Below are 72,089 nucleotides of genomic sequence, written 5' to 3'. Positions count from 1 at the left end.
TTGGTACTAAGCACCAGATGGCTCCCTTTCAGAAAAGACTTCTAAGTGTCCACAACAGCCTTTCTTCTCAGCTAACCTTTGAGGCAGCTTCTCCAACGGCACCTGGCTTGCACTAGTTGTTCCTCCCCACACGCTCTGTGAAAATGGGTCAGACTTTGTGAACTCTGGAAAAACAACTCTTCTTCCAGGTTACAAATCTCTGAAAGAAACAGCCCCTTCTTCTGCTTGCATGATGTGGCTTCTTCACACTCACTCTTTCCCTCCACTCCCCTCTGCCCATTTCGAGCACTTGAGTTATCTATCTTTAAATCCCTGACAAATCACACACTTACCCCCAAAGCCTTCCCAGATTTCCCAGTAGGATTTTCTCTCTCTCTCTCTCTCTCTCTCTCTCTCTCTCGTTGCATTTTGCTTGTTATAACCCTGAGTTGTCTACCTGCATTATAGTTTCTGTGGTTCTAAGTTTCTCTCCCACTGTTGATTTTCAACCCTTTGAGAGTAGAGCTATGTTGAACTCACCCTGGTAGCCTCCAGGCAGTGCTACATTGAAGCTGTTCAGTCAATGTTTGTTGAATTCATTAGAATAGGTGAGTAAAAGCAGCAAGTTGTGCTGCTGCAGTGAGAAGAGGCAGGTATCCTCAAAGTGATCTGTTTCTACTAGCTGCCTAGATTTCATAACCCAATGTTATTGCAGGGGGACTTAGGGATGTCTGGCAGGAGCCACGGTTATAGGTCTGAGAGTATCCACTGGCCAGACCTGCCAGCAGTTCACAGGGGCAGAGTTGTGCCCCTAGGAAGAGTTCTGGCTCAAACATGGCTTGGTTGATTCCTGGCTCCCTCCACCAATTTTGAACCCTGGAAATAATAGGCAAATCTCTCACTCTATGATTCTTCATTTCTTCATTTGTCAAATCATGATTCCTTGCAGATAATTGTAGGAGTAGTGTGAAATCTGTAGTGAGTAGGCACTTTGCACAGTGCCTGACATCAAATAGGTGTGCAACCAATTCTTTGAATAATTCATTCATTGATGGGAAATATTAACTAAGAGAAGGCACCGCCTGGAGGTGGGGATGCCCAACCCATAAACAAGGCTGGTTTTTGTGGTGCCAGTTAGTGAAAATGGTTAGGTGTCAATGCATCTGTAATCTGAGACATGAGAGCTGAATTCTGACCTAGCTCTCCTGGCACCCCAAAAATATACTGAATAACATTTCTGAGTCTTGATTATACCAAGTCAAGGCCATGGTTCTCACCATCTCCGCAGGGTTCTTGTGAGTAATAAACCAACACAAGGCTGTTGACTCTCTTATGAAATGCACATGTATTGCACAGCCGCATGCTCAGCCCCTAGTAAGCAAGCCATGAATAAGAGTTAGTTTCTACTGTTATCTTTTTTCCCTCTAGACTCTAAACTCCTTGGAGCCAAGAACCATTTCAGTTTTGCTTCTAATTGTGTCCCCACATCCTTAACTCAGTGCCTGACAGATAGGGGCTCTCAATGAATGAAAAAAGAAATTAATGACCTGTCTGGTGTCTTTAAACTCTGAAGCATGGAGGCTGTGATAATTAGTAATGTTTATTTCATTCTAGTGGCATTCAATGATTGCTAGTCAGACGCAGTGACCAGTTCAAGTCAGAAAGTATTTCAGCTATTGAGTCTGTGATTGCATTGTTCCATGAATGAAAATAAATCAACATTTTTCTTTTCTTTCTCCATCTAGTTATTATCTCTGTGCAATAATTGGGGATTCGGAAAAATTCTATGTTTCTTCTTTTTTAATGTTGACCAACAAACTTGTGATCTTGAATGCATATTAATAATTAGTATTTATTAACTTGATTGATAAGCTTCGGCACATAGTATACTGGAAATTCTGCAAATTTTCTTGACCACGGGTGCCGACAGACAGAGGACAACCTGAATCCATGACCACCGTGAGTTTTTTCTTAACCAAAGAACCACACTTCTGACCTTGTCCAAATTCATGACTCCAGAAGTAAAGAAGAGGGAAGTGACCATTTTTAATGTGTCCAGACTTGTGCAAGGACGTTGCATTTGGGTAGCAGTAATTTGTGCTGCCCACCAAATAAATATTTCTGGCTCTTCTGGGCACACTTCACTTCCCTCTTGAGGTTAGGTTTGGCTACATAACTTGCTTTGGACAATGAAATGTGAGAAGAAGTGATGCATGTCGCTTCTGGGATGAAGTTGGAGTGGAGTTTGTAGAGTCAGCCTGCAATTTTGCACACTCACTTGCCCTCTGCCATGTCAATATGCCACATCATGGCACTTCCTTCAGCCTGGGAACCAGAGTGAGCCTGATGTGAAACAGAGTCCCCAGCCAATTCCCCGTGAATATGTGGCATTAGCAAGAAATCTTTCATGGTTTAAGGCACTGTGACAGTCATGTGTTGCTGCAGAATTGCCCAGCCCATTCTAACTGATAAAATATGTTAGTTCTTTAATTTTCATGAAACAAAATATATGAGGTAGATTTTGGGAGACAATCCTTCACTGGTTTCATGCACTCAGTATGTCTTGCAAGCATGGCAGTATCACCCTTTGTTCCAATATATCTTCTCAAGGACATGTGGAGAGCGAACAGCCTGAAAAAGGGAAGATAGCATCTTCTGCCAGAGAAAAAGGCAAGCATGCTTACTGCCCATTTTAAATTCTGGACACCTAAGCTTGGAGTCCCTCTTCTTTAACACAGCTCACTCTGTGAACAAGCATACATCAGAGCCATTTGCAAAGGAAATAGATAAAAATATGGTGATGTTCATGTTTTGCCATGCCATGAGTAGTAAATTCCATGTATCTGACCCAAAATACCCATGTCTTCTGCAAGCATCTTTGAAAATGTGTCAGGCCACATTAGCTTGAAAGAAGGTAAAATCTCAGATTTCCCATAGTTCTTGACAGTGGGTATTAACATTGCCATTTTACACGTGACAAATTGAACCTCAGGGAGAATAAGTTACTCAAGGTCAGCGCACTAATGATTGGCAGATCCCATTTTTCCCATTATTCCACATCGCTTGCCAGTAAAAAAAAACCATAAAATACCACTAATTCATTCCTATATTCATTAATTAATTCATTTATTTGATTAATGTCTATTAAGTGACTACTTTACATCAATCACTAAGCAAAGGTACTCTTTTCTAGAGTTCCTTAAAAATCAGCATTGAATTCTCCCACCATAACTAGTTTTAAGAGCGTCTTAATCTTGGCATATACTGTACCTATTTTTAACTGCCTTTGCCCAGCAAGCAGATGACCTGGATAGTATAGCAATGAGTCAAGTTTCCCACAATTTAACATCAAGGGTACATTTTTGCCTATTGGTGCAGTGATATGTCTGGGAGCAGAGGCTTAACTCAATCTCCCTGTCCTTTCCTAAGGCCTGAAACAGATGAAGAGGAGCCAGTGCTCAGCAAAACTAAGCTGTAATAGAGGTTTGCATGTCCCTCTACTGCAAATGTCTCATGGTCTTAGGTCCCAGGAAAAGTGAGCCAAGTCTGATGTCCACCCCACTCTTACGTCATCCTTTTCTAGCAGGACATAGTGAGAAGACGGGCTGACAGTGCTGGGTTCAGTTCTTGATTCCAACTCTAATCTACAACTTCAATGATTTGGGTGCAGATTTTTTAATCTCTCCAGGCTTCCATTTTCTCATCCATAAAAAGTACCTAATTTATAAAATGTTTGTGAAGATTAATAAATGAGATCTCATATGTAAAGCACAGTGTCTAGCACATAGTAGGTTTTCAAGAAATAACAACTCACATTATTACCATCATCATTTTGCTTTGACTGGGAAGACAGAACAACCCTTTAAACAAAAAGAAAATTAGAGATTAGATGCAGAGCCACTGGCTGAAAGCCAAAAGGGGAAGATAAAGTGTTATAATCACCTCCCTTGGGAAAAACAATAAATCCAGGCAGCTGTGCTGCTCCCGCTCTTATGCAACACAAGAGGAGGGCTGCGTCCGAGGACTTCTGTCTCAGAACATGTGAGTGTCCGTGTACAAAGCACTCCTCAGGTGATGCCGGTGATACAGAGAGGAAGCAGACACAGCCCTGCCATCCAGGAGTTTATTATCTGCCAAGATTGGGACAAAGGGAGAATTCTCCAGCCAAAGAAATCATTCTAATATGGGGCAGACTGAGAAGACAGAGGAATATGCAATAGGTATTCATGAAGAGTAAGCTTTCATTCTAGTGAAGAGGGTTAAGACAGGCTTCACGTAGGAGCGTTTGGGACAGCCACTAATCATTGATGAAATTTTAACACAGAGACATGGGTAAAGGGAGGGCAATTAAGCAAGGGGAAAGTAAGAAGTCTAAAAAGGATTGGGTCCACTGGAGAACAGCAAGTAACGCCTTTTGGGTGCAAAATGCAATGGGGTAACCAGGAAACAGGGACTACACCGTGGATGCCCTTGACAGTATGCTTAATCTGGTTATCAGGGAAGAGTGGAGCCTCAGGACTATGTTTAAAGAAGATTAATTTGCCACCTGGGTTCAGGACAGGTTAGAGGAAGCACAGGTTGGCAGCAGAGAAACCAATGAACTAAGTATGCAACATTTGGCTGGGCATGGTGGCTCACGCCTGTCACCCCACCACTTTGGAAGGCTGAGGCAGGTGGATCACTTGAGGTCAAGAGTTCGAGACCAACCTGGCCAACGTGGTGAAACCTCATCTATACTGTAAATACAAAAATTAGCTGGGTGTGGTAGTGCATGTCTGCAATCCCAGCTACTCAGGAGGCTGAGGCAGGAGAATCACTTGAGCCTGGGAACAGGAGGTTGCAGTGAGCCAAGATCACGCCATTGCACTCCAGCCTGGGGGATACAGTGAGACTCCATCTCAAAAAAAAAAAAAAAAATGCAACATTTGAGGCATAAATTAATTCAGAGGAGCAGCCATGAGACTAGAAAGGATTCCAGGAAAGTAAAAAGTCTAGATTCAAGGAAGAAAAGATGGAGAAGAAGCTTAACAATACCCAAGCCAGGTAACAAACATTCCCTGTACCTGTAACATGCCCACAGAGAGGGCATCAGCAAAGCTTCCCTGTGATGGGGTTGTTGCCCACGCACTGAGAAGGGAAGCCAGGTGCCTGGAGAGTACCCTCACCAGGACCAAATTCATTAAGGATTTGAGGGTAAACTTCAGCAGTAACTTTCTAACAAAAAAGGGATATTATCCATCCAACAGCAAACTGAGCGAAGAACCCATGGGCTTGACCGTTTTGAAAGCTTTTAAATACAAGCATGATGGAGGATGCCATGCCACTGATCAGAAGACTTAGGATTAGATTAGCTGAGCTTTAGAGGTCAAGTTCAGGTTTAGGTAGCCTCCAAATGAGTATACACAGGACTTTCTTAGGAGGAGGTCCGAAAGGATCCCCAAACCAGAGATATTTCCAACTGTCCTAGACATAGCCCAGGAGAGGAAGGAAGAGGAAACTGACTCCTGATTCACCAAGAATATTTGGATTTTGACTACCCTTTTCACAAAACAGCCCAGTCGGAAACCTTGGCCTGTGCAGCTTTGAGGAATGAGCTTTACAAAGCAAAGCACTGCTCGTTTTTGCAAAGCCACTTGGCAGTATGGAGTAAGATTCTGACAAGTGTTTGTGTTTTGACCCAATAATTTACTTAATCTGTCCTAAGAATATGATCAAAAGTGCAGGCAAAGATTTATATTCTAAGAAGTTTATAAAGTCAAAAAATAAAATAAAATAGGAAAAACAAACTAACTTGCAACAACAGGGAAATGATTAAATGAATTATGATATGTCTATGGAATAATTTATAGACATTAAAAGTCACGTTTACTCAATGAGATAAAACCTAAAGATCGAGGGCCCTGTACTCATTAGCTACTGCCACAATGAAGTTGCATAATTATCTCCTCCCGTCAAAAATCATGATTTTAAAAAATAAGGGAAGCTGTCCACAAAGAATGTTAAAAGAAAAAAAGCAGCCTAGTAAATTGTATGTACATTAGGAACTCACAGCCTACTAAAATATACATACTTTAGGTTAGGAACATGGGTCTGTCATTACATCTTCTGTCATTCTGTACATAATGGGAAGAGAAGCAGTCTCTAAGAGGTGGAACTAAGGCAGACTTTATTTCCTTCTTCATATCTGTGTGAGCTCCCCAATTTTTCTGTAATACATATGTATTCACAACTATTTACTGAAGACTTGGTATTTACCGGGTAAGGTACTAAGAACTTTACATACATATCACCTCCACTTAATCCTCATTGCAACTACAAAATAAGCACAATCATCACACCCATTTTACCACTGAGGAAATAGAGGCTTAGGTTATTTGCTCAAAGTCACCTATCTGGGAAAGGGTAGAAGCCAAACTTGAAATCAGACCTAAGGAGCCCCAATTCCTCTATACTTAATTATGACATTAACTCTCCCTGATGATTAGTATGTATCTATGTGTGTACTGCTTTTAATTCAAAATTGTCCTTTCTTTATAAAGGAGTACAGAGTGTTTAATAGAGAAAAGCGTGACCTTCAGGAGCTAGACTATGGTTTTCTGCCAAGTAATTCACCATTTATGTTAATGTCACTCAACACCACAGACATGAACTTCTTTATGGTGGGAAGAATGTGAATATAAAAGGTCAAATAAAACTACTTTCCATTGTTAGCAATTAGCTAATTAAGTAAATTATGTTAAGTAGTTAACACTAGAACTAGTAATTAGAGTTCGCAAGTAGAATAAGAACAAATTATGAAAGCGTTTTTTACTTTGAAATAAAATGAAATGAGAAAAATCCACCCATTTTCCCTTCGGGAAGCCTAAGCCTGTTTCCTTGATAGGCAGAGCAAGGAAGGGGAAGCACATTGATGCCCACCCAGGCTCCTGATCTAGCCCAGCCTGGCCACCTGTCAGCTGCATGAAGACCTTGGGTAGGTCACTTATCCTCTCTGCGTCTCAATTTCCTTATCTATGGAGCAAAGGGGTGAGTCTAGATGACGTTTTGGTTCATTTCTAGCTCTGAGGATCTCTGCTTTTATGCTTCTGTGACAAAATCAATATACAGGATAAACCTATATCTGAAAAGGCTAGTCGACTACCAGGCACAGGAATCTAGCATTTTGCATGGTCCTTCTCCTGTAAAAAGCAGGGTCCCTGTCCTTCTCCCCAGCCTGGAAGCCCCAGCTGAGATCCCATGTCTTAGCCAAAGCTTTCTGCAATAGATCAACAAAAACAGGCATGCAACTAAGGAGAAAAAAGTGGAGTCAGGGAGGGTAGAGAATAGGGTATCCCGGGGATTGCCAGAGTAATTCCCACTCAGGATTCTTTTTTGGAATGGCAAAGAGCATTGCATTCTGGTTCCTTTTTCCCTACTCTTTACAAGCACGATCTGTGAGACTAAGGGTTCATCATTCTAGCAATTGCCAAGCTAATTTATAAAGTGAGAAAAAGAAGTTATTTTCTGTGATGCAGCATGATTTCTCCCCGATAATGCAGGCTCTGGGCTGGCAGTGCCTGACTTGCTTCTCCTCTACACCAATTGATATTCTGCTCACAGCATTGCACACAGGAGAGTCAAGGCCAAACCCAGAGGATGCACAATAGTAACAGGCCAAGAGCAGGCTGTTTTCTGGGAGACAGATCCTGTTACCCTCCTGGAGATAGCAAGAAGTAGAAAGAGGAGCAGGCCTTCAGCAGTGTTTGAAAGGCAAACACCCGTGCCAAATCACTACAGGATCTACCTGCAGGAACTTCAAGGAATCAAAACATAACTCCGAGCTGCATGATTTCTGGTAAACAAAACACTCCCTGTTCTTTACCCAACTGTATTCCTCTGTTCAGCAGCCATACAACAATTGCCATTTCATAAGCCGGGAGCCAGGCCATCCCTACGGAATATATGAAGTTGGATGAGTGGGGCTAAACCTGGATGCTGCCTGTAATGAGTATAAAAACTGAAACGAAATAAAAGGTTGACTGTGGTCATGCTCCCTTGGCCAGAAGAGAGCACATTTTTCTCTTCCATAAGCCTCCTCCTGCTGCGCTTACAGGTTCTTAAGTACTAGAGCTGGAAGGCAGGATGAGGATAAATTGGAAACTAACATTTATTGACCATCCTGTGGGGCAGACACAGTGCTAAAAACTGGAATATATTATATCAGCTAACACTCATAACTACTACGTTTCATAGTAAAGGAAACTGAGACTCAGAGTGTTTAAGAAACTTGGCCAAGGTAACACAGCTCATAAATTGTGGAGCTGGGAGGATTTGAACTCAGATTTGATTGCCTCCAAAACCAGATCTATTTATACTATGTCATACTGTCAGCTCACCCATATGTTGAGTGCCTGCTTTGTGTGTGTGTGTATGTGTGCATGTATATGCATGTGTGTGTGTGTACACATATCTCCAAAGTCCCTCCTCTGCAGAGAGGCCAGGACGAGTGATCACCCTTCACTTTGCTGGTGCTGGAAGCAGATGTGACTGTGTCCTCCCCCTACTTTGAGTACCTCCATCACACAATACCCCTACTGTCTAGGCAGTGGGCAAGAGCCCACTGGGCGGCTACACTACCACACAGCCACATCTTCAGCATATTGTACTCCCAAAAAGTTCCATTCAGGCCACAAGTAGACTAACCTGCTGTGCCATTTTCCAAAGCCTTGTCCCTGCTGCCAGGCTGATGGCTTTAGTGCTAAGCAGTGATCACAGCCAGCATTGGGGGCCTGAGGAGGAATCAGGGACCCACGGACAACACGTTCCATTTTAATCTGCATTTTTGGTGCAGTTTGATGTATTTTAGGCTTGCCTTGGGTTTTTGTTTGTTTGTTTGTTTGTTTTACCACTTGATTCATGTTTCTACTTGTCACTGAATTGCTATGTGAAGGTAGAAGCATGTGTCTCCTTGCAGCTTCCCCAAAACCAGACCAAAAGCAATGAAGACAGAAACAAGAGACAAAACAAATATCCTTTTTCTATGAGGTACCTATCAATAGGGTGATTATATGATTTATTGTTCAAATTGGAACCCTTCTGAGAGTAAAAGGTGCTCACTATTAATAATTATACCAGGACAACAAGCATGAACAGAGGGAGGCAAGGTCTCACTGTTGCCCAGGCTGGAGTGCAGTGGTGTGATCTTGGCTCACTGCAGCCTTGACCTCCTGGGCTCAAGCAGTCCTCCCACTTCAGCCTCATGTGTAGCTGGGACTACAGGCATACACCACCATGCCAGGCTAATTTTTGTTGTTGTTGTTGTTGTATTCTTTATAGAGATTTGGTTTTACCATGTTGCCCAATCTGGTCTCCAACCCCTGGACTCAAGCGATCCTCCCACCTCTGCCTCCGAAAGTGCTGGGATTACAGACATGAACCACTGCACCCGACCTGTTGTTGTTAATACCCATGAAAAACAAGGGGAAATAAAAGAGTTTTTTCTTGAAAAGGGGTGGAGAAAGGAGGCCCAGCAAATGTAGGAAAAGGTGTCTCTCCAGCATTTGTGTCTCCTTTTCCTTTTGCCTTAAACTGTCCAGATGTTCCTCATCAATACCAAGCTCCGCTTTCCTCAAAATCTTTATGCTCCTCATTATTCAAACTTTTCAGGCAAGTTTTAAAAAGCATTCTGAATAAATTCCCTTTGCCAAAGATATTTGCATTTTAACTGTGAACAAATCTCTAAGGCAAAGGAATGGCTCTCAGCAGCCTCGGAATCAGAATTGTACACCAGGTGGGCAGAGGCCGCCTCTGTTCTCTTGTGAGGCCCCTTCATAATGAAAAAGCACCTCCGCCTTCTTCACTTTGCCAGAGGGCTTAAAAGGAATAACCTGGCACTCACGCGGATTGAATCCTTAGGATTAACTGGCTCTCGGCTTTGTCGATACAAGGTTAATGAGAGACAGACGCCGGAGGTGCATGATGTGCCAAGCTGGCACTCTCACCTGTGCAGGAGAGGGCCACAGGACGCACACCTCTGCGATGCCTCAAGGATGTGGGGGGTCCACTCCAGAACCCCCTATTTCAGTTCGACAAAAATGAAGTTTCTCCCTGTCGGCAATGATGACAACCATGCAGACCAGAGCTCTGCTGCTGGCCCAATCTGCAGCCAAATGACAGCAGAGCGGCACTGAGAGAGAGCTTCCAGGGTACTTCTTGATTGGGTGCACAGAGTCGGAGTCTACTAATGGCCATTTAAATACCAGTCCCATTAGCTGCTTCGCTATAGAACTACCTACCAGATGTGTAACAACCATAGTTACTGGTCTGTTTGCAGCTGGTTATACCTTCTCTGGGCTCATGCCCTATTCGTTTAAATGGCTGTTTCTCCATCTGCTTAAATGAGAGAACCATGATACAGCCCCAGGACATGTTGTCTCACACACACCCACAAGATGCCCAGTGCAGGAGCAGGAGGGAGAACAGTGTCATGGTCAGATGACTACAACCATCTGAGTTTTATGAAAAACAACATTTAAAAAGAACAACTATCCTATTGCCTCCAGAGTATTTTATTTTTCTGCTGGGAGAAGAAAAGCTCTCTGAATGTTTTATTCAGCAGGAACTGGAACACTGTTATTACAAACTTTCCTTCCCAAACTAATTCCCTGAGCTTATGCTGCCAGAATTCCTCCTCTCCGGGACAGTTCTGCCTTCATTCATTGACTTCTCAGATCCTGCTAGAAAATTTGCCACCCAGGCTCCAGCAGGCAACAGATCATCTCAGTGGGGCTGGTGCAGCCCCACCCAGAATCATTCTGAGAAAACCGATACACTGTGTGGTATCATTTGAAAGAATCAGAACACTACCATGACTCATCAGGATGCTCTTCAGGCGGAGATGAGGGACTGTGGAAGGCCCCAGGGTGGTCCCCCTCTGCACTGTCACCTCCCAAGAGCAGTAGCCTGTTGGCCAAATAACCCCATAATTCTTCCTGGGGAAAACTTCAACCAGTATTTCAGGGATGATGAACAGGGGAAAATAGGGAGTACGGGATATTCCAAATTCTAGAAGCTTCTGGGTGGTTCTGACACAGGAGATAGAAAGAAATTATTTAGGCAGATAGTGAAGATAAAAGAGCCCTTGGCAGAATTTTCCTTTTAACAAGAAAAGCAACCAAAATCATTTCTTTTCTAACAAAGAGCAGCCTGAAAAATCGAGCTGTAGACATAGATAAGCAAGCTGGAAGCTTGCACGGGGGAATGCCGGCAGGTGTGCCAATAGAAAAGGGCTACCTGAGGGCCAGGTATGTTCAACATGGAGGCTCCATCTTCCTTTTCTTTGTCACCACGTGCACAGTAAAGAAACAGGCAACATGGTGCTGGCCAGGTAGAGAACCCGTCTGCATAATAAAAGATTAGGCCAGCTTTCCACACCCTATGCAAACGGCACACCTGGTCCAACCAATCTTTCATGCCCTACGTAAATCAGACACTGCCTCCTCAAGCTCATCTATAAAATCCACTGCATTTCACTTCAGAAGTGGAAAACCTGCTTGGGACCCCTGTCTCTGTAGGAGAGAGCTTTTCTTTCTTTCACCTATTACATCTCCACTCTTCACTTCTTGTGTGTCCACATCCTTAATTTCCTCGGTATGAGACAACAAATCTTGGGTATTGCCCCAGACAACACCACCACTTCAGTTCTACCCAGAAACAGAAGAGATTCTTACCCAGAGACAAAAAAGAATTTTTTCAGGGGCCTGAAGTTCTCCTAGGACACTGATGGGTCACCAGAGAGAAATTCGCCATGTGGTGCGATGTGACTCTGATGAAGTCTGGTGGAGGGGCTATAAATTGTAAAGCCCAGCTCCTCTTCAAAAGTTTGTTTGGGGCCAGGCGCAGTGGCTCATACCCACAATCCCAGCATGAGCCACTGTGCCCAGGAGGCTGAGGCGGGAGGATCACCTGAGGTCAGAAGTTCAAGACCAGCCTAGCCAACATGACGAAACCCAGTCTCACCTAAAAATAACAATAAAAAAATTAGCCAGGTATGGTGGCACATGGCTGCAATCCCAGCTACTCAGGAGGCTAAGGCAGGAGAATTGTTTGAACCTTGGAGGTGGAAGTTGCCATGAGCCAAGGTCACACCACTGCACTTCAGCCTGGGTGACAGAGCAAGAATCCATCTCAAAAAAAAAAAAAAGTTTGTTTGAAAGGTTCACTGTTGGAGGAGAAAGTCTCCCCTATTATGGTGGTATCAGGCTAAGCTACCACTGGAGTATGAGCATTATAAAATAAAATAGTGACAAATGACCAGGGGATACAGTAGGTGCAAAAAGAGCAGTCACCAAGCAGCAGCAATGATGAAAACAGGGGTTACTGAATGAAGTTGTTGTGCCAGGTATTGTCTATTGGCACTGGCATCAATTTTCAACCTTTCCTCTCATTTTCACTGTGTCACAGGGGAAGAAGATTAAAACTACATTTCCCAGGCTCCTCTGTAGATACAGTGCAGGGTGATTTTAGATTCAGTCCGTGAGATCCACTTACATTCGATTTGAAAGGTGGAAGGCTTACTGTGGAAGGGAGTGGGGTGGATAGGTGAGCACCAGCAGAGATGAGTGCTTGTGGCAGATAGAGTCCATAGTCCATCATCTGGTCCAGTGTGGGGGATGTGGGGATGACACACCAATAGTAGCAGCAGATGCAGTTTCCTGATTTCTAGGTTGTAGGTAGTGGAGTGACCTCAAAACCAATTGTTAAATTGCAGCCCCTAGTTGCCCTGCACCTTCGGCCTTTCCAATGATTTTGTAAGCACCGGTTCTCTGTATGAAATCCTTTTCTTCTTGCAATACCTACAGTGGTAAGGCAGACTGGCTGGCTGTTCACCAACCTATTTTCTTTTCTCCTGTGTACCCATCAACTATATGTTTCCCAGCCTTCCTTACAACTAGGCATGACCCTATGCTAATGGATTGTGAGCAGAAATGAACCTTTCAGGTCAAACCTAAACCAACCTCTCACATAGGCTTCTTCACCATTCTTTTCCTTTCTAGTTGTTTGATGCAAATGAGCACAGTGACCTTGGAAGCTATATGTGGAGATGGTGATAACACGAGATGGAACTAGCCTGGGTCCCTGACTCACTGCTTGGAAGAGAATCATCTTGGAAGAGAAGCTCTCTCCCATTGTGGCAGCACCAGACAAAACCACAACTGGGGAATGAGAGAGGAAAAGGGTGTTGGGATGAGAGAAATGCTAAAAGAAGCAATGACCAAGGACAAAATGATGAGAGCAGTGGTCATTGAAGTGAGGGAGAAAAAAAGAAACCCACTTATGCCAAGTCACTGAGACCATGAGATTTATCTGATAGAGCAGTTAGCAGCTCCAGTTAAGAGATGTAGTTTCTGTTCTTACACTGAACCCTGACAACAGCCACCAAGGTGAAAGAGAAAATCACAGGCAATATTGATATAAAAATATTGTTGGTCACAACCAAAAAGAACACATGAGTTGGCAGAATCTAAAAAGAGAAGAGATTTGGTTAACTATGTGAGGCCAATTGATATGTTAATTCACTTAATGATGGCAATTATTTAACAATGAATACATATATCAAAGCATCATGTTGTATACCTTGAATATATACAATTTTTGTTTGTCAATTTTACCTCAATAAAGCTGGGGAAAAAGAGAAGACTTGAGAAAGTTGAAGTTACTATAAATTTGATGGATGGAGGTACAGAAATCAAATTCCTTTGACGGTATATAAACCCTGGGCCCTATTCATTCTTTCATACCCATCCTCTGCCACCCTCCACATACACTGAGCTCTAGAAAAATCCCTTGGAAGTCCTCATACATACCATAGGTCTTTCCTTAACAGTCCTCGGAGCAGCCGAGGTCTGAGAAACCCTTCTACAGCAGAACTTTTGGCTCCAAGAGGTTCAGGGTGCCACCCAAGAAATCTCCCCTTTGGACAAACTGAAGGCCATCTTTCCCTACTGGACCTTGATTCCAAGGGCTATTCCCCCTGAATAAGTTCCAGGAACATATGCAGATCTCAGAGACAAGTGGGCGCATCCCAAGCTACAGATGTGGGGCCTGGCAACTGAACTGACAGCTCAAATAGCATCTCTTACCCACGAGCCAGGCCAGCTGGTCTGTTCCACTGACTAAAAGCATGCCTTAGAAATGTGCCTGCCTTTTATTTTCTGATGTGTCACAATTTACTCTTTTGTTGTTCCGGAACATTCTGGAGCACAGGAGGCTAATCACCCTCCCATAGCATGACATCTGTTTGAGATGACTGAAGGCTCAGGCACAGAACCTCCCAATGTCATCCTGAAGGCAGCCCACACAGTCACAGGACAGAGGATGAAGCTCTCCCGTTCAGTGGTTCATGAACAAGAAGGGGAGAAAAATAGACCCTTTAGATTGGCGATATAAATAAACCTTAAGAGGTAAATATATTTTACTAAAAGTGGAGTACAAAGTAAATACCCATGCGTGTTCTGAAAAGGCCAATACCCGTGTGGACTACAGCAAAGCGAGTAGAAAAACATATGCATTTATTTGAGTCTTATCCATAGGGCTTCATGACAGCCGGTCTTCGTTTAGGTTGTCAGTGGCCCAAAAGAAATGGGAAACAGGCTTCGTTTCTGCTGCTCACATTGGTCAATCTTTTGGAGTCAAAGCACAGAAAATATCAGCTCTGAGGATCAATCTTGGAGTTGAGGACCAAGAGAGGACATTCTAGCCTTTGGAACTCTTTCATGCCAAAATGGCCCCTGCTTCAAAGAGTCACTAGTTGCAACAGCCATTATAAGGGGAAATGTAAACTTGAATCCCAGTTAGCTTTATATCTTGTCAACCCAATGCCTATTCTGAACCTAAAATTCAAAATGAAAAACAGAGATTGAAAACTCATCATAAAGGGCAGAACATGGGCCAAGGACTTTCCTAGACACTTTATATACTTAATATCATTTAATTTACCCAACAGGCCTGTGAGGTAGGTGGTTTTATTCCATCTTTTTTTTTTTTTTTTTTTTGAGATGGAGTCTCACTCTTTTGGCCAGGCTGGAGTGCAGTGGCGTGATCTCGGCTCACTGCAAGCTCCACCTCCTGGGTCCACGCCATTCTCCTGCCTCAGCCTCCCAAGTAGCTGGGACTACAGGCGCCCACCACCACGCCCAGCTAATTTTTTGTATTTTTAGTACAGACGGGGTTTCGCCGTGTTAGCCAGGATGGTCTCCATCTCCTGACCTCGTGATCTGCCTGCCTCGGTCTCCCAAAGTGCTGGGATTACAGGTGTGAGCCACCGCGCCCGGCCCTAGTTTTATTCCATCTTACAGAAAAAGACACTGAGTCTCACAAAAGTTAAGGCACCTTCCCAAAACCATACCACATGCAAGTAGTAGGACCAAGAGTCAAATCCATTTTGCATGACTCTGAATCCTGTGCTCATAACCACTCTATACAATGTTAATTAATATCCTGTCTCACCTGGGTAGGGATGCTTGTGGTACAGGAGTGAAGACTGGAGAACAAACCTTCAACAAGCCTGGTAACAAGAAAACCTCATGCTTTGGGAGCGCTGCCTGGTAAGTTTGATTGGTGCACAGATTTAGACCCCTCCCATGGCCCTACAGGCCACTCGGGAACACTTACAAGGGCAGTAGGTCACCACAGCTCTCCATAATCCCCTACCCAACCCCAGGAAAGATAATAAACAATGCAGGGATCCCCAAGAGCACTGGTAATGTCCAGTTCACCTCTGGGGTAATTTGAACCGACTAATTCCCTTGTTGAAGAAGGCAGATTCAAAAGCCTATTCACTATATAATTCCATGTCTATGACTTTGGGGGAAAAGCAAACCGTAGGTATGGGAAACGGATCAGTGGTGGCCGGAGCCTGGAGTGTCGGGGTAGGAGTTGACTATAAAAAAAAACACAAGAGAACATTTCACGGAGGATGGAAGTGTTTTATTTCCTAATTGTGGTAGCCTTTACACGACTATCCACTTGTCAAAACTCATTGAATTGCGCACTTAAAACTGGCAAGTTTTATCACATGTGAATTATATCTTATGTAATTTATGTTTATTATATATATATGTATGTAAATTTCAAACAGGCGGTAGCTGATGAATCTGAAGCTAAAATTTCCATTGTGTAACTGCACTGCAGTAAACCCAGGAGTCTGAATCCCTGAGTCCTTCAACCTTCCCAGCAGGGAGATTTCCTGCAGGCAGTCACTGCAGGCTGATACACCATGTCCAGTGAGAAAGAGGCTGGGAAGTGAATTTTTTCAGGCAAATGCTTCTGTAGCAGTTCAAATGAGAAGCTGATTGCTAGGGTTACCTTAGCTTTCTGTCTCCTTTCCTGAATTTTCAGAGGTCATACTGTGTACTTGGTACAAAACATTCATCTGGAAAACTGCCTAGAGCCAGATTAAATATAACATCCTGGTTTTTAACTTGTATCTCACATGACATACATGTCTTTAGCTTCATATCTTGTTGCATTTTGAAGGCCATACCTGTCTCTACACTCAGCCCTGAAGAGATAGGAAAAAATCTTACTAAAATACTAAATATTATAGCTGCCATCTGTCTCAAAAAGCTTGGCAAGGATCCAAAATGAGAATTTCAGTAAGACTAACTACATCAGCCCAGTGTGTCCTTCCAGCTGTAGGTCACCTGTCTTCTTACACATTCTCTTTGGTAAAGGTACTTCTCCTCCTGGTACAGCCAGTTAGTCCTTCTGCTTTCTGCCCAAGTCTTCCTGTCTGGGGAAGATTCAGAGGCTTCTGATCCATGTTAATAGCTCAATTGGAAAAGGAATATAAGCCACATAAATGTAGTCTAGCATTGGAAATAATCAGATCAGTCATGCAAATTAATAAGTACATAAGGTCATATCCCAAAAGATAATAGGGCAGTCTTGTACAATAAAAGCTGCCAGAAAGAGTGGATTTTAAAGGGAAAGAAAAACTAAAGAGCCAGGCTAACTTTGGACTCTTATAAAAGTTATTGATACGATCTGTTTTTAGGTGTGCAATCTCCTGGCACTAGTGTTTGGGAGGTAGCCATTCTCTGAACCTCATTGAAAGAGATGGACTACTCCCTTAAGAGCATTAAAAAATATTAAAAAGTAAATAAAACAAACGATGACTTTTTTCAAAGCACACTTTAATCATTTATTTTAAAAAGGGGAGTAAAGCATTTAAATAGCCAATCCTATAGACTGGGACTTGAACATCAAAGGAAAAACAGACAAAGACCAGACGATAAAGTCATTCAAAAGCACAGAAGCACATCACATACACCAGCAAGTTTCCCAACTACTGCACTGATTAACTAGATACTCTCAATAGCTTTTCCATAGCTCGTCCTAGAAAGAAAAAAAAAATTGAATTTTTATTTTCTTACAAGTTCCAGGCTTAAACAAAGGCAAAAATGACATGCAACAATTGATATGCTCATAAGTCGCACATATGCGTCAAGGTCTTTATTATGTAACAATAAATGCTAGCACTTTATCGCTGCCATCAGATTTTCTTACAGTCTTAGAGCCATGTAAATAAAAGTTCATGATGAAATCAAAGAAAATTAATTTTTCTAATCTTAGATCAGTTCCATAGAAAACTATTAATTTTTTTACTGCAGGCAGTAGAGAGGGGGTGGGGGGTGGGAATTGGTTAGTAAGTCTGGTTCTAATCTTCTGAGCTGCCTTTGGAAGGAAGTTATGAGGTAGAGGGTTCTACTGACTTTTAGTTAGGTGGACAATGAGAGAAAAGAAAAAGCAGGTGCCTCATCTGCAGATCCTTCTGGGATTTATCTGCCATGTACAATTTAATGCATAAAAAGGCCTCCCTCCGTAAAACTCAGCACTTTACAGACGTAGAATATATAAGCATGCCAAATTTACTTAGCTGCCACAAACAAAGCATCATTCCAGGTGCTAGTGAGGAAAAAAAAAAAAACAGTTGGTGATTTGGTCCCTCAAGGAGCTCCAGATATTAATCTACCTAACTAAGCCCCCAGGTTCCTTCCAGGCATGAAATAATTAGTGGGACTCATGGATGAGGACTGGTCACAGGGCAATCTTTCCTGTACAAAGGATCCCTAGAAGTCATATTGAGTTCTCTTTAAGCTCCTTAATTCCTAATTTAAGGCTTCTAGTGAAGCCTCCTCACGGTAGGCTTCACTAGGCCCACAGTGCCCCTAGAACTCTAACAATCCTACCCTAGACAGACTTTATTGGAAAATGCACCTGAAGAGGCAGATGGCTCCCAAGAGAACTCACCAAATCAAGACAAATGTCCTAGGTCTCTAGTGTGGTAGAACTATGCACCTAAATATTGCTGCAAAAAGAACACACTTTTAGACACCCCTGCAGATATCTAAGTAAGTGGAGAAGACTATTTTTTCAACATACATTTTATTTCTCTTTCACCCTAACTCCTAAACAGCTTACTGGGGGTTCTGCAAGAAAACAAGATCATAATTCAGAAGGTAACCATCATTATAGACATAAAGTTTCCGGTCAAAAGGGTTATAATTAATGCTCTGCACTTTTTCCTGCATCTTATGCACTACAATGTCTAGTTTGCCCTCTTTCCCTGTGTTTGTGTCATAATAGTAAAAAATCTCTTCTGTTCTGGTGCTCAGAGTACGGGTGGCATACAGAACCCCACATACCATGAAGGCATTAGAAGCAGATGGTTTATACTGCTTGGTATACCAAGTGTTTAGCACCTGAAGTGTGGTGTCATTGAGTTTACTAATCACTATGTTACCAGTGCTGGCTTCAGTTGAATAAATCACCCACAATCCATTCTCATCCACAGCAAAGTCAATATCTTGCCAAGCAACATTAGCATATGAAAAACGGTTATTATAGGCAGCATTAGGGAGAGTTTGAGTCACAGCAATCGTGTTGGTGGTCAGGTTAACTCTGGCAATATTCCTGGTGTTGTACATGTTGACGTACATGTTGTTGTTGTAAACTGCTGTACCACTACCTTGGCCATAGGCGATCCGCAACTCACGAGCATTTACGTACAACAGCAAATCATCCAGTGTGTTGTACAGTCTGTAATACTCCAACAGTTTCCCATCTGTATTCAATGGTGCCACCCAATACAGTCCTTTGTCTGGATGCTGGGGAGAGTAATCCCTACCCCAAGCACCATACTGATAAGAAAACCCTCTCCAGTTGAGCTGAACCACAGACGGTTTGCTGATGTTCACCACACCACCATGATCACAGCTCCCTATACAAACAAGAAAATAAAAAGGCATTTTTAGAGAAAAGGAACGACAGGATACAAGTAGTTTAATATCCTAAGCACCAAAGGAATCTATAAATATTTTTCCTGTCAAGGTTCAATAACAACAGTGGTTCTGATGGAGAAGAGCCAAACCTCCTCTTAGTTCAGTGCATTCAGTCTCAATGCAAACCGGATGTCACTCTACAGAGAACTACCTTCTGTTTCCATGGGTGGGCTTTCAATCTGGAAAATAGGAATAATGAAACTGGCAAGAACTATATTCAAAATGTTTGGAGGCCCAGAGAGAGGAAAAGGAGACTTGGCGAATTTAATATATTTCCTTCTATCAGAAAGCATTTTGCAAATATTATCTTAGTTCATTTTTCTTACAGCAAAATCAAGAAAGCAAGATTATTCCACAATCCTACCCTATTTCTATAAATCCACAAGATGTTATTCACTAGGGTCAGCCCCAGAAAGAATTGTGATGAAGAAGAAGGTTTTCCCAGGCAAGGCTTCATGCCCTTCCTCGTTCTCCCCTTCCTTGGGACCCCAACTGCACATCCATGCCAGGTACCAATCCTGCTTTAAGCTATTCTCAGAAGAAGACGTTTTAAATAGAGCATTTTATAGATCCAGAAAGATGGTCCTATAATGGTGGGATTTCACCCTTTAGAAGCCATAAAGTTATTTTGGGGCAACATTGCCTGCTCTGTACCCAATGCACAGCCCATCAATAAATCACTTGGTGACCGTCCTGCTGCAGAGTTACAAGGTGAGTCCTGCCGTTCATTACCCACATGCTATTGTGCCATAGAATGACATGCAAGTATTTCATCTTTCCATCCAGACACTGTCATTGTCACAATGTGTACAATCAAGTGGGACAAGATTCACTGGTCCACTGAATCTACATTCTCTGTAACACTTGGGTAAATGACTCAGTCTGGGCGATCAACCCTTCACATTGTACTCCCACTGAAATGCCTGCCATCCCAGGAGTTTATGGGCTATAAAAATAAAATAAAGTTCCTCTAGTATTTTTATAATAACTATCCAAAGAGTTGAACACACGTTTTCTGGGATCTTAACACTCAAAAAAAAAAAACTCGTGAGATGGTTTATTGGATAACAAAGAAAACCCAACTTCAAGTATATTTGAGGTCATTTTCCCTCGTCCTGCTGCTCAGAGCAGAGCAGGTGAGACAGGAAAGGAGCAGAACCTAAATTGTTGGATCTGGCTTGAAATGCTTGCAGGGACTCAGAGAGCCATTGAGGAACATGAGGTGAGCTGGAGCCAAAAGCAGAGCTCCAAAGAATTGCCTGAGATTAGCATTGAGGCTGGGAAGGGAGAGCAAAGCCTTTGTCTCTGGGTCTCTGCTGTGTCCAATATGCAAAGACCCATTCCTTTCCTTGCTAAATGCCTTCCCTCCCCATCCTTCTCGCCCAAGGACTGCTCAAAGGTGAAACCATTACTAGAAATTCTGTTTTTATTTTTCCGATCTGCTGGGGCTTTTTGGTCCCAGAATTAAATATGTGTTCCTTAAATGGTCTCATAAATCTGCAGTTGGTGAGAAAGCCAGCCAACCATACAACAGGTAGAGAAATGAAACCACTCTGTACCCAACCTCAAAATAATTTTGCATATCATTAAGCAGAACACAGTCGCAGGTTTATTTTAATAATGCATGTGCCATTTCATAAATAAAAAAGCAACGTGTGTTCAGCCAAGAGACTATTCTCCACTGAAGAAACAATAAATAAAATTATAAATTATTATTTCTTCTACTAAAAGTGATCTCTCAGATGAATGCTTGTTTGCTTTTGTTTATGAAACAATGCATGAATTATTAAAATAAAGTTAGTGGTGTGTTCAGTTTAATGATAACAAAAACTATGCAAGTTTCCATATGCTACAAACTGGATTTTCTAGTTAAAGTATCTTCCTGAGAACTTGTTTATTTAACTACATTTCACTCTGAGGAAAGTCACTTTTTTTCTTTCAGGTTGGAAGACAGAACTGTTTGCTTCGTTGAATCTTGCCTTCCTGAAAAGAAAATATCCCAAATCGACAGCAACAAAGTATTTAAGGAAAATTTATGATGCATATCACTTATTCAAGCACTACCAAGAGGTTAAACTACTCTATCCCTAGATGTGGAAATTTTTAGACATGAAGGACCCAAATTAAACTTCTCAAAAAATTACTATTACTACTACTATTACCATTATACTAATTGCACTATTATTAGTATAATAGTATTAGTACTGTTACTATTGTTACTACTACTAATAATAATAGTGGCTCATCATTTCATAAGTTGACCAGAAAATTCGAATTGCCCAGTGTAAATATTAAAATGTATGAAACTTTCTTTTTCTCACCTCCCAAACATTCCTAAACACTTTCCTGTTCATTTGTTATCCTTCTTTTATCCTCTATGGGTAAGGATAAAGGGCCATTTTTAGGGTCCTGGCTATGGTAGAAAGGAAGCAGAAATGGGGATGAGAACTCAACATTGCTGCCAGTGCTACAAATGTGGCCACAACAATGTCAGACTAGGAAAAATGCTATGGCAGGCTTCCTCGATTCCTGGCAGCAAACCATCTTGGACACGATACTGAAACTGACAGCCCAGTTCCCACTCTTCCTCAGAGTCCCCATCCACCCATCCCATCTTCACTGAGCTTCTTACTACCCTTCCTTATCTCATATTCCTTCCCAGCCTCTTCCTTCATGTCAAGGTCTTAGACATACTTCATTCTATACTTCATACCCAGTTTCCAGCCCAACTTCACCCTGACACTTGGGCAACAGCCCATTGCCCAGTCATGATCCAAGAATTCTGAAAGACCATTGAATCATTTTGCATTTTCTGGTGGAAGAGAACACACAGCACAAAACTGTCAGGAGCAAAAGTATCCTTTTACCTACTCCACAAGCAAGGAGGCAAAGATAATTTGGTGTTAAGCAGATAGGTGAGCTGTTGGAATTTTCTTTTCACTCCAGAAACCACAGGTGCACCTCTCTGTTAGAGCATCTATGAAAGGCAGCCTAGTATGAAAAATACTACTAGCCAGATTCTAATTCAAAGCCTGATTCCAATAGCAGTTGTGTATCCTTGAGCAAGTTACTTAACCTTCTAAGTCTCAGTTTCCTCATGTCAGGAGAAAAATAATACCAACTCTGCAAAATAGTTATGAAAAATACAGAGAAGGCATGTAAATGTTACTCAGTAAATGCTAAATATCTCAATATAATCACATCATGTTACAACTGGAGGTTTAGATCTCTCCTTTCCTAGATAGTGGCTTCTGGGGGTTTCTTTACTCATGCTGGTAACCCCAGTACCCAGAACAGGGCCAGTCACACAGTGGCACCAAATTATGTTTGTGGAATAAAGGAAGGAAAGATTAATCAAACCGCCTAAATTCCGCTTACCCTTATTTATAAAACACTAGCCTTCCACCCTGCTACATATCTGGTTTTTCAAAAAGCCTGGTATTTACTCCATGGAACATAATTTAAGGAACCCTCTATACAAGTTTAGCCTTGATTGGCACTCTCTTCATCATGCAATTCATTAGATGGCACCATGGTTCTCTGAAAATATCTGAGGAAGCCATAATCATGAGACTTTAAAATATTCTGACTCGGCTTTTTTAAAGTATCATGGTTAGTAGCATTTTTTAAAGCCAATGATTATATGCCTGCAGAGGAAAATTAATCTTGGATCTATTAATGCACTCTCTCAACTGGGCAACTGAACTTGGTTTGAGCCAGGAGGAGAATATGATTGACTTATAAGAATTAGGCAATTAAAACAATCAGTCACAAAATGATTAAGACTAAATTGACTCTGAGGTGTTGGATATATGCTGTTCAACACGTGGCTCTTCCCTAAGCTTGAGATTTTAGCAGATCACCCCATTTCTTTCAGACCCCATTCAATCATCAGCTACTTACTGAGCATCACTAGGGACCAGCATAGAACCTTGCATCCCCAAGCAAAATGGAGATCAATCCCGGAGCACTCCGATCACATTTGGCCTATATGCAGTCATTTAGATTCACAGGCAAAACAGAGACAGACTGAAGTTTGAAGGGAAAAAACGTTAATGAGTAGAAGGCCAATTATTTTAGATTAGAAAGTTCTATGAAATGAGGCAGAAAAAGGGTGTTGTTTGTAGCAAAAACCAAATAGGAAGCATATTTGATTGAACCTGGGATACATTCACTTGTTCTAAGTTCAAGCTGACCACTGGGTTAGCAAACTGTAGCTATGAGGGAGGGGGCCCAGACTGCACAGAGTTACTTTAGAGCTGAGACTTGCATATAGTCTTTTTTATTCTGTGCAAACTCCACAGTGAAAAAAGCAAACAGGCCAGATTTTAAGGTCCCATAATAGGGAGTAACTTTAATTAAAGTCTCCACAGGCTCACAAGTTTGTGGTGCCTGGGGATTTTCCAATTCTGCATTATCAACCACTCCAGACAGAAAGAGAGCAAGTGAAAGAAATTGATTTAAAAACATGACCAAAAGTCAGTTTAATATAAACATCATAACTATAATATGAACAAAGCTGGAAGAGAGCCAGGTGGCTTGGCAGGGATTCAGGTACAGTCAAGGTTGTGGGAAAGTGAGTGAAAATCTGGGTCCAATTTGCTTAAACAACACAGCTGGGTTAAGATGGATCACAGAAGTCTAAGTGTGAGGGCCTAGGGGAAAGTTCTGGGGAAAAAAAAAAAATCCAACAAAAACAACCCAACAGGCTCACTTGTTTTCTTCCCTGGGTACTAAGTGATACATTTTCTCCCCACCATTGTCCTTGGATTGCTGGTGCCTGCCACCCTCCGTCCTGAGCTGACCAGGAAGCAAAGACCCTTGTCTTGCACCTTCTGCTCTGTCTTTAACTACTTGTGTGGCCTCAGGAAAAGCAGCATCCTTACTATCCAAGTCTTCTCCTCTGAGACAAGATGGGGCTAAGTTAGATGGCCCTGAATATTCCTTCATCTAAAATGTCCTCATTCGAAGGGATGCATAGAAAATTGTGCCAGAAAAATCCATTCCATGAGGAAGATTTGCAAGGGGTGTTGGGGAGCTAGTTCAGGTATTATCAGTTGTTGTCATTGCTTCAGCCTCTGCCTCAGTGAGCCCTCTGTGGTCCAGCAGAAACAGTTCTCATTTGCTACATTTTTGCACCACTAATCCCAGACTAAATTTAGCCTTAGTTTATTACAGAGGACAGACCATGCTGTCTGCCCTAAACCTCCTCTGCAGGTTGAGAAATTTGAACAGTTGTTCAAATTTATGTTACCTCCTTTCCGGAGAAGTTGAAAGGCCATTTTGTTCTGGGGCAGGATTCTGACCATTAGATGACACCTGTTGTAGTAGGATAGACTCCTATTTGTAGAGGGAGGAAAAAGATCCGCCTGAACAAGACCAAGAGGCTTATATCCATGGCTATACCTATTTAATAATTGAAGCCTTAAAAAATCAGTTACATTGACAAGAATTCAGAAACACAACCTAAAAGAAAGCAGGTGTGAGGATTGGAATTAATAAAAATAAAAGGGTTGCATGATTTGATGAAAAGATACAGTCCCCATTCAGGCTAAGATGCTCAGGACCTGCAGAGAGAAAGTCCCTGTGTCATCGATATCTCTAAAGGACGGGGCTGAACGCTGTGGCTGAGAGGCTTTAGTTTACCTGGAGGGATGCATCGCAGGGCACAGTGATCTGGCACTGCTTTTGTTTTGTTGCAAGGTTTTCGCTTCAATTATCAACATTATTAATAATATCCATTGCCAGCGTGTGAATGCCGATCATAAGGCTCTGAGCTTCCCAAGCATTGACTCATTAATCCCCACAGCCACCCTGCAAGGCAGGCACTATTATTCTCCCATTTTACAAATGAGGATATTAAGGATCCTTTTTGCTGCAGCCACGTAGCTGAGAAGCTCAGGTCTTTGGGATTCTAAAGCTATGCTCTTGAACCCTACACTCCCCTGCCTCCATTTATGGGTATATTTGCAGAACATCCACCTCTGTGCTGTACTTAACCCCAGTGGCAACTCATTAGAGACTAACATGCCACCCCTACCCTCCAAGCACTCACAATCCATGAGCAATGGCAAGACACACCCACAAGCACAGGATATGTGGCGTCATTCCTTTAATCCTCACTGAATCTCAGGACACACAATACAGCAGGTATGCAGCATGCATTTATAGAAGAAAAAAGGAAAAATTAAAGAGGAGAAAGGGAAGGAGAGAGAGAAGATGGGAGCATTGAAGGCATAAACCCAGCTCATCAGATAAGTGAGCCAATCAGCCCTTAAATACACAGGAACGTGGATGCCACACACAGATTCCAGAGGCTTTCCCCTGAGGCCCCGACTGCCTCCATCACCATAGAGATTTCTGTTCCCTGTTAGAAGATGCAAAGAGAATACGTGTAACTTGTGGATTTTGTTTAAATCCCTCATTGTTTGTGCTCTTTCTCTGTGAAACCTAGAATATGATAGCATGTAGAATACTCGGGAGGAAGGGACCTTTAAAACATGGAAGAGAAAACTGAGAACTGAAAAAAAAAAAAAAAAAAAAAACACCTTCTTCTTTCACCATTGCGATCCCCAATCCCTTCCCCACCCCACTCACAGCTGCTTATGGGGTCTGGCACAAGTGGTTAAAAAAGTAGCACGCTTACCTGGAGTGGGAGTAGGGTGGACAACAGGGGTGTTTTGACCTTTAGAGGCCTCACACTCTTTCAGCTTGGTCTTCAGAGCCACGATTTCTCGGCGAATGGCAAGGACATTGTTTTTGTCAAGCGTCTCAAGCTTCTCTACCAGGAGAGTAATATTCCTTATCTGAAGAAATAAAAATTCAGAGTGACTTTATATTATGGTGCAATTTCTTTCATAAACATTCCAGGGCTGAATTTGTCATTTAGTGAAACATTGCCAGAGAATACACCAGAGACTCTTCTGAATGGTTTCATTTGGAAGAATACATTTTATGGTTTAGTGTGAACGCCTGTCAGATCTCAGGCAGATGTGTGTGACAAGAAGAAAATGGCAAAGATTTTAACGGCTTTAATAATAGAGCCCAAGCTCATTCTCAGCATCCACAAATGTCCATTAAAGTTCATTTCTAATAACGTTCCCCTATAAACTTGTGTTTACTCATGTTGTATTATAATTAAGATTCTAATGAATGGTGAGGGCCAGAGAAAGCTTAAATTCTAAAATATGTAACTAGAATTCTCAATTATAGCCCATGTCATGACTGTGCTAGTAAATTCTCGTTGATATAAATTACCCAACCATAAATGTGATGGTCTTTATCCACAGATCTTAAAAGGCTTCACAGAAATATACAAGAAATTTATTAAAGGAGGTTTCCAGTTTGTGGAGAAGGATTCCAGGTTATTCAAAAGGAGAAACAAACCTAACAAGTTTGCCACAATCAGGTATATTGTGGATTTCCAGTTCCAATCGAGAGCAGAGAAGACACCTCATATAGCTTGGCCATGAACAGTTGTTCAAATTTATGTCACCTCCTTTTCAGAGAAGTTGAAAGGGCATTTTATTCTGGGGCAGGATTCTGACCATTAGACGATACTTGCTCCTAAGTCAGCACGTTCCCAATGTGCTTAACTTATTATTCAAACGCAGGCCCTTATCCAAAACAGAACATAGTGATATGCCATGTGGCCATGAGAAAGTAGAGAATTAGAAGTTGGAAGAGCGAGTTTTATTTCCTGGTCCTAGTACTTGCTTATAGTCACTGAAGGGAGTTTATTAGTAATTTACCAAGAAGTGAGTTCACTGCTTACCTCCACCTCCAGCTGGGCAACAATTTCTGAGCTTCCACCAAAACTCTCCTTCAGCTGTACGACCAGTTTCGCCATCTCCTTCACTTCTACCTTGATCAGCTCAAAGTCCAGTTCAGTGTAAGAAATGGTATCCTTCTCCATGATCTCAATTCGGACAGTTAGGTTTAACAGTTTCTTTTCATACACACTGATTAATTTGACATATTCCTTTACCTGAAAGAAAATCAAAAGGTTCAAGCCAATTCCCTGAGTAGTATCACACCATCTTCTTCCACTACCAAGCCCTTGAGCTGAGAACTATTTGATTCTTGCCAATCATTGTTTTTTGTAAAGAAATAGATCAAAAATATATTTAACTAGATTTTTAAAATCTATCCATATACAAAGAACTTATTACTCCAATTGAAGGGAGGTAGATTTTATATTTTGCTAGACTAAAAATAATTTTGTGTCAGCATCATCATTTGCAGGTATACTTTAATCTTCATTTTTTAAAAAGCTTTTAGGTTCGGGGTACATATGCAGGTTTGTTAGATAAGTAAACTCATGTCATAGGGCTTTGTTGTACAGATTATTTTGTCTCCCAGGTACTAAGCCTAGCACCCCAGAGACTTTTTGTTGTTGTTCCTCTCCCTCCTTTCACCCTCCACCTTCAAGTACGCCTCTGTTGTTCTCCTCTTTGCGTCCATGTGTTCTCATCATTTAGCTCTCATTTATATGTGACAACATGTGGTATTTGGTTTTCTGTTCCTGTGTTAATTTGCTTAGGATAATGTCTTCCAGCTCCATGCATGTTCCTACAAAGAACATGATCTCATCCTTTCTTATGGCTGCAAAGTATTCCATGGTATATATGGCCCACATTTTCTTTATCCAGTGTACCATTGATGAGCATTTAGGTTGATTTCATGTCTTTGCTCTTATGAATAGTACTGCAATGAACATACACACCCATGTATCTTTATGGGAGAACAATTTATATTCCTGTGGGTATATACCCAGTAAGGGGATTGCTAGGTTGAATAATAGTTTTTTTTAGTTCTTAGAGTAACCACACTGCTTTCCACAATGGCTGAACTAATTTACACTCCCACCAACAGTGTATAAGTGTTCCCTTTTCTCTGCCACCTCACCAGCATCTGTTATTTTTTGACTTTTTAATGATAGCCATTCTGGACTGGTGTGAGATGGTATCTTACTATGGCTTCCATTTGCATTTCTCTAACGATCAGGTGATACTGAGCTCTTTTTTCTTAATCTCCATTTTAACGTTTGAAGATATTAGCTCCCCAAACTAAACTGGTTTGTATCATATTCTCTTGCCATCTCTCCTCCTTTCAACACACTTACTCTAATTGTTGGCATTTGGGACTGGATTGTCATTTCTTGTGGCAGTTGTGCTGTGAATTATACAATATTAAGCAGCATCCCTGGCCTCTTGATGCCAGTTGCATCCACCTACTCCCCAGTTATGATAACCAAAAATGTCTCTGGACATTGCTAAATGTTCCCTGGGGACAAAATCATTGCCGCTGCCACCACCACCTCCTTCCATTTAGAACCACGGCTCTAAATCTAAGTATTTTCTAGAAGAGGGAGAAATGCGCTATGCTGAATTCCTTCTTTGATCACCATATGCAATTAGTTTTGATCCCCTCTGCCTTTTACAAAGTGGCATAAAGATCCAACCTACTACACAATATGTGAGTGTGTGTGCCCTGTAGAGTACACATTTCATTAAGTGCACCTACATTTATTCCAAGAACTGATTATTGCAATCAGACCTTTAAATTACACATTTGTTGCATATATTTGAATGTCTGATCATTAAGTTAAAATACTTCCAAAAATTCCCTTGGCGGTTTAGTGTATAATTGGAATCTCCAAATGGATATTTTAATAAACACAGTTGGTGGTTCTTTCTGAATCTGATCTCTAAAGAAAATGCCATGGCTTTTTTAAGGACCTGCTCATTAAAAGTTGCTGGCTTTATATGCTTTTTAAAAATTTGAACAGAAGTGATACTTTTCCCAAAACTACACTAATATCAAGTAGCTGATCCACAGTGCCTGGATGAATTTAGAGATGTTGGCCTCTAATCCTTCTAATACCAAAAGCAATCCTAACTTCTGTCATTTCAGCCCTTCCACTTAACCCCATTGTGCAAATTAAAGTAGACTCATAGACCACAGACCTAAAGAGCTAGGGCTTCAGGCAAAAAGGATTTTAATGAAAGTTGAAAAAACAGCCTTTGGCACTGCTAGTGTATCTCCTCAGGCAACTGATGCTCACTGCCATCGGATGTACCATAACTCAGAGGATGACAAGGCTGGTGATATTTTGGTAGATAGGGAGGTTTAAACATATATACTGCCACCCCTCTGTATCCATGGGGGACTGGTTTCAGAATCTCCCAAGAATAACAAAATTCAAGGATGCTCAAGACTCTGATAGAAAATGGTACACTATTTGCCTACGATCTACACACATCCTCCCAAATACTTTAAATCATCTCTAGATTACTTATCATACCTAAAACAATGTAAATGCTACATAAATAGTTGTTGTATTGCTTATATTTGTATAATTTCTGTTGTTACATGGTCATTTTTATTAGTTTTTTTCTGTGAAATTTTTCAATCTGAGGTTGGTTATATCTGCAGATGAAGAACCAAGGCTATGGAGGGCTGACTGTATATGAAACCTAACAAGTCCCCCTCAAAAGTGCACTGCAGATATAGGACTGCAAGGTTTCAGTGTCTACAAAAATCAGGCATAAAACCTTGACTATGATAAAAATAAATAAATAAAGTGCCAATCCATTACAGAAATGGAAGTTTGAGAAATAAATATGCTTGCTGGCATTTGGCCTTGCCAGCTCTTGGAACAAATGAAACACCCTCAGCTTCTCTGGAACATTTTGGTGGCACATCGCAGCTGTTGTTCTACAAAAATGAGTGATTCAACTGTCATCTCTGCTAAATAAAATGTGGTTCTCCCAGATTTTCACAAAAAAAAGCAAGGCATATTCTGGAGTTTGCTACCTATAAAAATGTGTGGTGTGCGCCTATCCTGGTGCAGACAAAATGAAGGGTCTGTACAGATCCATCTGAGGAAAAAAACTCAAGGTTCTTCAGCAGACACTTAAAAGACGCTCAGTGGTGTTCAGGAAAACGGCAATAATCCATGGAGTTAGAGAAGACACAAAAGAGCTTGGGGATGGGCCAGAAAGACTTCAGAGTGTGAACTTCACTAATTTAAGTAAATCATTCATATGAACCTTTCACATATATGAATCTGTAGCTTTGGGAATGCGTGGACAATGCTGAGCACAAGCCATCTCCTCCTGGGAGGTGCAGTCTTGGGAGAGGCAGCCCAGCCTGCCTGGGAGCCTCCAGTCCCACATCCCTGGCACTTGGGGCACTTTCTGCATTTTTTTTCTTCTTCTAGAAAATACAGTTGTTTGTTGCATAACAACATTTTTGTCAATGACAGACCACATATATGACAGTGGTACCATGAGATTATAAATATATTTTTACTGTACATTTTCTAGATATATATGCATACACAAAAACTTACCATTGTATTATAATTGCCTACAGTATTCAGTACAGTCACAGGCTGTACAGGTTTGTAGCCTGGCAATAGGCTATATCATATAGCCTGAGTGAGTGTGTAGTTGGCTACACCCTCTAGGTTTGTGTAAGCATACAGTGATGTTCACCAATGTTAAAATCACCTAACGATGTATTTCTCAGAATATATCCCTGTCTTTAGAAGACCTAATGGCTCTATTTTGATCTAGAACAGTCATTCTAAATGGAGGGAGGGTGGTAGTGGTGATGATTTTGTCCTGGTTCTCATAACTGGGGGGTGGGCGGGTGCTATCGGCATCTAAAGGCCAGGAACACTGCTAAACATTCTATCAAGAATATGGGTCTAGCCTTGAGAAGACACGTCCTGTATCAACATCTTTACCTTGAAGCTCCTCATCACGACAAGTCTGAGCACTAGACGGCTTATCTATGTTTTAGTTGAGTCTTTAAGCCACCAGCCTAACATTCACAGCTTCCATTTTATTTTGCTTGTTATGCACATACTATGTCATTGATGAGGAATAAAATTTGTGTGAGGGTTGGTTTGGGGGTGCTTGTTATTGTTCCTTATAATTAATGTGGTCTTGTCATAAATAAGGATGTAGTGCTAGTGAGCTAAAGAATTAATCTGGTTCTTGTTTCTGCCAGTCTCTCAAAACCTGTGATTATAACTATGGCCAGACTATTTGAAATAAGTAAGTTTACTTTGCAACATACTACTGTTTTCAATATATGTTTCAAAGTAAATGTAACAGGGTTCATTGAGCCTGAAGTGATTGTAAAGACATATAAAGCACTTTGGAGCTAGACCCAACTAGACTCAAATCTAACTTCAGGACTTAGTGAGCAAATCACTTAATTTCTCTAACCCTTAGTTTCCTGTAAACTGGGGGTAATGATATTGAGTTTACAAGATTACATAAAGACTACAGATAATGTACATTAAGTGCCTAGCTAATGGAGGCCCTATGAATTATAGAAATTAGTAGAGAAACAGTAATTTCAGCGTTTTCAATCTGACCTTTTATTTTCTTTCACTACACAAAATATGGCTCAATCAATGTTGTTTCTTTATGGGTTGCCTTAATGTCTCCTAGGCTGCCTCAACCTTCCCATGCATGAGGATCTACTAGCAAATATGTCATATTAAACAACTTACCCCAAAGACCATAAGCCTCCAGAGAAAGAGAAAATCTTGAGCTGCCTTTTGTGCCATCCCTTTCCTAAGTATAGTCACAAAAGGACATATCGTAAACAACAGAAAAGTATAAAATGCTTTCAGCATCTTATGCAGAGGCAGCTCCCTGTCTTCTCTGCGTACTGACAGATAATGAATCAATGTAAGGCAGTCAAAAACCTTTTCTACTGGCCTGTCCTAAACGGGCATTCTCCCAGGCCCCCAGTTAAATGATGATTTTCAAGGCAACCTAGGGACAGCTGTAATAATTCACTTGGAAATTCGAAAGCCCTCAGCTAAACAGATAACTTTGGATTTGAAGGCATTACTGACCTACTGCCGCTCTTTCTGGGCTTACCCTAGAGGATGCTGACAGCATGGCCAAGAGGAAAGAGAGTTGGGATGATTTTGAAGACTCGAATTCTGACCTGGCTTAACCAGCCAAGAGAGGAATGACCTTGGGCAAGTCTCCTTACCTTTACGAACTGCAGTTTTTCCTTCTCTAAAATGGGAGAGACAACACCTGGCCTATCTGCCTTAAAGGGTTACTTGAAAGGAGAATAGAACTGGAAGCATTTGAAAAAGCACAAACAAAGTGCTACTATTATTGTTGTTATTATCACCTGCCACACTAAATAGATTATATAATTCCTAGCTAGCAGATAAACTTTTTCCTTAGGCCACAATCACAGATTTTTTTAGGATCTGAGCAGCCACTGACACATTCAGAACTAAAACTTTTCACCTATTCTGCATTTTGTCCCTACCTGTTACTAGCAAAGCAGATGCTACCAGTCCCCCGTACAGTATTGGGACTGAATGTCCCATATCCACAAACCTGGCAAGCCACATACCCTCCCTGGAGCGCATAAGGTTTCAAACTGCCCTTCACACTGCTGCCAGCAAAGATGACATGTAAATCAGTAGTTCCCACTATTTCAAAGCAAATGACTCTAACTGAAAAAATCTTTACCTAGGATTTTCCTCTACTTGTTATGTTTTTATGCATAACTTCTTATCTGTACTTGATTATGCTGGAATAAGGCTATGAATATTAATGGTTAGAATTTATAATTTAGTGCTGTGCCTTTTCTGCTGATTAATTCAAGGACATTTTATTTCTTAAGCAGCTAGGTTTCTAGAGTAGTCAAACACATTTTCCTGGACACTCATTTAAACTTAGAATATTTATCTACCAATTCAGGCTGAAAGTAGGGTCTCAGCCTCATCATAATTTTTGTTTTAAAGGATAACTATGTTGGATGTTGAGGTGGAAAAGCTTAAATTTCTTAGGAAAACTTATTCTGAATCTTGCAGTAAAGCCAGAGCTCCTTGTAAATTAATGGAGTTGTATTAAATAATGCATAATGTGATTATAGCCTAGCTTGGACTTCACCTGTGCAGAAAATAGGAACTTTTCTAATTGATTTTTAACTTGGGCTGAAAAGGTGGAAGGGGTCAAAACTAGAACACCAAGTCACATTGTGCCAGCTAGCCCAGAGAAAGGCAAACCCTTTAAGATAACTTCCTCTGGCTAAAGAAAAAAACAGTAATCAGAGTTCAAGTCAGTGTTTTCACCAAGGCTGAGAAACCTATTAGTCTTGATTCAAATTCCCAGGGAAGCCTTCAATTTTTGTCTGACGTTGGACACATCAAATATAATGTTCCTGCTGAGACAATAGAAGATAACCATCAAGAAAGAGAGATGGAGGGTGAGGACGGAAGTGGAGATGGTTAAAGGGTAAAAAATAAAAGTAGTTAGAAAGAATAAATAAGACCTAGTATTCAACAGCACAACAGGTGACTATAGTCAATAATAATTTCATTGTACATTTTAAAATAAGTAAGAGAGTCTAATTGGAGTGTTTGTAACACAAAGGATAAATGCTTGAGGGGATGGACACTCCATTTTCCATGATGTGATTATTATGCATTGCATGCCTGTCTCAGGGTATCTCATGTACCCCATTATTATATACACCTACTATATACCCAGAAAAAATAAAAATTAAAAATAAAGAGACTACAACCTTGGGTTTCACCTGGAGAAAATAGAAAAAAATAAAAGAGACTACAACTTATTGTCACAAAAAAAGAAAGAGAGTGAGGGAGAGAGAGAAGGAAGTGAGCAATTTGTAAAAGGGTTAAAGAAAAGAGAGAGGGAGGGAGGACGATGAGAGGGAGAGGATTTGAAGGAGTGGAAGTAGAGGAAGAGGAAAAGAAGGAGGGAAAAAAAGATCATCTAAAAGTAAGAAAATACCCAAAAATGTCCCCCCCCCCAAAAAAAAAAGAATTAACCAGGAAAGGAAAAGATAGATTAGAAGGGATGAATAAGGGCAAGGATTGAGGCAAGAGAAATAAGAAAGTAAAAGATGCAGGAATGGAATAGAAATAGAAGAAAAGGAAAAAGAGAAGGGAGATAGAACTAAAGGGGATAGAGGAGAAGAAAAAAAAAGAAATGAAAGCTTGAGGAAAGATCTGGAAGACCAAAAGGAAGAAACAGCATCAAAACAAAATAAAAATTGCAGGTTGGGGTTTGCAGGGAGAGCTTCTTTCCGACTACGTAAATACCACAATACTATAGTGAGTTTATCCACAGCGTGAACAATCTGAAGCCCACTTTCTTCCTGTGTTCTCACTTCCCCTGCCTTAATAAGAACTCCATTGGTGTCCTCTAAAATAAATACTAAAATCACCATAGAATAAAAATGTGATGTCTTTGATACAGTGAAGAATGGTTGCTTAGAAAATCCTAAATTAAAACACGTTTTGTTTTGCTTCTTTTTATCAAGATACTGTTTGAAAAGAAAATGCTTACTTTAGAAAGCTCTTTCTCGAACTTCTGAGAAAGAACATGAGCTGTGAATTCCAAGCGTTCCACTCTGTCCACGGGAAAGGTGGTGTCTGGCAGGAAAACAGAGCACTGGCAGGTCCCACGGTCATCCACGGAGCCAGTGACATTGGAAAACAACTGCAAATAATAACAAGTTGAACATCAGTAACAAGCTGGAATCTGAGCTTTTTGGCAACTGGAGTGACAGAAATTGGCCTGTCAAGAGTACTTACAGGCAAGTAAGTGGAGTCCAATACACAAATGAATAGAATCATAGAAACAAGCTAAAACAGTTTTGTTTTCACAGGTGGGGACCACACAGCGTTTAGCCACATCGCCGTACGAAAACCACTACGTCAGTGGACTTTCCCGAAAGGAAGATTCTCCATTCTGGAGTCTTAAAGGAGATTATTCCTATCTCTATGCAAGGAAAGGGAAATAAAGAAGCTATGAGAGTGCTAAGTTCGAATTTCAATTCTAGCACTTGCTAGATGTGAAACCTCCTTAATTCTTAGTTCCTTCATCTGTAAAATAGAGATAACCTACTTCACAGGGTTATCCTCAGTGTTAACGGAGTAATGTGAGCCAAGTCTCTGGCACAGGGTAGGTGATCAGAAAATGTCACATTCTCTTTCCTTCTACTGCTCATTTTCTCTTCCTCACCTTCACCCCAACCCCAATCCAATTCCTTTTCATCAGAATGAGGGAATCACCAAGGATGCAGGCTACAATGAAAATATATGATGCAAATTCATATCCTCTCATCGCCTGGGAAATTGTAAATTAACATCCTTCAAAATGAGAGCCAGCCATTTGTTGGAAACTGAATAGCATATGAGCTTGAAGGTTTTGTGCAATTTTTTTAGTAAAAGTTTTTTTCCAGCTTACCATTTGCAGAAAAAGTCATTTTAAAATATTTGATGTTTCTTTAAGATATTCAGACTCACACTTCAGTGCCACTGCATATTTTTAAATGACACGTTTGAAAGATCCTGTTTTTCTTTTGTCCCCTTTGAACTTCCCCAAGAGGATCCCAGCACAATTAACATTTTTTCATTACTACTGTTGCCTTACGGAGTAACCCTTGGCAGCCAATTTGCTGTGCCTTTTAATGATCTCATCTGAAGGCCAACCCAAAGCTCACCTGTGGAACATCAGCCTGAAGGGACTTTTTATGAACCGCTAAGGAGACAGCAATGGTCTTCAGAGCTAGAAGAGACTCTGGCCATGTCTCTCAAAGTTCAGGTCAGCCAGCTGCAGGTGGTGTCATGTGTCCTGTCATTGAATGGCCACCAACCTCCATGACGCCTGAACAAGCTGGGTCTAGATGCTTCTATAATGAAGACTTATTTTATCACTGGCCTCGGGGCCAATCAAGCCTTTTGCACCTAAGTTGTTTTTAATTTAATTTAAGTTTCAAGATGACCAAAAAATATATATATGTGTGTGTATCCAAAAGTCTCTATATGTGTTTAGTCAAAATTTACGACCTTGACCTCAATTTTCTTTTCCAGTCACATCCCCACACGGGAAAGAGTTCAGGAGTAGGGAGGAGAAACAAGCAGATTTATGTCGAACATAGGGGTGGACAGCAGGATTTGAATAGGGCAAGGGTCTTTGCCAGAGATGAATAAAGATTGGACAAGATACACCAGGAACCTATCAGAGAGGCCAGCTTCCCTTGAAACCAGCTTTACTCATTTCTCCAAAGACAGAAAGACTCCAACTCAAGCATGCCAAGGCTTTTACAGAAAAGACCGACATATCACGGACTTTTGAAGAAATAGCTTATTATAATAACTGTCTAGCAAAAAAAAAAATCTTGCATTGCATTTTAACAAGGGGAGTTTAATTAGCTGCACAAAACAGGGTTGGGCCATTCTCAGAGTTCTCTGAGAAACTCTGCCAACTGAGAAAACAGTGGATATCATCAAGCAATCTCTAGACAGTCAACTAGGAACCACTAGCTAACAACTTTTAGTACTGAAGTTCACTTGAAAGACAGGCAAATACTTATGAGCCCTGCTGACAGCCATTCCACCGGTTTCTATTGAACATCTCTGTCCCAGTGCTATGGACTCCCCCAGCTTCCATCCTGCTTATCATCAGCCCAGCATGCTCAGCTGACATCAAAATGGTCCATAAGTTTGATCAGTGTCTCCCATTAGAGATATTTCTGCTCCTCGCATTCAAAGACAATGAAGCTAATGGTGATGAGTCTCTCTCTGCGGTGAATGCTCAAACTCCACGTGAATGAAGCCTGGGGGATGGGAGACAAAGACAAGCGCTTGTCCCCTCGGCCTTTGGAAGAATATGCGATTCCCCTTGTGTAGAGCAAATAGGACCCCGAGTTCCCCACAAGACACCTTATACTGGTAGGTTTTCACTAAGCATGTGTTCAATTAACATTTACTGATGTCTATACTATGCCAGGCTCTGGCTTTAGGGAGACGATTAAGACTCAGTTTCTGCCCAGGAATCAGGCCCGATTAAGACTCAGTTTCTGCCCAGGAATCAGGCCCACCTTCACTATGAAAGCCCTACTTGTTTTTTCAAACCAGCCTGATAGCCTGATGAGAACAAAACACGTGACTCGCTGCAGTTCCGACTATACCAGTTACTGTGTGGAGCGGAGCATTGAGCCTTTTCTAGTCTTGCGAATTGAGGACCCTGCAGAGGCCCCTCCTCAGGAGGCAGACGTCTGAGGCAGAGAGTACTCCGAGTGCTTACAACAGAAGGTGCAACTCACATTTAAGGTGATTTAAGGTTGCAATTGGCTCTAATTAGTAGCCAAGGCTAGGCGTCAGCAAAGATTCAAGGTATAAAATAATGGTACTCAACATTTTCAGAGTACAGAAAATGATATGTTTGGAACTTACTCAGTGACAGTTATAAAAGGGTTTTCCACCACCTTCCAAAGAGCTCGTCAAGCTGACAGCCAGCCCCAGAAAATTAGGTTGATAGTGAAATTGACTCCCAGTCCACTATAAAAAAAAGTTGGAGTTGTGATACTGACTCACCAGGGAGAGATAAGTAAAAAGGAAAATTAAAACCTCTAAGTACAATTTAACTACCATGTCTCATCTACTTTTAAATATTTGTCTTTTTACCAGACAATAGGCATTCTGGATTTCTCTGTTTCTTGATCTATATTTTCTATTATTATAGCTGATAATCTTATCCAAATGCTGGTTTCTGATGGAGAAATATTGACGGAGCTTCATAATAAATGATTATTGTTAACCTCAGTTCAAAAAAGAGTGCTAGCCAATTCTGATCATCCCCAGAAATCACTGAGTATCACGGAATAAAATTATGTATCTGATTTCTGACTGCAAAGAATCCTTGTGCCTACTTATGATTCCCAAGACTCCCTCCTCTAAAAAATAAGCAATTTTCATCTATACTCCTTGGAAATATAGAAACCTGCATGTACAGACATGATGAAGAGAATGGACAGACTAATTTTGAGCTATATAACTTGTTAGCTTAGTGACTTAAACTCAATGACTTCACCTTGTTAAGCCTCAGTTTTCACATCTCTAAAATGGGACTATCAATTTTACCTACCTCTTGGGCTTAAATAAGATAATATAGGCCAGGTGCGGTGGCTCATGCCTGTAATCTCAGCACTTTGGGAGGCTGAGGCGGGCAGATCACAAGGTCAGGAGTTCGAGACCAGCCTGACAACACAGTGAAACCCCGTCTCTACTAAAAATACAAAAATTAGCCAGGCATGGTGGCACGCACCTGTAATCCCAGCTACTCAGGAGGCTGAGGCAGGACAATCACTTGAACCTGGTAGGCAGAGGTTGCAGTGAGCCCACATGGTGCCACTGCACTCCAGCCTGGGCAACAGAGTGAGACTCTGTCTCAAAAACCAAAAAAACAAACAAAAAACAAACAAACAAAAAAGATATGTATTATGTACTTAACCTAGTCCTGGCATGTATTAGACACACAGTAAATGTTATTGCTGCTGTTTCTATCTAGGCCCTATCCAAACCATTTGTTAATTATCAAATTTGTAATATTTGCATATTTCTGATGGTCAAAATGAAAACAAATAAAAGCCTTTTCCTCCTCTTTCTCCCATTTGCCCTTCCATTCAGACACGATCATGTAAGCAGCCACCTGACCTGTGAGTAAAGATCCTAGAGGTTGAGAGAGAGGAGCTTTGGCCCAGATAAGACTCCCCCACCCCAAGTTATACCTTAGTGAGAATAGCCTGGGAGGTTTGCAGAGTGGGGCTCTCGCAGAAAGGCCCAGAGTGAAATGAATAACTGCTTCTTACCTCCTAACCCCTCATGCCCTCCAGCCTATTCTCCTTTCTTTAAAGGAGATCCAAAGAGGACCCATCCCCCAAGGAACTGGGCTCACTATGCCTTCTATGCACTTAGCCTAGCTATACCAGTCTCTTTGTAATGCATGACTTTTGGTTTTGTTTGTTGCTGCTGTTGTTTGGAGCTGGAAATGGCTCTGAAGATTCCCTATAAAGAAGATTGCAAAGAGTGAACACTCCCCTAGGGAAATGTCCCCTTGTAGTAACACTTTGCTAAAGACCAGTAACTCCCCTGCTTATTTCTGACACCCATCTACTTTACAAACCAGGCCAAGAGAAATGGTCAGGGCTTCAACTAGAGCACTGTGGCTCTCACTCCCTCAAGGGCTACTATTCACCATCCCAGGACCCTGCCAGGCAACAAATCAACTGGACAAACTTTCCTGGAGCTGCAACCCACAGATTCTTCTCCTAACAGTTCCCATCCTGGACTGTATATTAGAATCACCTGGGCAGAGGTTTTTTAAACTATCTGATTTCTATACATCTATGCAGGATTTTTTTAAGTACAGAACCCAGGCATCTGTACTTTTAGAGTCCCCCCGGCCACCCATCCTATTGTGCAGCCAGATTTGAGAATTCCTCTAAAGCATAGATTTTCTCAAAAGTCCCAGCTGGAGAACTGAGATGTCGTCTCTCTTGCTAACAATTTAATTATTATGCTGAGGCTTTAATTCATTTCCAGGGCACCTATAGTTAACACAAGGGGTCGTAAATCTTTTAGAGTGCCCAGGTCTAGCCATCCATGAAATTGTATTCAGGTCCCCAAAAGCAAGAGGAAGGGAATGAAGGCAGCTCATTCGGATTCTGGGGCCTCCTCACCTGGGACACAGAACCTGCGCTGCCTGAGCTGCCATTGTAGCTGGAGCCCGACATGGAGCTGGAGCTGGAGCTGAAGCTGGAGCTGGAGTCAACGCCTGGGAAGGTGCTGAAGCTGGGGCTAGGAATTGGGGGTCCCGCATCCCCCAAATGCCCTGCAGCCTGGCCGAGGAAGAACAGAAGGGCTAGGAGAAATGAGAGGCCGGGCCTCATCTTGTCCTCTTAGCTGGAGCCCGGCTCTGCACAGAGCCCAGGGGCTTCTTATAGGGCCCAGTGGGGATTTCCCCATGGCCAGCATGTAGGAAAAGAGGAAGTGGCCAGGGAACATGTGACCTGCCCCAGGAGGGTCAGGACACCCAGGAATCTGAGTCACGGCCCACACCGTGTCAGTGAGGCCCACTCTGTGAGCTGCCTTTGGATCCAGATATCCCCTGCCAAACATTAACTCCAATGTGCTTTGTAAAGCCCAGTATTTGGTTTCTCACTTGGTACTTCCTTGAAAGAGATGGGATTGAAGTAGTCTTTGTGGATGAGACAGAGTTTGGAGGCTCCAGGGAGGAAAAGCAACCCTCAGTCCTTTGCCTCGCAGCACTTCTAATGTGGAAAGCACACTGCTTTCCACAGACAGGGAACTTGCCTTAGGGACTGAGGCTCTCCTTCCCATGTTACTGCACACTGCTTTCCACAGACAGGGAACTCGCCTTAGGGACTGTGGCTCTCCTTCCCATGTTACTGCCTACTGCTTTCCACAGACAGGGAACTTGCCTTAGGGACTGTGGCTCTCCTCCAGGAGCGACTGAGCTTCCCTCTTCAGTTCCTACTGCCCAAGTTGTCCTTGACCTGTCCCTTACAGTGACTGTTTCTGGACAAAGCTGTCTAACAACCCCACTCTAAAGGAAAGATCAAGGACGTTTTGTTCCCTGGCAAACCAGGTAGGACTCTGTCCTATCAAGCACTCACCACTGTATGCTTCATGTAGGGAAGAGAAAACACCCAAATAAACAAAGGGATCCCGATGACCCACTGCCTGCTCTCCCAGGCCAGGGCACTGCCTCAAACCCAGTCAAGGAGGACCCCAGGAGCAGTTTCTCCTCCAGAAAACTTAGTCTGACCTCTGTTACCCCTCAGCTTCTTGTGAGCCAGCCAGGCATTCAAGATCTCAAGCTTATTCTTCATAAAACTGAGAAATAGGATGCATTTTTCTCTTGCTCAGCAGCCCCGACCCTGGGCTCCAGGATCCATTTGCCCTGCTCAACATTTCACACACCTTTGTGGCCTCTGCCTTCTCCCCTGGAGAATGAAAAAGGCGTTAGTCTCAGTATTAAGACTCAGCTCTGGGCCGGGGATGCTGGCTCACACCTGTAATCCCAGCACTTTGGGAGACCAAGGTGGGAGGATGATTTGAGCTCAAGAGTTTGAGACCAGTCTGGGCAACATGGTGAGACCCATTTTTTCTCTACAAAAAAATGAAAAAAGTAGCCAAGTGTGGTGGTATGCACCTGTAGTCCCAGCTACTTGGGAGGCTGAGGTGGGAGGATCACCTGAGCCCAGGAGGTTGAGGCTGTGGTGAGCCATGTTCACACCACTGCACTGCAGCCTGGGTGACAGAGTAAGACTGTCTAAAAAAAAAAAAAAAAAAAAAAAAAAAAAAGCTTTGTCACAATGAGTCAGTGGCTTTGGGCATGTCACTTAGCCCCTCTAGAGTTGTAACAATTCCTAAATTGTTTGAATTAAATGAAATACTGTATGGGAAGTTGCTTATAAGCTTTGACGTGCCATAAAAATGTCAGCTTTTTCATTGTTTAATTTCCTAAAGACTAGATCAATATGTAAAATTGTTGCGTTCAAAACAAGGACAGAAGGTTCATGCCCCACTCTGTCGTCATACCACCCAACCCTCCCCAGAAGCTCCACACAAACTCTTAGAATAAGCACAGTGCTAAGGTGACAAACAGGGTCTTAAACCCCTGGTACACTATTCAGAAACTGGGGTGGTGGGGAGGGGGAAGCAGGGACAGGAAAACCACAATTGGATGAATAGAGAGTGATGAAGAACAAATACGGAGAAATGTGGGCTGTAAAGTTCATTGTTCTCTGTGGGAAGCAATTCAGCCTCGGCCTCTTTGGTCAAATGTTCTAACCACTTAGATGCCCAGTCCAAGGCAGAAAATGTGTATAGAATGTATGAGAATGAAAACTGGGAGACTGTATCCATTATTCTAAGATTGAATGCTATGAATATGGACATAAGAAGGAGAGTGTATCTCTACCTTCCATCACAATTCCCCTTTTCCTCCCGATTCCCACCAAAGCAAAGGGCAAATTTGTTCTCATTTGCTAGTAGCCTCTGCATGTAGCTGTAATGAGCCTTCCTTTTACCTTTTTTCAAGGAGCATGTTGGTGCCCTGTCAGAAAGAAAATCTCATTAACAATAGTATAGCCTGTAGTCATGACTACCTTTAAGGGCTCCTATGGCCAATTCAGCAGAAGACCCCTTACCAGAGGGTTGCAATGCTGCAGAAATAGGACAGCAGTTCTCCCAAGCACAAATGTGCCTTAGCCAGGGAAGAACCACCACCCACTGTGCTCGTAAGCTTCTTTGTTCTTGTATGGCTCCAGAGTTTCCAGAATAAAACTTTAATCTATTTGGTACCCTCAAATGCACAAAAGCATTGGTGATGCCTCAGTAATGAGATTATTAATAATAATGAGATTATTAATAAAAATACTTTGATCAGTTTCCCTGCAAATACCTTTGTCCTAAGAAACAAGCAGCCTCCTTGTTATTTGACAGACTCAAAGACAGGAACAAAATTATCAGAGCTGCAAAGCAAAGAAAGCAAAGTGTATTATTTGTAAAAATGTGTTCTCTCCTGGGTTCCTTCTAGAGTAAGGGGTCACTGAAATTCAATTGAGTAATACAGCAATCTTCATTGACAGTTTGAAAGAAAATTACTGTTTATGCACTTCATTAGGGAACCTTCCCAAACCATACTTCTTGAACAGTTGCAACACACAAGGAAGACATCCGTGTAGATATAACTTTAATTTAATCCTCCTGTCATTAAAAATCAAACATACTGCTGCACTTTTGCAAGAGGTTGTCTACAGGGTATCTGGTGCATACGAAGATAACAGAGGCTGTGTTTAGTCTACAGATTGGCAATAGAGGCTTTTCTTATCAGTTGACTACATCATCAACAACCCTCAAATTTCTACTAGTAATATCAATAATCGTGTGTATAAGTAATAATCAGCTGACCCCATTTATTTACCTTAGAAAGTCGTCCCTCAGTTAACAATGTGTATTAGAGCCTACTCTGTACAGAATACCAGGCTCTATGATGATAAGGAAAGAAGAAAGCATAATTTTGTCTTGTGAAAATGCCTAGTCACTTATGGAAGGCAAGCCACTTCTACTAGGAATAAACACAAATTGAACACAAAACCAGTTAAATGAATACTGAGAAATGACTGGATAGACTCCGGTGACCCAAGGTGGGTTGAAGTGTGAAGAATTTGCCAGGTGCTGAGCTTCTTAGGGATGGAGACCATGGCTTCACTGATTTTCAATCTCCGGCACCTAGCCCAGTGCTCGGCATTTGGTGTCTAATAAATGTTTGTACACTGAGGAATATATTTAATAAATGAATGCATGCATGCATGAATGAGTGGATTGATTTAATAAGAATTGTGAAGGAAATTCTTAAATAACTATTGGAGAAAATACTTATTTTTTTAAAATTAGTGTTGAAGAAAAGGGAGTGATTTCCAAGCAAGAGAAATTATACAAGTAAAATAACATAGGCAACCCAAATTCTCTCTAGGGTCATGATTATGCCCTTGTACCTACAATCTCATGTAGCCCACTCTAGCAACTCATACTTGGATTCAAGTTCTTAAGGTTATTCCTCAGCCTGACCTGAACACCAAATCAACATTCTCACTCCCTAAGCATATCCTATATCAAGAACTACCTAAATTTTGCCATGTTATTTTGGTTTAGAAGATTAAAACCCCCAATTACAGAATTTTCAGCCAAATACTTATGTTTTCAATCTGCAGCAAAATCATTCCTGTTGACAAAATGCAGAACCAAACTAGTAAAAACGGCAACTAATGGAAACCAGGGCAAACATCTATGCAAATGCAGAAAGGCAACAATAACCAAAGGGTGAAAGGTAGCATATACTAATTTGGGAGAGAAAAGAGAAGCTTTATACCCTCCACAGAGAAAGTTTGGACTAATGAACCATAACAGTGGCCAGAAGCATTTCCCCACCACCATCACAAGGGAGACACCAAACTTCAGGTTTATCTCTGGACCCCACTAGATGGAATCTGCCCAGAGACCTAGAACCAGACTGCCCTCTAAACTCCTCTTGCCATCTCCTGACTAAGCATTGAAGCACACCTTCACTTCACCTCAACATCAATACCCGGGTTTTTCATATCCCATACCTCTTGGATATTGTAAATCACCCACAGGTTCCTCCAAGGCTAGGTGAGTTGGTTTCTGCAGCCAGAGGCAAAGAGCACCCTCTCCTTGCTCATCTGCCCCAATACAGAAGCCTTTGCCTGCCTCCCATCCAAACCACCTGAGTTCTGAGTGATACCTGTTATCTCCGTAGTTAGTTGCACGTGTCTAACCCCCACCCCTCTCGCTGTAAGAGGCAAACTCTTCCTACACCTATTGGACACTGTCACCCAGAAATTTTAAGTACGACCACTGCAACTATTTTAAGCATTTTCAAATTTAGTCATACCTCCTATTTTTCTGTTGCTGTTACTTCCCTGCCCAAATATTCTCAAACTGTGTTATGGACTAAATGTTTGTGTCTGCAAAATTCAAGATTGAAAAATCTTAAGCCCTAAGTGATGGAATCAGGAGGCAGGGCCTTTGGAAGGTGATTAGCTCATGAGAGTGGAGCCCTCGTAAGGGGAATTGGTGCCCTTATGAAAGGAACCCCAGGCAGCTTTTTTTGTCCTCTTTCCTCCATGTGAGGAAAAGCCGACCGTCTATAGCCTGGAAGAAGCTCTTCACTAGAACTCGGCCATGTTGACATCCTGATCTCAGAATTCCATGTTCCAGAACTATCTGAAATAAATGTGTGTTGTTAATAAGCCACCTAATCTATGACATTTTGTGACAGGAGCCCAAACTAAGATACCAGGCAAATGCTAAACCCCAGCTGGGTGTCAGAATTCTGCGCTTAATACTTCGGGGCAAATCAATGGAGTGAGAAGGGCAAAGAGTCCAAAGAGTCCAAATTACTAAGCAAAACTATTAAACCTACCAACTTCCTGAGTGACTGAGTGCAAAAGCACAGCAAGACCTGAACTTTACAATATGGCAGCCACTAGCCCTGTATGGCTATTGAACACTTGAAATGCAGCTAGTCTGAATTGAGATGTGTTTTAAGTAGAAAATATACACAGGATTTTTTTTAATGTCGTATAAAAGAGAAGAAGGTAAAATATCTCATTAATAATTTTTATATTGATCACAGGTTGAAATGGTAATATTTTAGATACAGTTAAAATATTTTATTAAAATTAATTTCACTTGTCTCTCTTTTTTAATGTGGCTGCTATAGAAAAATTTTAATTCCATTTGTGGCTTCCATTATGTTTCTATCGCACAGTGCTACACAGAGCACATAGCACGATTAGCCATGATGGAGACGCTCCTGGAGGTTGCCAGAACATCGGAAGTTGTACCAAATGTCTCTTCCCACTCACAGGAGGTTAGCTAACCAGGTGGGTTGCTGTCATTGGATTTCAAACTTAATATTTCTTCACAAAAGTTAAATGTTACAGAAGTTCTCTCTAAGGAACCTCAAGATGAAATTAGACACGCTTTACTCCTTATATTAAAAAGTTTATCAAATGAGAGAAATGAAAAATATGTCAGTGCTAGTTGGGACAAAGTGAAGGAATTATGAATTTCACTTATGAAAAATTTTCACAAAGTGAAAAATTACCTCTGCAAGAGTAACCACATGGTGCTTTACTTGAGCCCATGTTTTCAAAAAGCAAGAGATTTCACATAAATTTCTATGTTTGAGGTCCCTTTGTTAGAGAAAGAAATATCTCATAACACCAGGCCTACATTCCCCATGATCTCAGTGAGCTGGAGTGACAGCAGAGGCCCCTTTGAGTAGCACATGCTCTCCAGTTTGCCACAGTCCCCATCATCCACACCTGGTCTCTTTCTTTTAGGTACATGACCTGTCTAGCCTTTATAAGCCCTTGGGTATGCAATTATTGTTTTAAGATTTCAACTTTGAAAAATGAGCTTTTCAGAAGCAAAGAAAATTTAAAGGTAAAAAGAATGTAGCAATTAGGATATTGCATTTCCCCCCCTTTCATCAGAAGAACAGCATAATGTTAAAATGTATTACCAAGGATAACATGCCATGTCAGTAAACTTGGATTTATGAGTTCTGGAAAACAATCAGAACATAATGAAATGAATTTTGAAACTGCTATTTAAATGGAACAAAATTTAATGAATCATTAAATGAAGCAATGGCCAAACATGTGCAGGAAATTTATGCAAATAAATTTCATAAAACTACCAAATAACTCAACCTCATCTATGATCGTTTAAACATAATTGAAGCTGGCTCTTGCTTTGTCCGTCCTGGTCCTTCCTTAGTGCTTCTTACTTCACCCGCTATGAGTTATTGGTATGAGTTGGCCGCTGTGGGGCACAGAGCAAAATGAAAATGTGGGGCCTTTGTTCAAAAATGATGAAGAATGTTAAAACAGTGATAGCGAAGCATTAAACCAAGTGTGAGGCCCTTCTAAAGGTGGGGACCTGTGTGACTCACAGATGGCACATCCATGAAGCCAGCCCTAACTGCAAGGGGGATCTAATCAGTTCTGGGGGGCTAAGAAAGTCTTCCAGCAAAAGGGAAAGAAATTTCAAAATGAGACTTGAAACATGATTTTCTCATCTGTATAATCTAAAACTGGGCTTCGCAGCATCATGGTGGAAGAGGTACCCTCTGAGCTGTCACTCGTGCCTGTTAAGCAGCATTTGGCAACCTACTGCTGAAACCTCGAGGATCCAGAAATATTGGCATGAGAGAGCCTGAGGCTTCTCTAATTGAGTCTCATGTTTAAGAATTTTGCACTTCTATTGCCATGAAGTTTCAAACTTCCTGATGACAAATAAATCTTGCTATTGTGCTGAGAGTTAATGACTATTGCTTTTATATCATTGTGAAAATATTTAATGAGAAGTTTACACAATGATTTTAAAATATACATTTGTAAAACATTAGCCTGAATGTTTTTAGTTTGTGGCTTACTTAGAAGCCTCTTTTGGTAACCAGACCAAACAGACCTAACACAAGTGGTCTACACCCTATCTTGACCCAGCGTTCTTACCCCCTCCGCAAGTCAAACACTTTAGTTATGCTATACCTGTGCTGGGTTAAGTTTTATTTTGTATGTGTATGTGTATGTATGTCTGTGCGTGTCTCTGTGTGTGTGTATGTGTGTATTGTGTATGTGTGTATATGTGTGAATATTTGGTTTGGTTTCGGGTCTTGCTGAGCTCTCAATTCCTTCATGTAGTGGAGAAAAGAAGAAGAACAATGCTTATTTTCTAGGACTGTTCATTTATTTACAAATACTTAATGAGCTTGCCCTGTAGGTAAGGCTGTTCTAGGTGTTGGGGGACACAGCAATGGAAATAAAAACCATTGCCCTCATGCATCTGACAGTTTAATTGAGACAGATGATTGATGATATAAATTAAGCAAAATATATAGTATGTTAGATGGCATTAAGTACCATGGGAAAAAAAAATACATAGGAAAGGGGAGTAGGGAAAAGTAGATATCAGGGGTTGCCTGTTTAAGTAGGGTGGTCAGGGAAGTTATCAGTGAAAAGGAGACATTTGAGTAAAAGGTATAAAGGGGAAAAGGGAGAAAGACGTGAGGCTCTCTGAAGAGAAATCATCCAGAGAAAAGCAAATGCAAAACTGCAAGACAGACATGTCACCTAGAACTGAATGACAAAGCAAGGAGGCCAGTATGGCTGGTATGGAACAAAGTGGAGGAGAATAGTCTGAGGTCAGGAGAGTGCCACATTGCATAGGGCCTCTAAGGTCCTATGCAATGGTCCTGGAAGGATTTTGGTTTTACTCTGGCTATGTGGCAGCTGGTTGAGTAAAGGAGCAACATGATCCCATTCTTATTTTAACAGGATCACTCTGAGAGCTCTGTTGAGATCAGAATGTGCTGAGTAAGAGCAAAAATGGGAAACCAGCATGGAGACTTCTAAGATAATCCAGGCAGGAGATGATGGCGGTTCACACCAGGGTGACAGCAGTAGAAACTATGAGACATGGCCACATTCAGGATGAGACGATGTTAGAGGCTGTGAAGAAAGACAAGACCCAGATACTCTGAGGTGTTTGCTCTTAGCAAGAGGAAGAATGAGGTTGGCATTAAATGAAAAGGAGAAGACCACAGAAGGAAGCCCAGGGCATCAGTTTGGGAATGTAAAGTTGGAGATGTTTTTAGACAACCAGGTGGAGGTAGTATGTTGGTAGTTGGATATATGAAACTGGAATTAAGAGGAGAGATCTAGGCTCTTGAAAACTCTTTAGGAATTGTTAGCTTATTAATGATATTTAAAACCATGAGACTCAGTGAAATCACCAGTGAAGTGAGTATAGCTAAAGAGGACAAGACATCTGAGATCTGAGGCCTAGGAGGCTCCAGGATTAAAAGTCAGGGAAATAGCCGGGCATGGTGGCTCACATCTGTAATCCCAGCACTTTGGGAGGCTGAGACGGGAGGGTCAGCAGGAGAGTAGCTTGAGCTAAGGAGTTCTGGACCAGTCTGGGTTATGTAGTGAGAGCCAATCTCTACAAAAAATTAAAAATTAGCCAGGCATGGTGGTGTGACCCTGTAGTCCCAGGAGGGACTGAGTTGGGAGAATTGCTTGAGCCCAGGAGGTAGAGGCTGCAGTGAGCAAGGATCATGCCACTGTACTCCAGCCCGGGTGACACAGTGAGACCCTGTCTCAAAAAAAAAAAAGGTGGGGAGGAACGTGGAGCTAACAGCCAAGGAGATGGAGAGGAACTGCCAGTGGGGTCAGAGAAAAGCCAGGCATGCATGACGTCCTTGAAGCCAAATGAGAAAAGAGTTTCAAGTAGGAGAGAGCAATCAACTGTGTCAAATGACTCAATTGGGTCAAATGAGATGAGAAGACTGAGAATGACAATGGGACTTAGCAACATTGTGCATCATGGAAACCTTTCATGAGAGTTGTGTCAACAGAGTGGTGGGCCTGGAGGCACAATTTAGGGGGATTAATGAAGAGTCAGAAGAAATAAATTGAAGACAGCAAGTGTACACATCTCTGAGAAGAGTTTTGTTAAAAAGGGGACTGAAAGTATGGACCAAATGAGATACTGTGTGTGAAAGCATTTTGGAAATTGTAAAAGCACTCTGTAAATGCTGAGTATAATTGTAAGATCTGAGACCTGTTGTATACTAAAAATATGGCTTTCAAAATGTCAACCAGACTCAAGAATTTCTGTGCCCAGTTAGAGCTGTAGCATCTCCAGAAAACTGTGTTCTCACTGCACCCATAGCTGTTCCAAGTAATCACTAAATCCTCAGGAAATCAGAGTTCAAAGACTCCTAATAGTGATAAGCAGTCTCCTAAACTCCTCCTTCCAACCTGCCTACACAATGACTCCATAAAGCACAGAATGAAGAAAAAGCCAAAGTTCTACACACAAAGGAAAGGTACAGTTACTGTTTAAGAAAAGGGTTCTTTGTTCTTTTGTGGTTGCAGAGCTTTCCTTGAAAAAGTCTCAAGCTAATCAGTCTATCTTGCTTGATTACAGAATCAAAATATTACAAAACGAGAAATTTCCAGTAAGAAATGTGTCCTCACCTAGTGCCAGTAAGAATGAGCACCCCTTACGGCATCATGGGATGTTGCAATTGATCAAAATGAGCATCTGTTCTGTTCAGTTTAGAATGTCATGTTAATATTTTATTCCTGGAAATATGGACACAGGTACACAAGGTTCCTGCAAGTCAGAGTCCATAGGCTTAAAGTAGGGTGTTCCATCCCAGGTTACTCCAACTCTAAGGGACTCGTGTCTACGGACCACTGATAGCCAGGCTGCCCAGCTCTAAGCACTGAGCATGAGCGGGCTGTGGGGTCATATTTGGAGCAAAGCAACATGAGCTGAGCCTGAGGTGGGAAGACAGTCACCTACCCTTTCACACAGATCCATCTACCAGTTTGTTCATTAAGCAGATGTGCCAGGCACTACACTCCATACCAGTGCAGCCTAACAGAAACATAGTGTGAGTCATAAATGCAAGCCTTATATGTGATTTTAAATTTTAGATTTCTAGTCAACACATTCAAAAGATTAAAATGAAACAGGTAAAATTAATAATACGCTTTATTTAACATAGTGTGTATGCCCTAAGACATCACTCCAACAAGTAGTCAATATAAAAAGTGATGAACAAGAATGTAAAATTATTTTACATTTTTTTGGTACAGAGTCTTTGAAATCCAGTGTGGATTTGACACTTCCAGCACATTTCAATTCAGAGTAGCCACATTTCAAGTGCCCAATAGCCACCTGTAGCTAGGGGTGACCCTGCTAGACAGTACAATTCTAGGCACGAGGATTCTACAGGAACAAACCACATGTCTTGCCTTCTAAAAGTGGACAGACCCTATGAGGTAAAGATGACTCAGACAAGTAAACAGGGCATTAGAATCGCACCCAAATCAAGTTCATACCCTGCAAGAAAGTAGCCCCCAACCAATTCTGAGCAGGAGGGGGTCCGAAGGGCTGCTTCAGGAAGTGAAGACTTAGCAGAGCCCCCCAAAAGTAAGTAAGAGTCTAAGGGATTGAGTGGCAGAAAGGGGTCAGGAAAGCCATGGAGACAGAGGAGCAGTCCTGGGAATAAGGGAGAATAGGGTATGTTCTGGGAGCTTCAAGGCATTCATTTTTGCCAGACCACAGAGTTTCAAGAGGTGAATAAAAACAAAGGCCTCAAGGTAAAGCTTGACCAGACCACTGCATTGTGAGCCATAATGAGAAGGCTGCGTCTCCTCCTGAGGGTGTTGGGAGTCCTGAGAGAGTTCTGAGTCGGGGTTCTTGGTTGCCTGCTTTTCTAAGCCTGTCTACTCCAGCCCAGTCTGTCACAGTGAGGAATGGAGCCCCATAGAAGTGAAGAATGGAGCCCCATAGAAGTCGGATTCCCAGCTGGCTAGTGGCAGAGCTGAGGCCAGAACTCTGATCGTGGTCATGATCTCTCAAGGCCCTTCCACTGCCCGCGTGCCAGAAGCTAACTGTGTCAGAGCAGAAGGGGAAGCACCATTGCTCCACACAACAGATGGAGGTAACACAGCTGATCACACCAGGAGGTGAGGCAAGAGGATCAGGAACTAAGCCTTGGGGGGGAAAAAGGGAGAAGTGTGGTCGTCCCAGAGGGCAAGCAGGCAGCCAGGGCTCTGCTCACCTGCCTGAGCCCAGGGTATGGTTAAAGGGAGAAGTCCCATCTCTGGTGAGAAGGGAAAGTGCAAGCAAGAGCAAGGCCCTCAGCCTGGGACCTGCTGGCTGCAACTCCAGGCCTCCTCTGGAAATGGGGATAGGGCAGCCTGCATAGAAATTCAGCAAGTGAGACAATTTGCCTGGAACGCACTCATGTTTGTTTTAATATAAAAATATCATTTATAATAGAGACAACTGGAAGATGCACCTCATTTATCCTGTGGCTTTCCACACTCTTCGGCACAGTGGGGTAAGACTACCCCAGTCTGAGGGGCTCAGTTCGGCTGCCCTGTGAGATGAGCAGAGCTTCTTGAGCTCTTCTCAGGGTCAGAAAGGTTATGTGGTTTCTCTAATGACACCCAGGATGTTGGCGGAGAAGCAAAGGTTAGGGTCCATGTCTTCTGTCTCCTTATTCTCCAGAGGGTTAGGACCACACCATCAACATCATCACTTGGCTGTTCCACCACTATCCCTTAGCGCCTTTGAGTGTGGGTCTGTTTATAACTACAGGGCTAGCCTTTTATATGCAAATATTCCCAGGAAGGGTCCAACCTTGAGATATCATTCATTAATAGAGATTAAATAAAATCAGGAATGAAATCCAGAAAAGGTTGATGACCAGGCGCCAGAATGGCAGCCCAGGAGGGCATTAAGGGGCTCTGAGGGCAGAAGGAGGCATGAAAGCCAGCTTTGCCCTCTTTACCAAGCTTCCTGGAACCATACAGCAAACATTAACTGAGTGCTGAAGGTATATAAGGCACTATGCCACACCCTGTGGGGTACATAAAGAAGCATAAGGAATGTCTCTGCCCTCTCAGTGCTTAAAATCTAGCTGGAGAGTATCAGTTTTCCATTGCCACTGTAACAAATCACCACAAAATTAGGGGTTGAAATCAATGCAAATTTTTAATCTTACAGTTAGGGAGGTCAGAAGTCTGGCACAGATCTCAGTGGGCCAAAATCAAGGTGTTGCCATGGCTGCGTTCCTTCCCCACTGAGAAAGAGTCTCTAAAGGAGCATCCATTCAATGCCTTTTCCAGCTAGAGACCACCCACATTCCTTGGCTTGTGACCCCTTCCTCCGTCTTCGCAGCCAGTATGGCTGGTAGCACCTCTCACATCACACCACTCTGACACTGACTCTTCTGCCTCCCTCCTCCACTGTGATGACACCGGGTCCACACGGATAATCCAGGATTATCTCCTCATCTCAAAGCCAGCTGATTAGCAGCCTCAATTCCATCTGCAACTTAATTCCCCTTTGCGTGTAACATAATATAGCCACAGGTTCCAGGGACTCAGAAGTGGACATCATTGGGGGAGGAGAGAGAGTTGACCCTATTCTGTCTACCACAGGAAGGCTGAATATTCAGATACAAAATTAACTCTAGTACAAGGTAAGAGCCACATGGTTAAGTGCAGTGGAGTTCAAGAAGGGAAAGATCACTTCCGGCTGGGATCATCCATCCGGAAAAGCTCTGCAAGACAATGGGCTGGTGGCATGCAGGAAATACCAGGATGCCCTGTGAGAGGAGGGGCTGGAGCTCTGTGATTCCCCTGTGTCTGTCCAGCTCTAAAGCGCTATGTCCCATAGAAGCAGCACCAGCAAACGTGGCAGGCATGGAAAAGGCAGAAGTGCAACTGAGGACGCCTGGAAAATCATGGATTCTCCACTGAGCTGAGTGGCTGGGGATACGTCCTGGAGGGCTTGGGATGGCAGGCCAGCTAATGATGCTTTGTCCCCTAGGCACTGAGCAGCAATTGAAGGTTGACCCTAAAAAGGCATCAGATGATGAGGAAGGGAATCTGGAGATGGAGAGGGACGAGGCAGGAAGGGCAGTCAACACTGTCAGCGCTCTAGACAGAGCTACGCAGGGAGAGTAAAAGGGTGGTGGCAAGGGACCTGGGAAGAGGGGCGGCACATGGGGATCCTGCAGGTGGAAGAAAGAGGACTGGCGACTGGTGGGTTGGGGAGAGCTGGGCAAGGACAGTGGCACAATGATGGCAGGAGAAAAGAGGATGTTTTTAGGAGCAGGAGTCTGAGGCACCGGCCAGAAGCCTATGAGAAATGGTCCCACTGGCTAGTGGAAAGGCAGGTTGGGCCTGGGATAACGTTGGGATGGCAGGAGGTATGGGAGGAAATAAGATCTGTGATGAAAAGTAATGTAATAAAGGACAGGAGGATACAGCCTTGGGTGATAGCCTACTTAGGGTCTGGAAGAGGAAAGAAGGCACTGAAGGAGATGAAGACACACCCCCACAGGCAGCCCCACTGGAGCAGAGAGCTTCATTGGTGCCTTATCAAGAGGGTGCAATGTGGGAAATTGATAACCACAATGCTTATCAGCAACTAGTCTATCAGGGACCAGCAGCTCACAGAGAACAAGAGGTCCCCAAGAGGTGAGAGCAGGTGGGTCAAGGGTGACAGCAACTTAGCTGGGACTCTGCCAAGGAGGACAAGTTCCCACAAGTTCCTGCAGCACCGTTACTCCCCAGGGCCAATCAGGAGGACTGCTCTCCCTTACAGGGGCTTCCTCAAAGGATGCAGGAGGGGGCTGAAGCCAGCCTGTTTTGAGAACTGCCCTGAGCCTGCCTGGCTGAGGCAGGGCCCCTTCCCAGTTTCCCCACAGAGCCTCTGATTGCTGTTCTGTAACATCTCTTGGGCAACTACATATGTCCACAGTCTCTGGCACAATGTCCCATGTGTAACAGAGAAGCCACGCTTGCAAAGACAGATGGAAGGAGGGGACAAAGTTGCTCAGAGTATTTCCAGCATGGTCTTTCCCACATGCAAAACTATGCTATGGTGGGGAAAAAAAAAAAAAAAAAAAAAAAAAAACAATGCATTGTCCCATTACATAAAATTCAACAAAAGAAAATGCAAAACACATGTCTGGTGCTAGGAGTTAGAATAGAGGTGGGGCTTGGGGCTAGGGGGAGGGGACCAGCACAGCAACAGGAGGGAGGTTTCTGGGAGTGCTGATGCTCTACCTCCCAGTCTGGGGTTGGTTACATAAGGAGGCTCATAATGAATTTGGTGAAAACGCACTGAGCTGCAGTTTTACGGTTTGTGCATTTTCTGCACGTATGTAATACTTTTATTAAAAAGTGGGCCAGGCACTGTGGCTCACGCCTGTAATCCTAGCACTTTGGGAGGCCAAGGCGGGTGGATCACGAGGTCAGGAGTTCAAGACCAGCCTGACCAACATGGTAAAACCCCATCTCTACTAAAAATACAAAAATTAGTCGGGCTTAATGGCGCACGCCTGTAATCCCAGCTACTTAGGAGGCTGAGGCAGGAGAATGGTTTGAACCCAGTAGGCAGGGGTTGCAGTGAGCCAAGATTGTGCCACTGCACTCCAGCCTGGGAAACAGCGAGACTCCATCCCTAAATAAATAAATAAATAAATAAATATAAAAATTTTGTTTAAAAAAGTGTACTTTTAAATGCTGTTGTAAGAGAGGGCCCTGCATATCTGCATGGGAGGTCAGGACAGCTGGATAGAAAGACAAGAAGTGATGGCCAAAAAAAAAAAAAGTGGGGGGCGGGGCGCTGGGTGCAGTGGCTTATGCCTATAATCCCAGCACTTTGGGAGGCCGAGATGGGTAGATCACCTGAGTCAGGAGTTCAAGACCAGCCTGGCCTACATGGTGAAAACCCATCTCTACTAAAAAAAATACCAAAAAAAATTAGCCAGGCGTGGTGGTAGGTGCCTGTAGTCCCAGCTACTCAGGAGGCTGAGGTGGTTGAACCCAGAGGCAGAGGTTGCAGTGAGCCGAGATCATGCCATTGCACTCCAGCCTGGGTGACAGGGTGAGACTCTGTCTCAAAAAAAAAAAAAAAAAAAAAAAAAGAGAGAGAGAAAAGGAAAAGCACAGGGAAAAAAAACCCAAACCCCGGCCATACTGCAAGGGCCACATGTAGCTTTTCTCCAAAGGAGGGAATCTGGTTGACAGAAGAAATCACCAATTAACCAAGCTCACAATGCATTGTCAGTGGTGGGGCAGGCACACCTGAGAGCCCACTGCTTGTCATGTGAAGAAAGCATCACAGACTCCACAGTAAGCAGGACAAGTGGTCTCTGCAATGGTCAATTTCATGTGTCAACTTGGCTAGACCATGGTGTCCATTTGTTTGGTCAGACACAATCTGGGTGTTTCTGTGAAGGCATTTTAAAAATGTGATTAACATTTACAATCAGTTGAATTTAAAGCAGATTATCCTCCATAATACACACGGGTCAGTTGAAGGCCTTAGTTTCCTGAAAAAAGAAGAAATTCTACCACCAGATAGCAACAAAGACATTCTGCCTGAGTTTTCAACCTTCAGAGGTAATACTGCAACGTCAACTCTTACAGAATTGCCAACTTGCTCTAAAGATTTTGGACTTGCCAGAACCCACAATTATGTGAGCCAATTCCTTGTGTATGTATGTGTGCGTGTGTTGTGTGTACATATTCAAGTGGTTCTGTTTCTCTGGAGAACCCAAATACAATTTCTAATAGGCTGTTCCCCCAGAAGCCCAGATCATCTTTCTCAGGCCTCCCATGAAAGCAAACAAGGTGGGAAAGCACTTCAGTTTAAGGGCTGCAGCCTCAAGTCAGGAGCTCTTCTTTAGGAGAAAAGAAATCCCCAGCCAGTCCAGGGATCTAAATGCTGGCTTTTTCCTCTTTACGCTTATTTCAGCTAATGTCACCAGGCACACTCTAGCTGGCACCAGTGTGAAAAAGGGGAAGTACTGCGAAAAGGAAATATTGAGAGAAACCTGCATATTTCCAGTTTCTTCTGCTAGGGTTGCTTATGTGACTTTTTCAGAGAGTCCCCAGAAACTCCAAATAAACAGCCACATTGCTGAACCCACCTAAACTCTGACCCAGTTAGATACAGCAGAGGAAGTGGATGAAACAAACACGAATGTTTGCGGGTGCTTTAATCTTCTCCAAACACGGAAATATTGTTGAGATGTTTTATCTTCCATTGCACACAGAGGAGATTAAAAAGCCGTGATAAACAGCATGCTCTCTGGGAGGGAATGCCATATATAGGACAATACATAATTTCCTGCTTCTGGTACCATTTGGGATAATTGTTCTGGTAACGTGAAAACAGGAGGAATATTAATTTAAGATTAAAGCACAATTATAAGCTCTGTCATACTGTTAATTTCTTTTAAATGTTCCTCTGAATAATTCCACCTTTGCAAGATGGAATAAGCATACAATTAAAAACTGCATTAAATAAATGAATAACTAATTAATGAATAAAAAGAACTCTGAAAATAAAATGGGTCATGCAAATTCTAAACAATAACTTTAACAATAGGCCAGATCTTAATCCTTCAGACCTTTGAAAGAACAGTATTGGGGTGCAGATAGATAGCATCTCTCTGTAGATTCTGATCTGGAATTCCTGTGTTCTCTGTTCACATACTGCCCAGGGATAGCTTTAGGTACAGGCATTGCAGGGAACTGAGGTGCTGCAGAGCAAGGCATAATTGACTAACCTGAACATCACACTACCTCTCCAACTTTATTACCAATGCCTCTCCCATAATGCCTGCAATTCTACACTTTCCTTTATCCTCCAGCCAGAAGTTCTACCAGGGTGATTCTTCCATGGATTAGGAATTCAGCTGGAAAATGCAAATATTCCCATGGGGGAAATATTCCTGTAAGGGTTAAAGATCGATGGTTCATTAGCATATTGATAATGAATTCCGCTAAACAGATTGCTTTCCTCCCAACACCTAATTGAGGCCAGCCTCTTTGGGGGAGTGGGATGAGGAAGAGAGGAGTGGTCATTTTGCATTAAAGGGGAATAGTAGGCTGAGAATGGTGGAACTGCTTGAGTGTGGCCTGGAGTAGAGGTATTCTGAGAGCCCAAGGAGCCTGAGAGCATTAAAATTCCATAATGAGCCCACCATGACATATCCACAAGGGAGTTAAGACTTTCAGGACAAGACACATGGGTGAGGGAGAAAGGGAGGAAAATATTGCCTAAGATTGCCTTGATGTGTCAAATAAAATCAATATGATTATACGCATTTTATTAGTTGAGAAGTTATTATCCATGACCACACAATAATGTGGTAAACGGGAGAGAAGAAATTAAAACTTTGTTCATCTGAGCCCCAAATCCATTCTCTTTGAACCATACCACACTTTCACACAGCAGTCTTATGCATATGGGATGACTGACCCATTTCTAAGATGAGCAAATCAAGGCTTTCAGAGATGAAAGAAGAGGCTATTTCCAGACATGAAAACATCAGGCGTGTCCAGTAACTGCAAATACTCTGGGTCCTTGTACTGAGTGTTTACATGGCAGGAGATGAGGCTAAAATGTTGTAGGTCAGCTGGGCCCGGTGGCTCACACCTGTAATCCCAACACTTTGAGAGGCCAAGACGGGTGGATCACCTGAGGTCGGGAGTTCAAGACCAGCCTGGGCAACATGGTGAAACCCCATCTGTACTAAAAATGCAAAAATTACCCAGGCATGGTAATGGGCACCTGTAATCCCAGCTACTTGGGAGGCTGAGGCAGGAGAACCACTTGAACCCAGGAGGCAGAGGTTGCAGCAAACTGAGATCGCGCCATTGCACTCCAGCCTGGGTGACAGAGCAAGACTGCGTCTTAAAAAAAAAAAAAAAAAAGTAGGTGAGACTATGGGAACCACGAAAAACTGCTGATGTTGACCACAAGTGTATGAGTCAGGCTTCCAGATCTTCGCCTCCAGACTCTAACAGGATATTCTGACCTTCAACTAAGTCAAGTTGCCAAACCTGGGAAAAAGTCCAAGCTACACCTGAAAGCATTGTTCTCACTTCAAACCAGCTTGCTCTAACAGGCATTGATAAGAGCTGCAATTAACAGCTCTGTTCTGAGGGACCAATTACCAACATAAAATCCTGCAGTTATTAAAATTATCACTTAACTCTGGGAGAGGATTGTGAGATAGCCCACTTTGTCAGGTGCCAGGGAAAGAATGAGAACACTGCGCTTAAGAAAAGGCCTGGGACTCACATCCAAAGAATGTTCTCATGAGGGCAACTATAGGCAGGACCCCATGGGAAGTCCTCCAAGGCTAGGAGCCTGCTAGCAGCCTGGGCTGAGTGCCCACCTGACCATGCCTTCTCAGCCCCCCACCCCCAATTCCACCGGGTCCTCAGGTCATCCTGCTACCTTCTCTGCTCCAGCCAATGCTTCAAGTTCTAGCTCTTTTCCAGCTCCCCCTGCTCCTGTGACATTCTCCTTTCCTGGCAACTCCACCCACTAAGCTTTCCAGACCTGCTAGGTTCAAGGAAGGAGTCTCAGCAAGACCCACTCTTTCCTTATCAACCCCCAGTTCCCTGCAACCCATGTCCATCTCCCCAGTCTCTTCTCCTTTCTGGAGCTAATCTGACAAACTCACTCAGGTTCCTGCTACTCCTCACTTTTAGCACTTACACTCCGCAGAGAGTTGTGGCAATGCCTAGGCCCATCCATTTATTAAGTTCCCACCATGTTCTGGGTACTGTGGGGGGCCCAGGTGTAGAGTGGTGAACAAAAAGACACCAGCTTGGCCCTGCCAGTCTCCCATGGATTGTAAATGCCTTTGAAGGCAGGGCCCAAATTGTGTTCATCTGTATAATCCTGGTCCCTAGTAAGGGCCAATAATGCTATTGGACTACTACTGTATGCATAGTAGTAGTCCAACAGCAATATTAAAGCTAAAAGGTATAATTACAGTTTACAGAGGTCTTTGATTATAGTCTTAAAGTGCTTAGATGTTAATGATCAAACAGAATCAATAGGCTTTCCACCATAGATAACACATTTGCATCTTAATGAAAACCATTAATCCCTTAAACCTCACTCTCTGACCCTACTCTCCTCTAAGTCCTAATGGTTATCATTTCAGTTCCTGGGAGGCCTAAAAGGGGGGTATTTGAACAAGACCCTCCAAACTATACTACGTTTATAGTCTTCTACTCTAGGCACATAAAAACTAGGCCTTGGTCGTCCCATCTGGACTCCTCAAACAATAGCTAATAAATAAAATGCCCAACATTATATTTTTCAGGCATCTACAACTTGTGAGCCAAAGCTAGATTTAATCCTCAGATGTTTTTGTAAGACTCCACTTGTTTCATAAATTTTGAATTTCACAAAATGCATGTTTCTGTTTGCCACAGACCTCACCATTCCCTATTACCTTACACTTGGCCCTAATCAACAGACTTGTTACTCATCTATTCCTACCGCTGGAAACATACAGGTTTTTAAATCTCAAATAATATGTAACAGTTTAAGACTAATCTGTTGCCCACAATAACCCTGTGAGCTAAGCAGGGGAATATTATTATCTCAATTTTATGGTTGAAGAATCTGAAATCCAGGGAAGAGGTGAATGACTTTCCCATTTTTATTCAGTTTTCTGCGATCTGTGTCAGCCTGGCTTGTGGGGTTTGGATAATAGTGGCAATTACCAATGACTGATGGCAATCACCAATGACTGTCTCCAAGCCAGTGATGACCTCTAGGGTCTGGATTCCTTCAGGGGTTTTTAACCTGATCTCCATACACCCCTATAGAGGTTCTAGAAATGAGGCTACAAATGTTCCATGGGTCCCCTGGAATAGCACACAATTTTGTGTACATGTGCATATGCAGGGGGAAATGCCTGTAGTTTCATCAGCTTCTCTCGGAATATATAATAGCAGTATGAGGTAACTACCTGGTTGGCAGTTGTTTCCTGGAGAAGATCTATCACCAGTCCACAATGTGCAAAGCCATCTGGCAGGGCATGGAAGGGTCCCTGGGTTGGGGGAGGGGGGTGTTACAGTTAACCAAGTAAATGAATCTTTATCTGTTCTTGCCAGTAATCCCCTGGCTTATCTCTGTGGCTGGAAGATGGGAGTACAACAGGATGGGGTGGTCTAGCTGGCCCTGAGGAGTATCTCACCTGAAAGGGGGCCAGGACCTTTATGAATTATCTGCCATGAATAGCAACATAAAATATTGCTCAGGAACAGAGAAAGGGGATACAGTGTCTCAGCAAAATTTATCAAAACCAACAGCAAGTAAGGCACTGAAAGTTTCCTGAAGATGGTGTGAGAGGGGCAAATCTAGAAGGCAAAAATGGCCACACGATACAGATTCAACACGCCTCAGCAAGACCACCAAATGAGCCCCTTCTCCTGCTGGAACTTCTTCCAAGACTTTGTCCCTTTCCTCACACACAAAATCTTCATGATCTAGCGGCCTTCCCTCAATCCATCAACATCAACTCCAAAGAAAGAATGTAAATCTGGTTTCACTAAAGTCTTAAAGGATTGATGAGGCTTAATAATGTCCTACTGTGCTTTTCCTTATGGACTTTGTGTTTTATGGGAATGAAATGTTAAGTCAAAAGAATTAATCTCTACCTGTGGAATTCTAACATCAATCCACCAGTGGGTGGGAACAAGACATTTTTGTTGCCTTTAAGAGAGCATCTGGACAGGCATGAAGAAGGGCAGCCAAATACAGAAGACCTGGATTTATAGTTAGAACAATTAAATTATCTTACATATTGGGTTGCTTATGGGCTTCCAGTTAAAAAAAAAAAAAAAAAAAATCCTAGCTGGGCACAGTGACTCACGCCTATAATCCCAGAGCTTTGGAAGGCGAAGGCAGGAGGAGGCCAGGAGTTCAGGACCAGCCTGGGCAACATATTATAGCAAGACCCCCTTCTCTACAAAAAATGTAAAACTTAGCCAGGTGTGGTGGTATGTGTCTGTAGTCCCAGTGCTTTGGGAGGCAGAGGTGGGATGATGGCTTGAGGCCCAGAAGTTCAGGGCTGCAGTGAGCTAGAATCACATTACTGCACTCCAGCCTGCAACAGAACAAGACCCTTTATAAGGAAGGAAGGAAGGAAAGAAAGAAAGAAAGAAAGAAAGAAAGAAAGAAAGAAAGAAAGAAAGAAAGAAAGAAAGAAAGAAAGAAAGAAAGAAAGAAAGAGAGAGAGAGAGAGAGAGAGAACGAACGAACGAACGAACGAACGAACGAACGAAAAGAAAGAAAGAAAGAAAGAAAGAAAGAAAGAAAAACAAAATGGAAGAAAATATTCCTTGCCTTTAAAAGTAGAGAAAAACAGTTAAAACCACCAACTTGGTACTTTTACAATCTTTTAGTATCTAATTTTTTTTTTTTAATCAATGACTCTAAAGCTTTGATCTCTCTCATTCTTATCATGTGCAAACCCCTCCACAAGTCTGGCCAAAATGTCCAGGTGTTCAAGACACATCCCAGGAAAACAACCTTTAGGGCTTCACCCTCCCTCCCTGGCCAATCTCATCCACCTCTGGGGCCAGCCTTCCAGAAGCTCCAGTGTTCACCCCTCTGTTAACAACTCTGTCATATATCTATTGGCTCAAGCCAAAACCCCCAGGGTCATCTTGGACTTTTCTCTCTCTCTCTGATCCCCACATTCAAGCCATTAACAAATACCACTAGTGCTATCCTCAGAACACAACTGGAACCTGGCCTGCTTCCCACCACCAACTCCCTGGCTTCCTGCCTGGGGCAAAACATCAGCACCTCTGGTCTGGAACAATAAAACAGCTTCCTCCCTGGCTCCCCTGTTTCCACTCACTCCACTTCCCCATCTGTTCTCCCTCAGCAGTCAGGATGATCTTTGTAAAATATAAGCTTCATCGCATATTTCTCATACTTAGAACTCATTGCTCTTTCCCAAACTCTTACCAATGCCTGCAAGACCTTATATTTGTCCAGCTCTTACTTATTTTTCCATCTCCATCTCCATCTCCCACCCACACTCTGATTCATTCCCATCATTGTACTTCTGCAATCTGAAATTATCATTTCTATTATTTATTCAGCAAATACTTATTGAGCACCTAATATCTAGTGATCAGGGCCTATTTTGGGTGCTGGGAATACAACAATGAACAAAATAGATTTTTCTGAAAGCCTGCCCTTGCAGAGCTTGCATTCTGGTGTACATACATAGAGGAATTTGTTTGCTTGTTTATTGACTGTCTTTCCTGCTAGAATGTAAGCTCCTTGGGAACAGGGACCTTGACCGTCTTGATCATAGCTGTATCCCCTATACTTAAAACTATGACTCATTGTAGATGTCCAATAAATATTTATTAAGTGAATAAACTAAAGAACATTTCTTCATTCAAGACTAACTTTGTTCTCTGTTCAGGATGGATATCTGATTATACTTCACTCTGGAGCTGTGGAAAGCAGTCCCAGAAGCAACCCATGTAAAGACAGTCCCTCACTGACCTTCATCCCATGCTGGGACACCCTGGGAGGCACAGGTGCTCCACTCCTGAGCCCACTTCTGAATTTGAACAATTGGCCTGGCCAAGTAGGGTAACTGACTATTCCAAGCCCAGTGCCCAGGTCTGTCTCTATGCCTTCCCCAAGCCATGTGGAAACTCTCATCTTGGGGTTTCTGGTTGCCTGGATCTGAATCGTGATTCCATCCTCCTCAGCTCCTTAGATGAGAGGCATCAGAGGAGCCCTGCCCACGCTGGCCTGGGTGGCATTGGCTCTCTCCTTCAGATGAATTCACCCACGGTTCATAGAAAGCCCTCCTATTTGAAGTAAACCAATTAAATTGATTGATATTCCCATCCTCAACCCCCTACTACCACCACCACCCTATAGCCATTTCACTTTGGAGAATGGGAGGTGTACCACCAGACTCTGATGAATGAGACTCCAATTAATAAAGATCTCTACTTCACAGGATGGGTTAAAGAAACAAACTTTAGAAATAATGCTTAGCACCTTCCTGTGCCAGAGCTTAAAACACTTCATAGGAAGCATAAATTAATCTTCTCCAAGTCCCCATGAGGAAGAAAGAAGATTTTATTATCCTCTTTTAGCCACAGAGAAAACATGGAGAATCAGCATTTTCCTTCACAGAGCAGATCTGTGCCCAAACTATGGGGTTGCTACGTCCACAAGCCAAACACCAATCATTGGGCCATCCTGCCCTACCTGGGGAGCTGCAGAAGAGGAAAGGACACAAAACAGAAGTCTAAAGACCCCTCCAACTGCGGTGGGAGATGGCATCAAAAAAATCCCACATCCTGAAGCTCTAGTGACTCTACCTCCTCGCTCTGTCCTTGGGAAGCACCAGCGTGCTCTCCCTGAGATATAACGAGCTTTCATACTGAAAGATTCTTTTTTATCTCCCTGGGAAGCTGGGATACCTGAAGACTGTGTTTTGAAATACATATATTGACAACCAATTACGCAGCTCTGCTTCTGTGATATAGCTCCTTTGTCAGATCACTCTCCGGGCCTGGCTATGATCCATTCAGACCATCTTCATTTTCACTGGGAAGTCTCTCTCCCTTTCCAGGCTTCTCAGCAGCTCACTACCCCCAGAGAGAAATGACTTTGAGAGCATGGGAGGAAGCAGAAGGAGAGAGCATATCAGATTTACTCTGGCTTCTGCAGAGAGCTAAGCAGCTGGAAGGTAGGGTGGATAGGAGCCCCAGGAGAGGGATTACGCTGGGAAAGCTGATCCCTGGAGACACCTGTTCCACTGTCTGCATCTTGTCTATCTACGTCAAGTTGCTTCCTGAATATCCCTCAGGGGACATGTCAGAACGCCTTCCAGTCTGCCCGTCCAGTGCTCCATGTTCTAGCTGTGACAGGTCACATAACTCACCTGAATGTGGTCTTAGGCATCGACAGCTTAATGTGATGGTGCAACAAGAGGTCATTTAATCTGGGTCTTCTGGAAACACAATATCCTAACCTAGAGATTCTTGATGTGCACTTCAGGAATTTATAAATTCCCTGAAATTATGGGCAAAATTGACTATACATGTGAATATGCATGTTGTTCTAAAGAAAGAGTTCACTGTTTTCATCTGATTCTTGTAAGGTTCTAGCTCTCAAAAATGTTAAGAAATATATATATATGTTTATATATGTTTACATATGTTATATATATTTCTTAACATTTTTGAGAGATAGAACTTTATAAGAATATATTTTTATATATTTTTATATATATATATATAGAGAGAGAGAGAGAGTATATAATCTCCAAAGGAGTGACTCCAAAGAGAAATTTTCCAACCCACTGACCTCTGACCAGAAAATTATGGGAGAGGTGAGGGACAAGCAGGTCCTTTTGCTGTTCCTTATTAATAATAGCAGCTAACTTGTATAAGAGGCTTCGCAGGTGCCAGAAATTGTTCTGAGCACACCCTGTTTATAAACACATTTAATTATCTTAATAACCCTACAAAGAGTTACTGTTACTAACACCATTTTACAGATGACGAAACCGAGGCACCAAGAACATCTGACCTCACAGCAGCACAGCAAGTAGGAAGCAAGACTGACTTTGAAACCAGCAGCCTGGCTGTGGAGTCTGTGCTCTCAATCACAGCGCCACTCATGGCTGTCTGGCTGCCTGCTGCACAATTGGAGGCTCCTCCTGGTGGCTCCTCTTCACCCAGGCTACATTGAACATTTGCCTCAAGCTGCAAAGCCAAACTCTACATACTCACTGTGCCAGGAGAGATAATGATTTTGGCAAATTTTTTCTCAGAAACTATACACTTGAGATTATCTATTATAAGCAAGTGCTTTATAAGCTGCACAATGCTATGGAATGTGAATTAGGGTGACAAACCATGGTCTAGGTTTTGCCTAATAAAGTATAATTTTTAAAACCATTCCAAGTACGATGGGATATTTCTACTTGAACCAAACTGCTTTCCGCTGTATTCGCTGTTGACCACATTTTACACTTGCCAGCCACTCCTCACAAACTTAAGTTAAATGCATGAAATCTGACATCCTTCTTTAGCAGTACTGGGAACATAAAACTTCCACAACTCGAACATCTGGCCTCACAGCAGCACAGATGTGTGTGCCACACATTTCATGGATTTTGTGTTTTTTCCCAGTGCTCTGCACCCAGTGTGTGCTCAAATATTTTGTCAGTGTCAATGGCGACATTTCAAAAGGTTGCATTTTTCCTAATGCTGTTTCACTTAGTTTCAAATTTCAAAATTTCTAATATGATCCAATGAGATACAACTCAACAGCAATTATTGAAATTAAAATCCTAAAAATCCTATTCATCTGGTTGAATTTTTTTTTCCACAGATCTCAAAACTTTATACAGCTTCCGTTCAATTTGATATATCTTACTTTCCAGAGTTAAAAACAAAACAAATATTAAAAATCAGGGTACGAAAAAGATCAGAGTATGAGAACAAAATTGAATTAGTCCTGCTTCTTACCTCAGAATTAAATCTATTTTAGGATGGCTTTCAGCAGACTTCTTACTCATAGGTTCATTCATTCATTCATTCAACAAATACTTACTGAGCACTTCCTATATGCCAGGCACCATCATAGACACCTGGGCTGCATTCATAAACAAAGCAGGCAGATTTGAATCCTTGCAGAGCTTCTATACTAATGATGGGGTCAGTTAAAAACATAATAAGTCAGTGAGTTACACAGCAGGTTGCAAAGTAATAAGAGCTCTGAATAAAAGAGAGCAGGATAACGGGGTCAAGATAACTAGGAGGTTGGGTGCTGGTTACAGTTTTAAATAGGGTAGTCAGAGTGAACTTAATCAAGAAGGTGAGACTGAGCAAAACACTTGCCCCTGGTAAGGGAGTGTGTCACATGGATATCTAGAAGAGTGATGCAGGCAGAAACACTAAAGTTAGTGTGCTTGCTGCCTTCAAGAAACAGCAAGACCAAATGGGCCAGGGAAGGGGCAGTAGGGGCTAAGGTCAGAGGGTGGGAGTGGGTGGGAGAGGGCCTGATAGTGTAGGGCGTTGCTGGCCATTATAAAGGCTTTCACCTTCCTCTGTGTGAAATGGGAAGCCACTGGCAGATTGAAGCAGACCAGAGGCAGGATCTGGCTTTATATTAAAAGCATCTCCCTCTGGCTGCTATGTTAAGACCAGATTATATATGTATGTGTAGGTTGGGTGGAGAATCAGAAACAGAAGCAGAAAGATCAATGAGGATGCCACTGAACTTACCCGGGCAAAAAAAGGATAGTGTCTGAACTAGGGAGATAATGGCAGAGATGGTGAAAAGTGGCCTGATTCTGGAAATACTTTGATAGTAGAGCCTATGGAATATTCTAATGAATTAGATACGGGATACAAAAGAAAGTGAAGACTCCAGGATGACTCTGAGGTTGTTGGCCTGAGCATTTTATTATCAAAAACAACCGATGGCTCATGCCTGTAGTCCCAGCACTTTGGGAGGCCATGGCAGGCGGATAACCTGAGGTCAGGAGTTTGAGACCAGCCTGACCAACGTGGAGAAACCCTGCCTCTACTAAAAATGCAAAATCAGCCAGGCATGGTGGCGCATGCCTATAATCCTAGCTACTCAGGAAGCTGAGGCAGGAGAATCACTTGAACCTGGGAGGCAGAGGTTGCTGTGAGCGAAGATCATGCCATTGCACTCCAGCCTGGGCAACAAGAGTGAAACTCCATCTCGAAAAAAAAAAAAAGAAAGAAAGAAAAAAGAAAAAAAAGACAACCAATTCCTCAGTTCTTTCCATGAAGAAGCAAAGAAAGTAGCGGCAGCAGGGATTGACATGGCTTGTAGTGGCAGCTGTGGGCTGTCCAATGACCAAGGGATCAAAGGGATCATAGGCAAGAATGTCCTCTTCTGCCTACAGCTCCACCCCAGGAAAGCTACCAAAGATCTTTATTCCCTCTGCCCCTCTGCCCTTTTCTGCAGACCTAGGTCACCTTAGACCTAAAGGGCATCTTACTATCTAGATTCAGTATTTTTCTTTTATAGTGGCATTTGTCCTAATCTTTATTCTTCCAGCTTCCGGGAGCACTTGGAGTTCTGATCTTGCAGAGTGATGAACAAATGTACCATTCACAGTTCCAGAGATGCTGATTCTATTCCCCTTCAACTTTCAACTGTCTAGACAGAATGGGTTAAAACACAAATTTAATGAATTAAGGGAATATCATAGATTTTTCTGAACATATCTAGAAAACTGGTTGGTTGGTGGGTGACATATTAGTTATAATCTAACCCAAGCCCAGAAGTTCATATTTGTTCTTTTTACAAAAGGCACCTCATTAAATCACTGTCTAGTCCGTAACTGGCTTTATTGGGACATAAATTCATTTCACTAAACCAATAAATGTTAATTCTTCACCCTGGAGATTCTAGTCAGTCTGGTTTTATCCTGCTCAAGCTCCTGAGGCTGCCATCAATTACTCATGTTTGGGTTTATATGTCATTATGGAATCACTTTAGCTAGAACTAACGGGAAGTGAAAGGACAATAAAGCTAAGCCTCATTCCAAAGAGAATATACAGAAAGGGCCATTCACCTGAACCCCATTATTCTTTTCTATAAATTAAAATATCCTAGCATTCTGCAGCAGCAATCCATTATATTTAGATTCTCTGCAAAAGCCAGGGCAGGCGAGTGGCGGATACTAATGAAGGCAGCTGGAAGGTCTGGGGAGGCAACAAGCTCAGACTCAGAAGGTTTAGGTTTGAGACCTGCTTTGCAATAACTAAGTGTGACTTTCAACCAATTGCTTAATGTCACAGAAACTCAAGCCTCATGTGCAAATTGAGCACTACAATATCAGTTTCACAAACTAGGGAAGAAGTACATGAGACAGTGGCCGGTAGAGGTGGAAGAGCAGGGCCACCTGGCTCAGAGGAGTTTTTCTCTTCCCCTGCCCCTTCCATTAACCTAGCGACTGGGGCAAATTGCTTGCTCCAGCAGCCTTCCATTGTGGTCTTAAACAAGAGATTTAACCTCTTTGAGCTTCAATTTTCCCATTTGAAAAATGGAGCTGATCATATCTATCCTCCATTTTACCCTAGAAAAGTACACTGATACCGATCATCTCGGTAAAGCTCTTAGCATCTGACCAGAAGAGGGGGCCAATTTTAGAAGACTGTAATACCACTGATGCAGGATTCCATTTTTAAAAACAAAGGCATTATCTCTTCAAGCAAATGTTCTTTCCTATGATGGAAGGTTTCTCTTTAAAGCCGTCAGCTCTTTTTTTCCCTCAGATAGAAAATGGCTTCCTCTCTCAGTACCATATATAACTTCAGAAGCAAGGGGGAAAAAAGCAGAGTTAGCAAAAAGTAGAGGTGAATTGAATGCCTGTACATCCCATTCAGGATAAACTGCCCTTGGTGTAAAACAGTCAGTAACATTTTACAAGGAAAAAGTGCGGATAAATGACTGCAGTCCCAGGACGGTGCTCCTGATGGCTTTTTATAAGCACACTGCCTGGATGCCTCTGTGCCTGCTCCTCCCGCTCCAGAGAGAGTGCGTGAGCAGGGCTTCAAGCCAGCATGCCAACAGCACCAGCAGGCTCCAGCCAGACATTGCTCCATCTGCAGGCCAGAGAGCCTCATCTTAGCGCCGGTCCTAGAGCCAGACTTAGACCTGGAGTGGTGCAGAGAGCCTTTGTGCCAGGTCTCAAGCCGGGCGCTGAACAAAGCAGGGGCAGCAGAGTAAAATGGGACTGGCATGGGCTTGGAGTCATATTGAGAATCCAGTTCTGCCATTTACGAGCAGTGTGACCTTGAGTTATTTTTTTTTCCATAAAATGGAGATTACAAAACCTACCATATCAGTTAAGAGGATAAAATGCTATGACATTATGAATGCACTTAACATATAGTAGATATTCAACCTATTTTTATCTTTTCACCAGTTGCTGAAGTTAGCTCATCTAGTCCTCACTAGAATGCCGCCAAGTATATTAGTCCTTTCCCATACTTCTATGAAGAAATACCTGAGACTGGGTAATTTATTTAAAAAAAAAAAAAAAAAAAAAAGTTTAATGGACTTACAGTTCCAAATGGCTGGGGAGGCCTCACAATCATGGCAGAAGGTGAAGGAGGAGCAAAGGCACATCTTACATGGTGGCAGGCAAGACAGCGTGTGTAGGAGAACTGCCCTTTATAAAACGATCAGATTTCGTGAGACTTACTATCATAAGAACATCACAGAAAAACCTGCTCCCATGATTTAATTACCTCCTACCAGGTCCCTCCCACAACACCTGGGGATTATGGGCGCTACAATTACAGATGGGATTTGGGTGGAGACACAGCAAAACCGTACCACCAAGTATTGAGAAGTTGTAAATAAGGAAACTGAGGCACAAAGTAACTTGCTCAACAGCATCCCATCTGTCTCTGACTTTACTCCATGTTCATACACTATACACAGTTCAGCCTCTTAATCTAATAAACTGAGACTCAGAAAAGTGAATAGATTAAACGCCTTTCCCAAGTTACTCCCTTAGATCCAGGTCAAGGCTACTTGTTTCCAGTTTAATGCTCTTCGCATTAGCCTAGATCCTTAGAGATCATCTTCATTTCACAGATAAAGAAACTAAAGCCCGAAAAGGCAATGACTTGTTCAAAGCCATAGTCCAAATTTTGACAAAGGATCTTAAGATCTTTCAGAGTCCTCTAATTATCAGAGTGTCCTATGATCTCACAGCTGGTAATTCTTGAATTGATTTATTGAGAACCTGCTAAGTACCAGACACAGTCTCTGCTGTCAAGGAGTTTATGACCAAGTGGGAAGAAAAAATGTCCATAGGCAAAGATACCCGAGCAGCAGGTGCCATCACAGGGGTAAGCCCAGTATGGAAGAGAGTGCATGGGAAGGACATTTAATCCAGCCTTGGAGGACTGGGATTGGCTGCCTCAAGGAAGTTAGATTTAAGCTAAAGAATGAGTAAGAGCTAGTGAAACAGAATAAAGGAAGCAGAGTGTCCAGGAAGTGTAAACAGGGTGTCAATAGCCAGCAGCTGAAAGAGTGTGGCCCATTAAGAAAACTAGAGCAGGAAGAGAACACAAAGAAAAATAAAGCTGAAAATGTAAGCCAGCTAAGGCCTTGTACACTGCTTAAATAATTTGAACTTGATGCTGTCAAAGGCAGATGTTGCTTATTACACAATGAACCCCCAGACATGCCTGTGACTGGAAGGGCAAGTCCTATATAACCCAGAAGCAACATCTTTGTCTGGTAGGGTACACTTTCAGTTTCACGTCAAGCCCCAATTCCTACCAATATCGACTAGAAAGAAAAAAATCAAGCCATTGCATAATGTATCTTGATTTCAGTAAACCATTTTGATAGTCCTTCTTGATTACTCTGTGAGCCAAGATGGAGAAGCACAGGCTGGAAAACAGTCCTACTCTATGAATGAATAGCTAGCTGGACATTTTACTCAAAAAGTTTATTAAAGGGCTGATGTCTTACTCAAAGGAAGTCTCTAGTACCATGCCACAGAACTTTCTCTCCCTGATCCCTTTATGGGCATGTTCCAAGGCTTTGACGCAGAAACTGAAGGCTTACTTATCAAAAGTGAAGATGACACCAAGATAAGAGGAATACTTTTGAAAAAAAAATTAAACATCAATAAAGTCATACAAATAAAATTAAATGTAGCTAGAACAAATGTAAAATTCTGCATTTTGGCTCAAAGAATTTAGTAGGTGAGAGAATTTAATTAATAGTGGTTAGTGGTTTGTGTGAAAAAAAAAGTGTTTTTATCAACTATGTGACATGATTGCTAAACAAAACCTAATGCAATTTTTTATTGGAAATAGGAAAGAACTGAACAAATGAATAAAATCTGGTCCATATTTCCAGGCTAGTGAGGTCTTAGGGAATAAGGGGTGGTCCCAGTAAGTCATGAAGCAGTGTTTCTTTAAGGCACTAAGTCGTCTTAAAGTGATGTCTCAAATACACTCCCCTTGAGACCTCCTCTCCCATTCCTAGTAATGGTTGTGTAACTCCTGGGAAGATGTGTCACAGAGGCTGCTGTGACACCTCCTGAATCTCCACCTTTCACCCCATTAATATTGTTGACAAAGCAGCTTTGGCTATTACATTTGATGACTTAGAGAAATTATAGCTTCAACCCTTTCTAACTCCCAAATCCCACCCACAGTGCCCTTTCCTGAGAGTCCATTATCCTGCCACACTGGTGCTCATCAACGTTTTTACACATTACAGTGGCTTTCTTTCTGTGGCTTCTTGATCCCATATGTAAATAGACCAAATGGATCTGCCAGCCCAGCCCTCTGGACATACTGATCCCATATATAAATAGACCAAATGGATCTGCCAGCCCAGCCCTCTGGACATACTGGACTTGTCTTATGGCTCAGAATATGAACTCTGAGGGACTTGCCCTGCACATATGGCTTCTCTGCATTAAGATTCTGCTTAGATCAAAAGAGGTCATAACCCAGGTGTGGTTCATGATGATCAACCCTATTCTCTATTTCTAGATATGGTGTTGTAAGCACATTCTCAAACTGGAAAACTTACAGACAATGGTGAAGGTTCTAGAGACCACATGTTTGGAGAAATGGCTAAAAAGCTTGGACTACTTGTCTTAGAGAAATATTAGTGCACATACAACATTCATCTCCAAACATTTACATGGTTAAACCATTGGGGAAAATATAATAACAAGCATATTTTGTGCAGGTCCAACACAAATAACTAGGTTGCCTTTCTAACAATTAAAGCCATCCATAAATGAAATGAGCTGCCTAGAAAAGTAATGATTTCCCAAGCACTGGACTTGTTCCCAGCATATTCCTGAAGTCCACAGGGCAGGAGTCCTGCAGAAAATACTCCTACTTTGGTAGAAA

The 72,089-nt window shown here is 42.3% G+C and overlaps 1 protein-coding gene across 1 annotated transcript; it reads right to left on the bottom strand.

Annotated features, from left to right (window-relative positions):
* Nucleotides 1–17,132: 17,132 nt before the first annotated feature.
* On the bottom strand, nt 17,133–40,152 carry OLFM4 (olfactomedin 4). The gene is made up of 5 exons (XM_050766716.1): nt 39,849–40,152; nt 34,670–34,822; nt 27,076–27,288; nt 25,948–26,107; nt 17,133–19,240 (listed from the first exon to the last, which is right to left on the bottom strand). The coding sequence occupies exons 1-5, from the start codon at nt 40,056–40,058 to the stop codon at nt 18,438–18,440; spliced, it is 1,539 nt and encodes a 512-aa protein (XP_050622673.1). The 5' UTR covers nt 40,059–40,152; the 3' UTR covers nt 17,133–18,437.
* Nucleotides 40,153–72,089: the final 31,937 nt, after the last annotated feature.

This window comes from Macaca thibetana, chromosome 17, assembly GCF_024542745.1.
Source record: "Macaca thibetana thibetana isolate TM-01 chromosome 17, ASM2454274v1, whole genome shotgun sequence".
Classification (NCBI taxonomy): Eukaryota; Metazoa; Chordata; class Mammalia; order Primates; family Cercopithecidae; genus Macaca; species Macaca thibetana.
This window is presented reverse-complemented; position numbering and strand designations above follow the sequence as displayed.

What these genes read in the sequence shown, in the direction of transcription:
- OLFM4 (XM_050766716.1), bottom strand. Translation starts at nt 40,058, where the DNA reads ATGAGGCCCGGCCTCTCATTTCTCCTAGCCCTTCTGTTCTTCCTCGGC. An exon ending in TCGAGAAAGAGCTTTCTAAA is followed by an intron (nt 27,289 to 34,669) that starts GTAAGCATTTTC and finishes ATTTTCTTTCAG; the next exon opens with GTAAAGGAATATGTCAAATT. An exon ending in TTGCCCAGCTGGAGGTGGAG is followed by an intron (nt 26,108 to 27,075) that starts GTAAGCAGTGAA and finishes TTATTTCTTCAG; the next exon opens with ATAAGGAATATTACTCTCCT.